Source organism: Syngnathus leptorhynchus, chromosome 2 (genome assembly GCF_054491065.1).
Source record: "Syngnathus leptorhynchus isolate UIUO chromosome 2, UIUO_Slep, whole genome shotgun sequence".
Lineage (NCBI taxonomy): Eukaryota > Metazoa > Chordata > Actinopteri > Syngnathiformes > Syngnathidae > Syngnathus > Syngnathus leptorhynchus.
This window is the reverse complement of record NC_141196.1, coordinates 11269759-11330706: the sequence shown is the minus strand read 5'-3', so window position 1 is coordinate 11330706 and position 60948 is coordinate 11269759. Positions and strand designations below refer to the sequence as shown.

At 40.4% G+C, this 60948-nt stretch overlaps 5 protein-coding genes and 1 long non-coding RNA gene across 11 annotated transcripts in view; 2 read left to right on the top strand and 4 right to left on the bottom strand.

Annotated features, from left to right (window-relative positions):
- Positions 1-13414: 13414 nt before the first annotated feature.
- Positions 13415-15559, bottom strand: LOC147060737 (uncharacterized). Its single transcript, XR_015064205.1, has 2 exons — positions 15411-15559; positions 13415-14502 (listed from the first exon to the last, which is right to left on the bottom strand). It is a non-coding gene; the product is annotated as an uncharacterized LOC147060737 (long non-coding RNA).
- A 1472-nt stretch (positions 15560-17031) lies between these two features.
- dctn4 (dynactin 4) lies at positions 17032-25592 on the bottom strand. 3 transcript variants are annotated; one of them, XM_085905878.1, is made up of 14 exons: positions 25339-25592; positions 24570-24640; positions 24293-24471; positions 24159-24202; positions 23571-23678; positions 23223-23243; positions 22215-22288; positions 21859-21971; positions 21382-21491; positions 21225-21298; positions 20733-20787; positions 20393-20500; positions 18271-18368; positions 17032-18189 (listed from the first exon to the last, which is right to left on the bottom strand). In XM_085905878.1, the coding sequence occupies exons 1-14, from the start codon at positions 25471-25473 to the stop codon at positions 17967-17969; spliced, it is 1413 nt and encodes a 470-aa protein (XP_085762004.1). In that variant the 5' UTR covers positions 25474-25592; the 3' UTR covers positions 17032-17966. The 3 variants fall into 3 exon arrangements, with proteins under 3 accessions (XP_085762004.1, XP_085762006.1, XP_085762005.1); XM_085905880.1 differs by lacking the exon at positions 25339-25592 and adding an exon at positions 24735-25264; XM_085905879.1 differs by lacking the exon at positions 23223-23243 and having other exon boundaries at positions 25339-25587.
- A 1633-nt stretch (positions 25593-27225) lies between these two features.
- On the top strand, positions 27226-29368 carry gpx3 (glutathione peroxidase 3). The gene is made up of 5 exons (XM_085905443.1): positions 27226-27357; positions 27972-28122; positions 28214-28331; positions 28584-28683; positions 28797-29368. Exons 1-5 carry the CDS (start codon positions 27271-27273, stop codon positions 29016-29018), a joined length of 678 nt encoding a protein of 225 aa, XP_085761569.1. The 5' UTR covers positions 27226-27270; the 3' UTR covers positions 29019-29368.
- A 1036-nt stretch (positions 29369-30404) lies between these two features.
- On the bottom strand, positions 30405-41325 carry tnip1 (TNFAIP3 interacting protein 1). 3 transcript variants are annotated; one of them, XM_085905440.1, is made up of 18 exons: positions 41219-41325; positions 40278-40458; positions 38471-38614; positions 38303-38388; positions 38163-38222; positions 37373-37582; positions 36360-36454; positions 35967-36168; positions 35500-35592; positions 35326-35391; positions 34177-34308; positions 33972-34100; positions 33321-33443; positions 33113-33238; positions 32934-33017; positions 32364-32564; positions 32020-32107; positions 30405-31532 (listed from the first exon to the last, which is right to left on the bottom strand). In XM_085905440.1, the coding sequence occupies exons 2-18, from the start codon at positions 40423-40425 to the stop codon at positions 31399-31401; spliced, it is 2121 nt and encodes a 706-aa protein (XP_085761566.1). In that variant the 5' UTR covers positions 40426-40458; positions 41219-41325; the 3' UTR covers positions 30405-31398. The 3 variants fall into 3 exon arrangements, with proteins under 3 accessions (XP_085761566.1, XP_085761567.1, XP_085761568.1); XM_085905441.1 differs by having other exon boundaries at positions 32364-32474; XM_085905442.1 differs by lacking the exon at positions 32364-32564.
- A 3921-nt stretch (positions 41326-45246) lies between these two features.
- anxa6 (annexin A6) lies at positions 45247-53916 on the bottom strand. Of its 2 annotated transcripts, none has more exons than XM_085903968.1 (24): positions 53785-53916; positions 53194-53278; positions 53026-53120; positions 52646-52759; positions 52489-52579; positions 52289-52368; positions 52116-52172; positions 51789-51882; positions 51343-51438; positions 50651-50709; positions 50412-50534; positions 50283-50341; positions 50058-50136; positions 49611-49692; positions 49425-49519; positions 49213-49326; positions 48616-48706; positions 48457-48536; positions 47714-47767; positions 47535-47628; positions 47342-47437; positions 47201-47259; positions 46647-46784; positions 45247-45492 (listed from the first exon to the last, which is right to left on the bottom strand). In XM_085903968.1, exons 1-24 carry the CDS (start codon positions 53824-53826, stop codon positions 45430-45432), a joined length of 2040 nt encoding a protein of 679 aa, XP_085760094.1. In that variant the 5' UTR covers positions 53827-53916; the 3' UTR covers positions 45247-45429. The 2 variants fall into 2 exon arrangements, with proteins under 2 accessions (XP_085760094.1, XP_085760104.1); XM_085903978.1 differs by having other exon boundaries at positions 46662-46784.
- Positions 53917-58575: 4659 nt separating this feature from the next.
- LOC147060732 (cationic amino acid transporter 2) overlaps positions 58576-60948 on the top strand; it is a 5253-nt gene continuing 2880 nt past the window's right edge. Inside the window, exons 1-4 of the mRNA XM_085902651.1 lie at positions 58576-58945; positions 59472-59627; positions 60319-60484; positions 60626-60762. Coding sequence (XP_085758777.1) covers positions 58576-58945; positions 59472-59627; positions 60319-60484; positions 60626-60762 — 829 coding nt within the window. The remainder of the gene's footprint in view (positions 58946-59471; positions 59628-60318; positions 60485-60625; positions 60763-60948) is intronic.

The window sequence follows — 60948 nt, the reverse complement described above, 5'->3', positions numbered from 1 at the left end:
GACACAAGTGAGTGTTTTGTAAACACATGCAACACGCATCAACAGGCTTTGAAAATGCTCATTTATTTTTGTGAATGTTTTATTCCCAATAGTCTTTGGATAAAAACATTGCACCTACGGGAAGTGAAAATGGAAGTATATATGGTTGTTTTATTGGAGCCACTCTTCTGGGAAGATTCAAAAAGATGTCGGTAGTCCATTTGTGACTTTTTTTTTGAGGGGGGGGGGGCTAATCTCATTTCCTCGTTCATCCCAAAGGTACGTAATGGAAAATGTTACCTTCACAGTAGTACGCAGTCATTACTTCACTAGTGTCAACCTTTTCTGTGTAACAAACCCGTCGTGTGGGCGAAAATTTCGGCCTGTTGCATCTTCCACTTTCTGCTTTGGATCCTTTCCCCCCACCAACCCTCAAAAGCTTTACTGTACGGCACCAGAAGAAGTTATTTCAGAAAATGTACTGGAATTAAAATGTCAGAAACTAATCCATGCAGAAGATTAGAATATTCTTGAGTCCTTTCCCAGAGCTTTTTTCAGCATGAACCATGAGGTGAGGACTTCTTTTTAGGGGAAGTAAAATCACAGCTGGCGGAGATGTGTGGTTTGTATGTCTGTGACTGTCACCACATGCAATCCACAGAGGATTAACTCAGTGTAAAAAGCATTTACTATTTATGCCTGCATATGTTCTCTGTGTATATACGCGACTGTATATATACAGTAAAAATGGTTCAAGTCGTTGTGTGTAGTGGTTTTGCGATAGGCGCTTGCTGGTCCGGTGTGTTTAGTCTACAAGGTGAAGAAAGCTGGCTCGGCAAAGATAAATAGATGACTTTGTGACCACCTATCAGAAGATGACATCACTACTTCCACCTTGACTGTCTCGGCTAGCTAGCGGTCAGCTCGGTGTTAGCATTCGTGTCCGATAGGCAACAGTGGCATGGGAATATATTGCATATGTTTTCGTTAGTTTATCTGAAAATAACACTTGGTGATTAGTTGCTTGGCTAACAACAAGCTGCACTAGTCATACAAATAAAGTAATTCTAGAAATGCTAATAGTTTTGTCACTGTTTATGTGCGCAACATGTTCCCAGATGAGGCTCAAGACTGTGAAGTCCATCTCCTTTATTTGTTTGTTTGCCTGTCTAATTTATTTTTCTTTAACAATGGCAGACAGAGGCAAAAGAGTAGACGATTGAATGCCGGCATACGGCTTCATTTCTGCATGAAAGGCAATTGGGTGAATAATGTCTGATATTACAAATCCTTTGGGTAGTTTGATAAAAAAAAAAAAAAAAAAGCAGGTGGCAGATGGTATTGAGACTCAACTGCTTAAAATAGTGGAAAAATGACAGAACGTATCCTTTAAACATAAAACTGACCTGGCATCTATTCCTTTCCTAATGATGTAAAGGGTTCCAATTAGGAGTGTTTCATTTTAAAAAGCTCCCATATGGGACTGTTAGTGGCATCCTGTCTTTTTTTTTTCCAACACCAAAGAGATGCATTAGTCCTCTACAAACAGGTTTCTTTATTTTATTTCAGTATTATGCCTGTTCTTCCTTAATGAATAGCCTTTTAAGGGACTTTGTCACAACATAAAACTCAGAAAACTGGGTTTAATGGGGGAGTTGTGGAAATTGATGTATTTTGAGGGTCCTGGATATGACCCTGCAAAATAGATTTGCTTGCACCCCCCTGGAAAGTTTATTCAAAATAAAAAAATCCGAGCGCCATTTTTAAAAAGGCTTTCATTTGATTTGTATCACTGACAAATATTTTAACAAAAGTTGGCTTACAAAGACTGCATTTGTTACAACCTCATAAATTTAACAGCAGTCCGTGACTAAGTTCTCAGCAGGGGTAGAATCAACGTGAAGTCAACAGTGTATTTGTTAGTTGACTGACTTTCTGAAGAACTATAATTTGTTACTGTTATCACATTTCCTGCATTTCTTCTTTTTGCTCAGCCTCCTTAATGTTTCCCACCATTTTCCTTTGATTAGATGCACATCTGACTCCCATTAAAACTTCCACAAGTATGTCCAGGGGCTGCCTCTGAGCTGGTTGGAAGGCTTTTTTTTCGGCTATTTTTTTTATGTGGCCAAGGCCGAGTTAAGCCCTCCAAAATATCTGACCCATGGAAAACTTATTGTCGTCCGAGAAGCCATGGATTGTTTTCTCATCATCGCAATCCAGTTAAAGACACTCTTTTCAATCTATTCACTCTCGGCTGAAGTTTACAGTATGAGAAAGTGTTTCATTCCAAGTAGAAATACTCTTTTTCCTTATAGTCTGTCTCTGGCTACTCAAGACAATCCTAACCCACCCCCGAAAAACACTGCTCACTGTCTAGGAATGACGTTATAATGACAGTTCCATTGCTCTTGGCTTTTATGTCTCAAATTCCCAAGCAGAGTTGTAGCCAGGGATACATTATTAACCCAAGTCCAGAGGCAAAAGGTTGTTTTTTTTTATCCCTTGTTCCCATATTAAGGATGCAAATTTGGTAACCAAAGTCACGATGTGAGAAGAACCATGAAGGTCATAATAACAAAGTCACCATTGATTATATTGGGATTAATGTATGAGTATTGGAGCCACTTTCATTGGCTGGGATCAAATAAGGCTGTGCTCACTTCCACAACGGCGCAAACGCCCCCTTTTAACTGTGTCACATCATGTATGATGCATGTCTGTCTTTTCACATATGCTCATCATGTCAACCTCACATAATGACACCATTTCAGTCAGAGGGGAAAAAAAGGCACATCATTGCGAGTTATCGAGTGTCCAAGTGTTTCGAGTTTAAACACAAAGGGAAAAGAAAAGCAAACATTTTCACACTGCAGTGGGCAGGGCTCACCATAAGGCCACAGAAATAGTCATGGACAAAGAAAGGCCGAGTGGGCGGCTGCTTGGCAAGGACAATAGGAAGTGATTTGCCTGATCTATGGATTCCAGAGAGGAAATGACACAGTGTGGAAAGCCTCAGAAGCCTTGAATCCCACAGACCGTCGGGGTGTGTGGGTTCAGTCCTGGAGGAAAGAATAATCTGCCCAGTTTGCTATGCTGTTTTTTTTTTGTAGGCCGATGATACAAAAATCAATAATGCACATGTTGTCCGCCTTTCCCACAGCGTCACATGGGGTGTTATTACCGTAAAGTGCGGGGCGAGCAGGAATGTCCGGGTGAGGTCAGCAGGGAAAATATGCATGTGCCACGCACTGAGCAAGCAAACCTTCTATCTCAAATATTTCCTGAGCTGAAACGCTCAAGAGGGCAGGTCTCACTTACAGAACCATTTACGGAAATCAGTACATCTTCTTTTCTTTTTGGTTGTTCTACAATTGACAACAGTTCCTCGGTCTGTTATGAGCAGGTTTCTCACATTTTTGGGGTCAAAATGTGACCATCTTGTAACGCTCAAACCACAGACAGACGTTTTAGCGTTTATTCGATATCCATCTTAAGGTTTATGCACTAGCACACTTTGTCCTTTAACACTGCTTTCCATTACTGTATGTCATCACTGCATACTAGTAGGACCATTAGTGGATTTTATAGTCACAGTCTACGAGATGTTATCTTAGAATTGCAAACCTTGCATGTTGCTATTGTCTTTTTCATCCCAGATTGAATCCTTCAATACACGAGCCTAGCTTGACATCCACTGAACAAGCATCTACTGAAAGTCTTGAAACTTCCTTTGATGGTGGATTAAAGCAAAGAAGACCACATGGAATAAATTACTTTTCACACTCAGTTCCAAATTGGCAAACTACCACATTTTATCCTTGCAGATTCATGGCACTGACACATCAGCTATTTCAGATCATGCACCCCTGCCACAGCAGAACACGCATGTTGTAATTTGAGCCTGTCACTGAATCGTAATTGTCTGCTTTTTTGCCAGTAAGCATAAATCACATGTCTGCATCGCTTACGTGCCTTTTCTTAAACTCAATGAAACAAGCTGTCAGGCCATATGATAATTATCCAACTGTAATCAACCATAAAAATAATGCTAGTATACATCATTAAGTATTTAGTATCGTGGTGCCTTGCTATGCAAGTGACGCATCTCCCAAGTTTTTCGAAATACTGTCTATTGTTTGGCTGCTGTTTTTGCTGATTTGGCCCGCGGGCCGGACTTTGCACATGCCTGCCATAGACCGTCAAACTAACTGGTCGCTGTGTCACTCTTCATGATTGATATTTCAATACATATACAATGCAATACAAAGTTATTCATATAGCACATTTTACAACAGCTGTAACTGTAACAAAGCACTTCAAATACATACAAACGGTGACGCAACACATGCAGACAGATATAGCAATCCTCACCGCAATAGATTCTTTATCCTCTATTTCTGCAATTTACTGAGAAATTGCTACCGTCTCCTTTCGCTGTATGTCTGTTTTAATATATTTCCATTCAGTTAAATGAGCGAGATCATTTATTTTTAGGGTATAAGCATAGCTAGGAAACAATATGAATTTATATCAGAATGTACCACTGAACCTGTTCAATTGTTTTTTAACAAACATTCCTTCATTTTGACCAATGTATTGACACTGACCGAGAGGTATTGATTTGACAGTATGTGGTAGTATTTTCTTTATACTGAGTTTCTAATGCATTGTAATTATGTTAAATAAGTGATATTGCATAAGTGTACTTATAATGAATCGTTAATGGTAATGTCATCATCATCATGATGAATGGTACTGTGCACAGGGTGGACAAATTATATTCTCTAGACACTACTACACTGTCTAGTTAGTGTTCATGTGACAATGTAATAAGTTCAAATCACAATACAAATATATTTTGAACGCTATGAATAAACTCAAACGATATGAAGATTTCATTCAAATCAGTGGTGCAAGATACTGAGAAATCCTTCTAACTAACAACAAAACAATACGGCCCGCTTCTGGGCTCGGAGGTAGTGAGCATGAAAAATGAAAAATCACCACTGTGAAATGAGGAAACAGTCAAAACACGTCAAATGATTAGATGGCTTATTGTTATATAAGTGCTTATATTTCACGTCAGTACACTCCAAATGAAATGATAACATACACATACACAATCAATAGTACCATTTATAATGAATGGGGCCAACTTGCCTCGTGCTTGTTTTCCTAAGTTCCTATTTCCTGAATGTCTGGCACCTTTCTGAGGTTTGCTAAGTGTTTGCAAGGTCCAAGTAAAACAAAGAGGACCACGGACCACTGCTTCAGCCCACCATCCCAGCTATCTGCTGATCTCAGCCCAGATCCTGTCCAGACAATACACCGCTTTCCTCTGCTACACCAATCCAAACATGCACCCATTATATGGCGGCTGGGTGCAAGGCTGAGGCACCAAAAACAAAACAAGATTAAAAAAAAGACGAAAGAGTCATCAAAATAAAGAGGGTTGTGTCACAATAAATATTGCAACGTTGTTTATTGAGTTTGTGTCATTTGCGTGGCATTTGAAACATAATTAAGGGATGCATTATAATTCAACTCAAATTTAATCTTGTAATGAGAACCTGCACATATCACATCAAGTATTATGTGCTGAGGATCCGAGGTGACAAAGCAAGTGTGGTATTATATCTAGTAGGGCTGGGAATCACAAAGAAATTTACGTTTTTATGCTGAAAATACAGTTGTTGCTTTGAGTTTATGCCAAAGATCAAAATATAAAGGTTCATTCTACATGCCATGTTCAAGTTTACAGAGAGTCCTGCCAGATTTTGTGAGATAGAAGTGTGTGTGTGTGTGTGTGTGTGTGTGTGTGTGTGTGTGTGTGTGTGTGTGTGTGTGTGTGTGTGTGTGTGTGCGTGCGTCAGATGAATGTCAGAAAAGTGTGTGGATTAATAGAGAATAGGAATGACGTGCAGAATGCCTCAAAATTCACACCATTATGAAAAACAACGTATATCCAGAATCTCTTTAGTACTTGTAATCTTTCATCGTCACCTAACAGCCATCACACTGATGACATCATCATCTCCTCTCCACTGAGCTCAAATAAGAAAAAAAAAAAAATACTCTCAGAGGGACGAAGAACAGCTTCCAGTCTATGTGGACCAGTGCTCTGCTGATGGCAACCAGTCGGGGGCAGTGAACTCCATCCTGCTCTGCCGCTCCCTGACGGACTCTGAAAAACCATTGAGGTCAAATCCCAGCTGAGAATCGGAGCTCTGACAAAGCCAAGCTCTTGATACACACCACTGCATTTTATCAGGCTTTTACAGATGTGAAGTGAAAGTGGGCATGGAGCAGGATTCTAGTAACTTAATGCGCCTTTTAACAACAGCCTGATGGATCCTTTGTGTCTGCTTCCCGTCTCTGTGCGGCACAAACCAGTAACTGCCTGGTGGGTATTTCTCCAAACTGCTATGGTGCTATTTGGACGTGGGCACAGTTGAGCCTAATACTTCCTTGTTGTTTACAGGGCAGGCGGCCAAGCATCTTATCAGTCCTGATGTTGTCTCTTTTGGTTTCTGTCCACATGCTTCCCCTGAGTATAGATGGATCAGTTAAACAATTCGAAGTTTTTTTTTGTTTATTTATTTTGCCAGAAATATTCCCAAGAGTGATTAGCATAATTTTGAAGTTAACCACCGGAAAACATAAAAGAATGTGGAATAGGCAGTGTGACCAAAAAAGGGACAAAACTGAAAGCCAAAGGTGACTTTGATGATGGGTAGTATACACGGTGGCAAAGAATTTCTTGAATAGGACATCAATAAGTGTCGTCAGAAGTACTTTCCACACATCCTTGCTTAAATGAATCATTTCAGAACGCCAGCAGTCACAGTAAATACAAGTGAGCCAGTTCCATATATGCCAACTGGGCACTACCATCAACAAAAGCTTCACTGATAAGGTGGTTCGGGCAGGTCTCACTGCAAATAGCAGCCATTTTAACACGGGTGTGTAGACTTTTTATATCCTCTGTTTCTATTTCTGTGTCGCTTTTGTTTCCTTCTGGTTGCCATTGAATTGACTCATCTTTTTTTGGGCCTGATCAAGGTGTGATGTGGGAGAGTCTCATCTCATCATAAATTCATAAGAAGGTAAAATGTGCGTCCTCCACTGAATTAATATGAAATGTCTTCAATGAGCCAAAATACACATTTAATACAATGGAGCGATTCGTTATGGGAGGTGGCGGATGCATGTCACGAGTTGATTTGGAGTGGACAGACGCTGGGCGTGTGGGTTCAAACACGGATTATGAAGCAAGGTGATGAATGACGGGGTCGTGTTTGGCACAGGAGAATAGGACACTTTCCCCGTGTCACATCCTGCCCACTTGAGGGCCGACATCAGCAAGAGGATGCTTCTCTGTTAACCTCAACAACACCCTTTCCTACTCCTCCTCCTCTTCCTCCCAATCGCCGAGTGGCATCAACTGCAGACTCTTATGGTGACTTCACTCAGGGGGGAAAAAAAAAAAAAAAGAAAGATGTAGCCATGTGTCGTTCCTCTCATATAATTCCAGAGAAATGAAGTAAGATTACATAACATGTGGGCTGCAGTTCTACTCTCAGAGCACAAATATTCCAAGCAGACATTGTTCCGAAAAGTCTTCCCAACGTCTGAAAGATGTTAAAGGTTCACTCGATGATAAAAGGCCATATATGATGTGAAGATTCAAAGGCGCATGTTTTAAAATGTGAGGCGTGCCTCCCGTCGGGGGCATCAGAAGAATTTCAAAGGAGCTGTTGCATCTTGAGGGAAATTAAAGGATTTTTATGTTTAAATTAAAACAAAAATACTAAATTAAGAAAGTCCAGAGACACACAGTTTAAAGTAACAAAGTAACACAGGGAATTAACTCACCACAGAAGAAAACATAACGTGGCTGGATTAACAATCCATATTATAGCAACGTTAAACAAGAACAGGTAAAAACAAAATCCTAATGAGCAAGACAACATGAAAAAAGGGTCAAAGGGCAAATATCACAATCAATGAAAACATATATCATGATGTTCTTTTACTGTCTCTTACCATCTCACACTTTGAAACGACCCAGTTTAAAGAAATGAACCCTTTCATTTCCCTCAAATGTGAAATACTTTGGATTTCAACTCGGCTGTCATCAAGAGCCATTTCGATTCTTCCCACTTATGTCCCCCCCCCATGTTTTAATGGCATCTTGGTCTTTATTGATGTAGCAGAAACACAATGTATCTCAATTAAAGACATTGTGCTACATATTACATCCATATTTTGATAGGAGGAAAACCCGGTTTTCTTTTGGGGTTCCTCCATCGCATACCATTTTGGAAATATCTTTTTTTAAAAAGACATTGCAATGAGAAGACGCTCATTCAATGGTGTTAACCACATTTAAAGCACTATTCAATGATGAAGGTCTTTTTTTAGTGAGTAATAGGTTACCATGGGACTAAATTTAGACTTCTGGTGTTGGAATGCATATAGCTGCAATAAAAAATAAAGTATTGTTTGGCCTTTCATATTAGATTTGGTCTTTTCGTCTACATTGTTTGCCTTCTCTGGCGTAGACAAAAGGTCAAGATGTGTACAATAGGCTTTGTTACAACTGAAAATAATGGGCTTTTGGTTTTCCGGTTTCGCAATTCCGTTTTATTGTTGGCGTACAGAAAATCAATAATAGTACATGCTGGGTTGTGATCCTACACTATTTCAAAAGATTATTTCTGAAGACATTTCGTGTTTAGATTACACAAAGAATAGTTTGAGTTTCAACAAAGTTTAACCACAGTAAGGAGAGTTTTCAAATTCCCTCGATAACATATATTTTCCATTAATAAAGGTTTTATGGTCAGCAGGTATCACAGTTAATAAATTGGGATCCAAAGGTTGAAAAATGTATTCGACAACAAAATAAAAAATGTTGTTGTTTTTTTGTTAGTGGAAAAAAGTTTGACAAATAGCATGCTGAGAGTTTCTGCTGTTCTGTATTTGCCAACTGCTGTCAGTGGGGGGGACAGATTATTTGCATGTGGGAATAAATCGAGACAATTTCAAAATCATTGAAAAAAAAAAAAACATGCCTTTCAGGTTTTGATTTTTTAGCAATGCAGAACCTTGAAGGGAAATGTCATGAGGTGTTGGGAGTAAGTGTTTTGAGACATAACATCCTAATCCTAATCAATCGTCCTAATCCATTCGAATGTAAAAGGTACCAAAATTGATAACAAGTATTGGAATATTATTTTACAGATCAGAATACAGTAAAACAAACATCCATCCGTCTATTCTCGCCACTGCTTATCCTTTCCTGGGTCATTATATAAGCAGGAACAAGCATAAGTAAAAAAAGCAACATTTAGAATTGTGAAGAATTCCGATTTGTGCCGCGGTGCTTTTTAGATTTGATTTGAATGAAGGAAGCCATTTGAGCCTGCGAGATGATCTGGCAAACATGAACATGGGCTAATCCATTCTCGAAAGTATCTGGGATGTGGACGGGCCACCTGACGAAGGGGACGTTTGACCTTCTACATCCCCTTGCCTCCAGAGTAGTGCTTAAAGCGATAAAGATGTCATGTCCCGGGTTTCAGTTGCCTGACCCATTTAAATGTGCTGTGTGGCAAACATGCCCGCAGCAGTCAGCAACTCATCTGGCAGGAGAAGGTGAATTTTGATGCGGCACGTCCGATCGCCAAAGTTTAGCGAGCTATATGTCGGCGAAAGCTACGAAGGAGAGTACGTTAAGCGCAAATGTGAGACGCAGAAGGAGGAGGTGGTGTGAGGAGCACCCTCAGCATGAAAATATTGATGAATTCAGTAGAAGGGGGAGGAAAACAGAGCCCTGATAACAGATCACGTTGTTCCTTTTGGCAGCCAAATCCCTCCGAAAATGTTGAGCAAGCTCGACATCAGAGACAGGAGTTAGTGCTATGAGGGTTTCACCCACGTCCCACGTGTTGACGCCTCATACGCTGACCTTCATAGCGACGAGAAGAACGCAGTGGAACCTCAGAGAAACAACACATCTCATTTTCAGGATACTAGTTGATCTCTCATTTGTTTGGATTTTCCATTAGGGTTTTCCCTAGCAAATGTAGGAATAGAAAACAGGATTTACATTTCACGTTTAAATTGACGGCAGACCGTTAGCTGCGGTGTTGTCTTTAAGAGGCGGGGCCTAGTGGGATGGCATGTGACCAACGTAGGCAAAACTTTGTATTACCATAAATTGGGCATTTAGACCAGCATTGTTAATATCATTAGCAATATAGCACGAGGGAGATTCCAGTTTGTGTTCCAAACTGAGTGTTAGAATATAAATACAGGTTGATATCTCAAAAAGTGTATAAAGGACACAAGATAAACCCATACCAAGCAAAGCATAACCTTCTTGACAAGGGCTAATAAAACAGAGTGGATCAGAAAATGATGAATACGACACCACAAAGGTAGCCGTGGCCCCTCTTTCATCATTAACATAACACTTTGTGTTAGGAATGCGTGTCTCTTGCTGCAGGTCAAAAAATGTCAAGTACTCAGAGGTCAAAGTCATCCATTCTTGGAGGAGTGCACTCCGATGACAGCGCCAGTGGTGCTGCATGCGCTTCGGGTGCTCGTGCACGCCGACAAGCCCTTGAGTCTAATTAGGCCTGCTATATTGGATACAAATGCTTGTTCACAGGCATGGCCAGAGGACTTTTGTTTCATGGTGGACTTTTGATATTTGTCCATTTTCAGAAGAGCAAGTTGCACAGGAAAGTACTAATAATAATAATAATAAATATATATATATCGCATTATTTTTAAATTAAGCTAATGGACCTACGACAAAGCATTTAAAAAACAAAAACTAACAAATCTGCTTTAAAAATGAGTTAAAAGTAAATGAATGTATCAGACAAAAGTCAAAAATGAAATCAAACTTAACGATCATGAAAAAAAAAAATATATATTATAACCTACCACCATGTTGAAAGTAGTAAGCTACGAGAAAGCGCCGATCAAATGGAATGAAGGGAGTGGCTTTAATCGATCATGTTCGAAGTCAGCTGTGACCACTCCCACAGTGGCGCAGCCCTACCTCTCTCAGTTCTGCCAGTCGTGCCAACTTACCAACATTGAACGTAACCCGCCTCTGCTGCACAGGATTTATGCCAGTCACAAAAATAGAGCCCTTGTCGTTTCAAAGTGTTGGTTACAATATGTAAAACATTTTGATCAAATCGATTGCACTTTTTTTCTCCTTGATGCCCTCGTTCTATCAAATATTATAAAACCCAATATAAAAAACAAGACCGTGAAAGCAAAACTCTTCAAATGTAGCTGGTATGGGGAAATTCTCACTTAGTGGATTGGCACCAAGATTATGTTTCAAACATAAGCAGGAAACCAAATCTATGAGCCACATCAACAGGAAATTAAAAGGGATGTCAGTGTATACAAACTTGAAGGAAACTGCAGGCAATCCAAGTCCTTTGGGCAGCAAACATCAACAGTGACACAACATGTGTGATATTTGAGGACATCCTGACAGACAAACAGCATGTCCAGTGTGTGGCTAAATAAGCACTCACATAACAGTGGCGGTCGCTCGCTGGGTAAATAAGCGCTTTTGGGATAGCTTTTTTTTTTTTTTTATACACTTTATGTATCATACGCTCTTGTTGAATTGTTTCTATAAAACTTGCCGATGACCTTTAGTCATCAATATTGCTGTGATGGTGCAGCCTCTTTTTTTTTACCCCTTTTTTTTACATTCTTTGAAGGTAACTGAACTTTGTAACCTATGTCAGTGCCAATTCCTGCCAGATACTTCTAGTCAGGGAGCTATAATATACTTTTACACACAACGTGCTCATTAATTCCGCTGATACATTTTAAAATCATTGCATCACTCCATCTGCGGCTGCTGTGGGTGCAAGATGAATCATTATGCAAATAAAAGCAATGAAACCTCAGATTCCGGGATGAGACGGCCGACGCATATTGAATCTCTTAGTCTGGCTGACATGTGTACTACAAAGAGAATAGAACAGAAAGGGATGACATAAGATGACCATTTCTGATTCTGGGGCTGAGAAAATCACTTCAAATGGCAGAAAAAAATGTTGAAGTTAAATCAAAATTGGCCCCTGTAATAAGCGGTTCTTCGTCTAGTCGAGGATTCTGATTAATATTGTGTTGGTGGAAAAAAAAAAAAATCACTGTGCAGATGAATCCACCCTTTTTCATCAATCAAAGGGGGCAGCCATTTCGACATTATACCGCCCTCTGCTGTTACTGAAAAATGACGTCAAAGTTCCCATTGCGAATGACAGCTTCCCCTGCTGATGTCATTTTCAGTCGAATTGAAATATGATCATATTGATTCATAAAATAGTCCTATTTGAGTCAAGAAACGTATTGTAAGCAATACCCTGTATTGTACCCCGACAAAAAATATTTTCCCGTAGCAATGCTGCTCCAACTGCCATCTAATCTTGTCATTGAGAGGTGTAGCACGTATCAAATGAATGCATACTGTTGTATTGTAAACAAACCAACATTGATGCATTGATTTAACTTTGCTCTCTTGGATGGGCGCACAGCGCTGCTTGTTCATGCAACCGGGGGTGACTCGCCGCTTTTTTTTTACGAGGGGTTGGTGGGTCATGTGGGGCCTCTCAGTCTCTGTTGTTGCTTTGGCTGCTCGCCCTTGCTTGGCTCGCTCCTGTGTCTTCACTTTCACGAGGGTGGGGGGGGGGCAGCTTGGCCACCTCCAATGAAATAATTGGACCGAGAACAATTTGAGCCCTAATTGAAATCCTCTCCTATTGAACTTGTTTTATTGTTGGCTTGTGGTCGAATATTGTGTGCGGCATGTAATTCAGTTATTTCTGGTAATCACACAGGACTGTCCATTGCTCGGTTTGGATAGATTAACCTCTTCCTGTGCTAGCTGCATGCATGACTCTTTGCTGGAAATGTCAACGCAACTCTCATTTCACTCTGCATGTTGATACAAATAAATACGTGTCAAATTATATGTCAGCGCACAGACGGCCAAAGCCTTCTGGGAACTTCAAGCTGAGGTGTGAGTGACTCAATACATACAGCACATAGTGAAAATGAGAAGCTGAAATCGCTGACAAAGCAGGAATACAACTGTCGTTGAACTGACATGTTGTTTTGGTTGGGACAACCGTACATAATGTCCTTTAACTGACATGTTGTTTTGCTTGGGACAATCGTACATAATGAATAAATAAACAACTCGTTCGATAGTACAGGCTGCACTCAGAGGTCTCCCCCCCAGTAACAGACAGTACAATAATAAATTTAGTTGGACCAATATTGGTAATGAAACTGCGTATTTAATCTCTTGTCGAGCTCAACCTCCATAGAAAAAAAAAAAAGGATGGATGGACATTATTTTCTCTCTGGGACACTGAAAAGAACCAAAGGGAACATCTTGTGATCCAAATCATACCACATCACTTCAAACATGGTGAAGGCGGTGTTACGTATATGGCGTGGGCGTGTAAGCTCGGTTTTGACATACTGGGCAGTGACTTCTGTAAACATCAAGCATTTAAAAGCTTTTGGGCGCCCGTAAATTTAGGTGACGGAAATGGGAGAAAATATGATTCATTTTCACCAAAAGGCTCAAGTAACTACTGCAGCGCTGGGGTATGAAACTACCCAAATCTAAAATTTGACTAACTCCCTCATCTGTGATTTCATTCTGAGTTTACATTTCTTCAGAGTGAAGAGAAAGGCTCTGGTGACTCCAATTGGCTCCAATTTGAGGCAGTACCTTCGTCTCGGGGGCATTGACATATAATTCGCCCGGTGATCAATTGAGCAAAAAAACAAAACAAATGAAAGCCCTCAGCAAGTGTGCAGTCGGTGTTTCTTTAGTCAGTGGTGGCGGGCCAGCACTCGGCGGGTTGTGATCTTTTTACGACAGGGAGTCCAAAGTCAACATTCCAAACAACCTCCAGCCTCGGGAATGCTTTGCCAGGGTGAAAGTTAGAGGAAATGGAGAAAATGAGCACACGAGAGTCAGGCTTTGAAGGCCTTGCCCACATGCAATCGTTCCTCTAGGTGCGTATCGTTGTTAATAATGAACTCTAATGACGCAAATGATGGTCTGCTGAGCAGAAATGGAAGTGGTGATTCATCACAGCTCCGAGCTCTCGTTTATTTTCTTCTTCTAGTCCTCGTGTGGAAAATGTCTCGAACAATGTAGTGCACACACTTTTTTCGTTCCACTTGACACGTTGAGTGTATGAGGAATGGGATTGAAATTCAGGCTTAAAGATCAAGTCTTTTAATTACGTAGATGGAGAGGATTTTAAGGCCTCACTTGAGCTGTGGATTTTTTTTTTCCCCCCTTCTTTTTCCAACCGGTGTCACTCTTCTCCTGTGGTTGACTTCCTGGCAGTGTGGACCATGATGTAATTGTGGAAACGTCCCACTTGTGATTCAGTGAGGAATTTTACATCTGGCCGAGGTTGGCTTGTTCCCCGTTACTAAATAAAGCTGAAGGAGTGGAGAAGGAAAATGAGAAGACAAATAAAATAAACATATTGCCCATTAATATCGCAGCTGCGATGTTTATTACTAATCCCTATCAAATGTACGCAGACCATTTTAAAGTGCTCTTTACCATACAGTAAGTGCCAATATGAAGAAAACAGGTTGATGTGAAGTGCATTCCTGCGTTAATGCAAGGAGTATTATGCAGATTTGAGGATTACAGAATTCTTCTCTCCAGAGTGGTTTTTAGAGATCACATTAGGCAGCAGTTTTCAAAGTGTGCCAGAGAGCGATACATGAACAGAGACAGAGAGGTAGAATGACTGACATCTTGTCGTGCAATGCTCTACATTTTCAGTCAAACCTCAAAAACAACTTTGCCCCCCCCCCCCCAACCACAAACTAATGTTATTATCTCACAATATACAGTACATCATCAATGCTGCACAGTGATACACTGGTTAGCACATTTGCTTCACCATTCGGAGGTTTGATTCTATTCTGGCCCTGTGGAGTTTGCATGTTCTCCCCCTGTCTGCGTGGCTTTTATCCGGCTTGCCCCCCCACACACATCCCAAAAACTGCATGGTAGGCTGATTGAGCACTCCAAATTGCCCATATATGTGCGAGTGTCGCACGCATGGATGCAAATCACTCCCACATATGTCAAAATAATAAATTTGGTGAAAAACACAGCACAACTGCGGCAGTTCCAATCAAGACCCGGCAAAACTCCTGCTACCTGTCTACTACTTCCGGGTACAGAGGACCCGTTGTAAACATCACATTGTCCACGTTACACGCAAAATTATACATTGTACAACAATAACCGTATTCTCAGACAATAATCCGTTCCGACTACCTGCAGTATTGCGAGTTCTGATCATCAGCACTTCATTAGCGGGACTCACCTGAAACACAGCACCTCTCGCTCACCGTCCACTACTTCCGGGTACAGAGAACCACCGTAGCTGTCCAAGGTGCTTAATTGAAATCCCCAAATACTAGCTGCTGATTCAATATAGTATTATTTGCATATTACGTGCTCAAAACATATTGACAAAAGTAATTCAAAAGAATAATTGACATGGCGGGTGAGTATGAATGTCCATTCAAATGTCCTAAAAAAAAACACACAATGGGCCCCACACGAGTCTGAATAATAATAATAATAATCCATTTTATTTGTAAAGCGCTTTTCATAAAAGAATCTCAAAGTGCTACAGAAATAAGACTAGTAATAAAAACACAACAACAACAAAACAGAATAAAGGCATAAAAGCATGGATGTTCGTCTCTTGACTGTAATGTAATTAATTTTGTTGAATACTGTCTCGAGCAATTTATGTGCCACCGTCATGAGTGGATTTACAACCCCAAATAAACACGCATTGGACCAAAATCGAATAATCTATTTTAAGAGTACATCAGTGTACATTCCCAACAATAATGATTATAATGCAACACTGAAGTGTGTACTTAACTGTGGGACCTCACTCTCCCACTTTTGCAGAGCTTCATTTATTTATGAGTCTGTAATGTAATCTTGTGATTATAGTCATGAGTGGGTCATTTCAACAAAAAAAGAATTGATTTCAAACTTAGCATTCCTAAGTGTGTCCATCTGTTCTCAATGTAATATAGGATTTGCATCCCGATCAAGACGACTCAACCAGTGCAGGCTGATTTAGAAGAGCACTGGAATTCAGTTAGTGACTTTTAATGGTTTCTGTGGCACGGATTCACTCTGTGACGATTTTATTACCTCATTTTCAAGGGCGCTGTATAGTCGCTCCTCTAAGCTGTTTATGTCTGCTGAAGATAAAAGAAAATCATTGCTTTATTACCCAGATGGAGAGGATCTGTTTACAAAGCAGACCTGCGTCGAATAACTGAACCTGCCTTATTCCTTCTAAGCTGTCCTTAGTGTAAAATAGCATTTTAGATTAAAACCCAATGGCGACGATAGTTCATCTCCAGATAACGTTTCGTCTTGCTTGGCTTCTTGTTAACATTGCAGCGCAGATGTGTGCTGTCATCTAACTGCATCGGACGGACATCATGAACTCGATAGTATATGATGTCCTCTGATGACTACCTAACCCACCTTGCATTGAAATAAAAGACGGCCTGCAGTGACATCTAGTGTTAAGACAAGGTATAAACACCCATAAGAATCACATCAGTACACCGAGCTCGGATACTTAACGAGAAAAAAAAGAAATGGGAACAATTCTAATTCAAGATTTAGTCATCTGTGGAATATGTTATAAAAATTATTATATGTCTTGCTCATGCAGTTTGGCTACTCAACACTAAGTTGTTGTGGATAACAATACACATGATTTATACAGACTAGTGAGTTAACCCTGAAAACTACCTTGAAATATAGATTTTTTAAAAAGTATTGTGCGGCAGAACTTCGGATATTTTGCTTTTCAAGCAACAGGATTTGTAGCCCCAAAAAGTTCAATTTGTACTTGTTAGTACTTTGTATCACAAATCATGACTCAATACACAAAAACACTGGTCTGTTGCAGGATAACCTTTATTAGGTAATACATGAGATTACTTGCTTGTTTTTTTTTTTTTCCTCTTCATTTTACCAAGGCTACAAATTGGAACCGAAAGTGACAGCAGCTTACAACACTACGACGGCTAATCAAACGGTACAGTTCAAAAAGAGGAGTCGTTACAGTCAAGTACAGAGCTTCTTGTAGTGTCAACAGTTAATTCTTGATTTGCCAAAACACAAAGTGGAGTGCAGCAGCATGTAAGCAATGACAATTGCTTGTATGACAGATGATCCATGCGGGTTAGTGCAACGCTATTATGTGAGGAAGCTACAGGCGTGTGTGTGTGTGTGTGTGTGTGTGTGTGTGTGTGTGTGTGTGTGTGTGTGTGTGTGTGTGTGTGTGTGTGTGTGTGTGTGTGTGTGTGTGTGTGTGTGTGTGTGTGTGTGTGTGTGTGTGTGTGTGTGTGTGTGTGTGTGTGTGTGTGTGTGTGTGTGTGTGTGTGTGCGAGAGAGCAGTGATATGGATTGTTCTGATTGGTTCTCTTCTTCTGCTCATCTTTTATGTGGCCAACTTTCAAGTAAATTCCTTACTGCTGCTGTTTTATGCATTTCATCATAACTGCAAAGAGCTTCAGGACAAACGGTTGCTTTGAACTAGAATACAAAATAAGCTTGAAGGGAGAGGATGAGAGGGAAAATATTGCAGCAGCCAAAGACGGTGCAGTCAACTACGAGACCCCATGATACTGACATTTTATAGTACGGGACTACTGAATTCTAATTGGACATGATGCTCTTATCTGTTTGTACTCGTCTAGTAATATAGGCTGAACTGCATCTTGGAATTCATCAAAGGTCAAAACTGCAGAATAAAGAAATGGGTCAAAAGAGGGGTTACAAACGCCTGAAATAAGAAACGTTAGGTTTAGAAGCCACCACTGTTTGCGGGTGTTCAGGGGACGAGGGGGCCGAGACTCAGCTCGACGTGGTGCGTTAGCCAAATCGCCTTGGCGGCGGCGTCGGTGCCCCCCTCCTCGCTCGGCCTGACGGGAGCGGCGAGGTCCCGAAAGTCGTGCCGGATCTTAAATGAAACGGTCACATCTGCGTCATCCTCTTTGCGTGGGATCACTTTGATGAAGAAACCAATCTTGTTGGATTTTCGGAAGGCAACAATGCTGGAAGAGGAGAGCAGATGCAGAGTTGGCCGGGAGTTGGAATTCTCAAAGCGTCCGTTTGCGTAAGTGTGAGATACTTACTCCGGGTCATCCTGGAAGTCCTGCGGTTCGGCCAATTCATCATACTCAGCGGCGGCATCCTTTCCTGCCAACACCAGCTCCTTGCGAGGCACGATGACCTTCAAGACAAACAGCAGCCGAATGCTCTTACCTCGCCTCTTCAAGTTCTAACCGTCATCCTAGGTGACGTCAGCATATCACAAAAGTATTAGCTGTGTGGATTCTACTCATGTCTGCCGCACCTATTGTTGTCTTCCACCAAGGAGCAAAAAAAAAAAAAAAAAAAAAACCACTTCCATCGACCTATCTTCAGCCAGCAGCGCTACGTGATTAAGTCTGCACGCGTCTCGCCCTTTCCTTTGACTTTTTGCTACACTTGGTTTTTGAAAGGACACAGGTAAGGAAAAACAAGAAGAAAAATATCTTTGGGAAGTTACTGTGAAGTGAAGTTGACTTCCAAACATAGAAAAGTACCAATGTGCGGCATTAGGGAATATTTGGACTGAAGTTGCTGCGGCATAAATGTGCCAAATGAACATTTCGCCCAGTGAGTCACTAGCAAACGAGTAAAGCGCACAGGTCAACATCATGTCACACCGAGAGGTGAGCCAATTTCCCTTCCCTCCACCTTTATTTTTTGGAAGGCCCGGTCAATGGAAGTCGAGCATGAGTCCCTCCAGGTGTTTGAATAGCAAATGAAGCAGAAAGATGAGCGCACATTCACTTTGGCCGCAATGTGCCTGGAAATGGGTCAAGCTCTTGTTTTGGCCAGGAGCTCAGACTTATCTAGTCAGCGCCCGTGACTTCATCATTAAAAGAGGCCAAGACAAACAGGCTGTCGTGTGGGCTGGGCCGGGTACGGCCGCTGGCAACATGCGGCTCAGCCGACCGTCGCCGGATGGAATCACAACTCTGGTCATTGTGCCTGTGACAGCTGACAAATGGAGCTCAAACTGGATCAGACTTCCCTGTGAGACCAATACTGCCAGGTCCAGATAGCCAACGTGACATGGCAGCACTGGCTCATATTCAAAGCAGTTTTTAAACAATGTTTTATTGGTTTTAATATGTAGTGACTATACTACCAACTTCTCAATGCCACCTAACTGTAGACGTTTAGCAATGTTTCCGCTTTTATTTATTTATTTATTTATTTTTACACGACTTCACCTTAAAGTGATCACTGCGACTACTTCACAAAATCGTAACACGTTTGTATAAACATAAATTAGCAAATTAAAATCAGAATACAACCAACAAATCTGCGGCTTTAACACTTCAACTTTTCATGTTTCATGCATGCAAAACAGTGGGCTGCATTTTGGAGTTGCAGCAATCAAAACACGATATTAAAGGAAAAATAAAACATCCATATTTTAAAAAAAAAAAAAAAAGAAAAGCCTAGAGCCTGACAGAAACTCTGAAATTGCTGCTATTGCAATTTGAAAATTACCTTCTGCTACACTGCGATTTAAATTGGAATGTGATGAATTGTTCATCCCCGATTTGTAACCACACTGTCTGTTTTTGTTTCTCGACAGTTAAAACATCATGACTACTTTCCACCATGCTAAATTTCCTTAAGGGACAAATATCTGCCATTTTCCTGGCCTCCACAAACAGCCATTGCACCACTATTACAGAATGTGTCAATTTTGTGCCAGAGAGACCCGGAACTGCAGTTATACTTAATTTCAATGGCACCCCTGCTCCGTTAGCAGGAGACAACGCGCACACGCGCAAGCTGCTGAGATGAGAAAGCCCTGAATACAAACGACCAGCCAATGTTGGGATTAGCCCGGCAAATGTGATCCCAAAGCGGCAATGAAAGACAAATAGCAATTTTTCTTCCCCACAGTTGCTCACTTGGCCAGGTAGCCCTCGACTGCGGCATTTTCCAAAAGCGCTGCTGACTGCTAATGTTCTTACACTTGAGGCCAATTAACCAAAACATGCCTGCGAAGAAATATCGGTTTATCACTGCTGGCTGCTGTATTTTTTTTTTTTTTTTCCGTGTCTTCATTTGGATCTTACCCTAAATAATGTATACTTAAAAGGTGGTACACAATAAAAGGGATTCTTTTTTTTAGCGGGAACTCAAATACACTGCAGCCATTTCATGTCACTTAAGTACAGGTCATACCTCTGCAGTACTGTTGATGTCATCGGGATCGTCCTCGTCACAAGAAACCAGTGTGACGTGGGTGACGTTCTCCACTGGGTTGGTCAGAGTCAGCAGCACTTGACTCTCCTACAGAAATAAGAAAGCAAAATGTTCGGCTCACATCAATAAAACCAGCTGTACTTTTCCTGGAGATCTGATGAACATCTGCTCCTTTGAGACATTTTGTAAACCTTCAAGTATACGACCAAATCACACCTCCGCAGTGCTATGACGAAAATACGAACAGAATAAACGATGAATGCAAGTGCAACATATTTGATGATTATCCCTTTTCTAGCATCAAACTCGACAGACTCACCTTCAAGTGGCGCAGATTTGGAATGGACATAATTCTCACTTCAGGGATGTAGCTCCTACAGAAGAGAAAGGAAGGACTAAATTCACAGTTTAATACAAACAATAATAAAAAAAAAGCATCCAGAGATGTTTCATTTTAAGTGCAAAATGAAAAACAAGAAACACTATAAACGCTAATTGAAAGCAATCTATCAAAATAAGTAATAATAATATTACATCCCCCGGGGTAAAACTGCAAATGAGAGCATTTCTTGAATACATAAAAATCTGCATAACAAAGACAAAAAAGCAACAAAGAAAAACACTGGTCATTTCTCACTACATGTACATCTGATTACTAAAAATGTTTCGATATTTGTAACATTTTCCCCAAATCATTCCAGAACTAATGTGCTGCATGTACCAGGCACATTAGGCACACCTGCACACTAACAAAAACAAAATCCTGCAGCCTTCGAATGTTGAAAGTGAATGTGCGATGATCGACACTCACACAGCAACCAGTTGAATCTTAAACTTGATTGAAGTTGGATTGAATTCGGGTTTGCTCAGGTTGTGCTCGCATTTCTGAAAGGAAAAAAAAAATGAACAAGTCAAATCCATCTAAATATGGGATATAAATGATTGAACGAGTGTGTCGCTGGACTGACCCTGCAGCGCAGCGAGCGCTTCATTAGCAAATGTTTGTGCCGCGGGTGAAGCTGCGAGGCTCCTGCGGGCTGGAAGTCCGGCTGGAGGAGGCGCTGGCGCAACCGGGTCACTGCAAAGAAATCACTTGAATGATGAATACATTTTTGTGTAGCGTACTAGCAGTGGGTGAGTACATGTACCAGATTGTGTCGATATCAGTTTTAATTCAAGGAACTTTAACTCATGAAGGATGATTTGCACAGTACATAATTAATAAAACGAAATGACAGATTAAACAGTCAAAATTGTTGGACAAGAATATCCTTGGCCATTTTTTACTATTTTGCAGCTGACTATTTAGCAAGGCGGACTGCCTCCAAACGTTCGTGATAGCAAACCTTAAGCTTCTTGCAGTAGATCCAAATAACATTAATTGACAATACCTTTGATTAAAGCAATCAGAAAAGTGTCCAAACATTATTGAGTAGATGGTTTACCCTCTGGCAAGCAGATGGGCCTTGTGTAGCAATCTTCAGGCAGAGGCTCCACCTCATCAACAGCCTGGGCAGGCTCGATGGTGATCTCTCGCTGGTCCTCCCCCTCTTTAAGGCTGCAAAGAAACATGGCCAGCCATCAATATTGCAAAACCTCCATCCATCCCTGTGCTAATGAATTTCCCTTTTACCACTAAGACAATTATTCATTATCATACAAAATATGGGAAAGAAGTGTCACTCTGTAAGTATGATATCATGAAACGGAGGGTGCCAAACTGCTGTCAATATGCAAATCAGAAAGTGGCCCTTTCAAGTCACAACATTTCATCAAGTCGATAGTGAAAAATGTAACTCACGAAAGACCGGCCAGTGTGGAAATGGGCGCTCCTGACCTCTGCCGCTGCAGTCGTGTTCCAAGGCCATACTTTTCCTACATGACGGAGAAAGAACGGGGTCATACAGCCGATCTATTCAACACGAGTGGTGCTTAATCGACAGTGATGTTTTTTTTCCCCCCCTTCTACAGATTGGTTTTAACGGAAGGTGACGTGTACAGTAACCAAAAAGATGGAGAACAACTGTCAAGCCAGACAAACAAAAATGTCAGAGGCAATTCGTTTATATCGTGAAAGACCGACACCTTTCTACTGAGGATAGCAGGAGAGAATTCAAGCTGAAATTGTTGTATGATGTCCGTATTGTATGTTTTCATATTAAGTTGTACAGGGTTGTAACAGAGAAATCATTTCATCTCACTCAAACTATCTACAATTTTAAATAGATTTGTAAAAAAGCTGATGTTTAACATTTACATTTTTCTTCAGGGTTAAGAATGACATGACAAGCATTGAAACTATACTTGGAAAAAGTCAAACTACAATGTACGCTTGAGCGTCGTCCATTTTCAAGGAAATTCAATGAAAACACATTAATATTACAGATTTCAAAAACGAAGAGGGAAGATAATACACAATGCACCTGTCGAATAACTGATGCTTTAAGGAAGAGATTAGAAAATCTCTTGTCTGGATTTTTTTTTTTTTTTTTTTTTATAAATATTTAGTTTTTCACCATTACATGTCACTTTATTTGTCTACGAGCTATAATTGCACAGTTATTCAATATTTCATCATATGTTGTCAATTGTTTTGGGAAGCAGCAACCTATACTCTTCTTTTTAATAAAATGTGCAAGACTAATATACTAATGCGTTTCTTCTCCCCTGCTAACCTCACACAAAAAAAGGCTCCGCTGTGCGTTTCACTGCAGGGGCATTCATGTGATCTGTGAGGTCCGACACTAACAATTAAAAGAGATCAAGACTACAGTACATACTAAACTACAAATATCCAAATAGAACTCACCACCACATGAATAGTGTGTTGCTGGTAGGGGATCAAAAATAAAATACCGGGGTGCGTTAGCAAAGGAAAGGGGAGAGAATAAAGATGCATGAGCAAACAACAGTTGGCGTGCGACAGCAATACACAGCGCAGATTCTCAATTGGATAAACAAAAAAAGACATGTAGGACATCTCAATTTAAGCATCAAGGCAAACTGATGTTTGTGCAATTTAGTGCCACTTTGTGTCTAGTCGATACAACAGTCAATTTGGTCCTGTGACATACTGATATACTGTGTGCCGAACAAATTTCCAAAACTTGAAATTCATTCAAGTGAGTCTCCGTTTGTCACAGAGGGAAGAGCGTACCGAGAAAGCGAGAGGCATGCACTGTCTTCTCCTGGCCAGCTTCTTCCTGTCTCGCTCCTGCTTCTCTCTTTGAGCCAATTGCTGGTAATACTCAATCAGCTTGTTGATCTGCGATAAAGACAAATTCACATCAGGGTCTTTTTGTTTTTAGGTGTTTTTCACACACTTTATTCAAGTATGTGTTACCCCCACCTACACTAGATGGTGGTCACACTTCATCAACATGGATAGTGATTTTTTTTTTTTTTTTATAATTCTTCAATATGTGTATGGCAGCTAAGAATGGTTATGTTGAAATCAATCATTGCCTTTGCAGTAAATAAAGGCATTACACTGCAACAATTACATTCTAGATTCGATGAATTCCATTTCTATTATGTCCCATGGACAAAACGGCATCTATATCTGAAGCAATCCATCGATCAGCGCCCGCAGCAGATTGTGCTCAACCACAGAGGTTTGCACTGTACAAAGATACACTCTGAGCTATTCCGAGAATTCTGTCAGAGACAGTTATTCAGCACATCAAAACATGTGATCATCTCAAGGCAATGTAAATGACTGCAAAGAAGGAATGGGACAACATACTCGCTGATTATGGCAGTTCTCAGGCTCTTGCCAGCCACCGCTGGCTGCAAATAACAAACACAGAATTACAGGACATAGTCATTAAACATGGCCAACAGTCTCACATATCATATACATCCTATAGCAGCACCCACCCACTGACTTGTCAGCCATCCCTACATCCCTGGAGGTCCAGCGGCAGAAGCCACAGGCCAGGTAGTACGCTTTTTTCATTGTCGTCTTGGTGGGGTCATCAGGCAGAGGAGCCGGGATGTTGGTAGCCCGAGTCGACAGGGTGTGCATGCAACATGGGCAGTCGAAGCAGTTGGCACACCTGAGTCAACAATAGTAGAGGTATGAAGTATTGTAAAAACACCACCTGTAATATCAACTTTGGAGATTATGTAGAAGTCAAGTTCAAGTTAACCTCACCTGTTCTTTTTCAGCTTGGCTTCTGCAGATGGCATGTTTTCCAAGCAGCTTGGACAATAATGGGAGTCCACCTGATCAGTGAGCGGTTATGGGGTAGAAATGAAAATATAGTTATTTGTGCGGTATGTCGAAAAGTTAAGAGTAAAAAACAATCGGGTTATTTACTCTGGAATAGTAGTCACGGAATTCCACAATGTTGTTGCACAAGCTTGCTTAGGGCAGCAACATCAGTGCACATTGTGGAATGGAACATACACTATAGTTTGAATTTTATCATAAATTTGATATGAAGCCGGTGAAAGGAAACGTCGGTGATGAAATTTAAAATAATGTTTGGTTTCGGAAGCAGAATTTGGCCTTTCTGGGTGTGGTGTTTGTATTGGTGTCTAAATTAAAGTGCATTGACAAATCATATAGCAGCTGGCTATGGGATGAAATACTATAAATGATTGCAGCAAGTTTTTGTTCACATTTTTGAAGTCGTCAATGATTAACAGTTAGCGAACGCTAGGCTAGGTAGCTTCTACGCCCATCGACGCTAGCGCTAGGACTATATACGGAAGTTAAACACACACAAAGCCAATCAAATGACAGGATTGTTTTACAACCAGTGACTGGCAGGTCGCACAGCCAATCTAAACATTTGACCCCGCCTATCTGTCAGATCGACGGGTAGCAAACCGGCTAATATCACAGAACCACTGACTTTAAAGAAAAGAAGCTAAAACGCTAGCGTGTCCAAATTAAAGGGGAAAACCACATAACGTACCTCGTGCGACACACATTCTAGGGATCGCAGCTCACTGCAATAACGACAGTAATACAGCTGGGATAGAGGAGCCCGGATCTTTTTCTCTCCGCGAACCAGATAGACGACTCTATCCGGCTGGAGAAGAGACGCCATCTCTGCCCGACTTCCACGACGACTGTGCTTGTCTCGTCACCTCTGATCGGCTGTTCTGGAAGCGAATCTCGAGCTAAATGTTGACCTCTTGTGGTGATCGTCGGAACTGAATCCACGTTCACAAATAGCTGCAAGGCAAAAGGGATGGCCTGGAAAAATATTTCTCCACCCATCCATCTTCCATACTCCTTTTCCCCACGGAGGTCACGGGCGTGCTGGAGCCTATCCCAGCAGACATGGACAGTAAAAGGGGGACACCCTGAACCGGTTGCCAGCCAATCGCAGGGCACACAGAGGCGAACAACCAACCGCACATGCGCTCACACCTATCCGGACTATTTAGAGTCCTCAATCAGTCGACTATGCTTGTTTTTGGGATGTGGGAGGAAACTGGAGTACCCGGAGAAAACCCACGCAGGCACAGGGAGAACATGCAAACTCCACACAGGCAGATAGACATTCTGCATAACATTACTAAACACTGATGTCACGTGTCATTAATGCAATATGGAGATAGTGGTTCTCGCACACCTGAAACCACAACCAAAGGCGAGGGTTACGCAGTTGTAAACTTTAGGTAGACCAGTCCTATCTCTCTATTTACTTCTATAACAACTCTCCATTGAATGTGTGAGAAAAAATACCATCAACAGTGTATGTAAACTCAAACTCAAATGTTACATGTTGTATGTACGAACACTACGATGCATATTCCCACATTTACAGATTTGTTGCAAATCATTTGTACTTATTGTATATGACTTTCAATGTGCAACATTACAGATACAAATCATGTACAATAAATCAACAGTTTTGTAGACAGAATTTGAGATATTATATTTCACTGTATATTTCTTGTGATGTATATAGCAGCACTCTGAAAAATATTTTTCTTCCCACTTTACTACAAGCATAAACTTTACTTAGTATATACCAAAATGCAGCATCCAAGATATTCAAAGGGGTATTTATGTTTAAAAAGTTACTTATTTGCAGTTCGGAGACTGTTCTTTTAAGAGTTGAAACAGAACTTCTTTTTTTTGTTTTTTAACACTATCTGATATTAGATCTCAAGTCTAGTTCCTTGACTGTTTTCAGTGTGGTTAAGCCTGTCCAAGTACAAATACCATTACGTCTTGTTCACATGACTGACAGAAAAACAAGAGAAAGATACAGTTTGTTAATCCAGTGAGGGAAATGACACTATCACAGCATCACACATATTCTACAAATATTCTTAAATCAATAACACAATGTACACATAGTCTGGAAAATTTTGCTTTTTACTTGATCTTCTCGAACAAGCAGCGGAACTGTGACATTCACAGAGGTTTATGCACGAATGGATAAAATAAACAATAAATGATACTATGAATAGCAGTAATTATAATAATAAACCCCTCGAGTGACGTTTCAGCTTCTTATTAGAGGTTCAAAGGTTCAGCAGGTTGTTCAAAAAGTACTCAAACACTGCAAAGTTTGACAGGTGGATTCAAAAGTTCTGAAAACACCTACGTTATGTTTCAGTTTAATAGCTAACATCATTATTTACTTTTACAGTACTTAGTTTGTTGGTGCACCATTGCGAAGGAGATTTAAATATAATCTTAAAAATGTGTATGTCTAATCAAATAACTGATAGATTCAGTGTCCTTGTTGTCGATGACGTCATGACTGGGTGTCCCCATGCCAACCAGCTCATACGCTCATACTCTCCTCCTCTCTCTCTCGCCTTCATAACTGACACTGCAGAGGGAAAGCAGACATTTCCCCGAGCTCAGAGTGCAGGTGGACGTCATGTGGAATCTGTTGTCTCCGTCATTGCTTTTCCTGCTGCTTGGCCTGCTGCGGCCTTGCAACGCCGAAGGAACCCCCCTCACTCAGGTAGTAGCTGCCAAAATGTGAAAACATGAACTTGTAATGTGTGTGTTGAATATTCTCTACTAATTAAAATGTGTGTGTTGTGATAATAAGCAGTGCCAAGAAAACTATACCACTCTACTGGTAATATAGAATAAAGTATTACTGTAATAGGATTGTGAACTTTTAACCCCAAGTACCTGAGTTTTTTTGTTGCACTGTACTAGCTAAAGATTAGTATTATTAAGATTATCACCAATACCAACAATAAAATAAGGTACAAAGGCTTAAAGGTACAGTGTATGAGTTTTAGCAAAACCTTTTACAAATGCATATTTCAATCCACAAATATGTAAAAAGAATCCGTAGGCAGAGTCATAAATATGTGATTGAAGTCACAAATGTGTCATGTTAAAATAAAGGCTGAAGGAAACATGGATTCATATGAATTTATGTACATCAGTTGGAGTTGATAAATTACGAAAGACTTTGACTTGTACTCTTTTAAGTACGATATGCAATAGCCTTTTTTCAGTCGATACCAGTAGGAGTATCGATATAGTTTCTGATACCGATACCAAGTCCCGAATACCACTAGTACTTTGAAGATAAAGAATGAATGTGTGCTCCCCCTCCAGTGGTGCAGCCCACTCGCAGATGGTACCATCTACAAATACCAGGCCAAGCCCTTGAATGGCAGTCGTGCCGTTAACTTCAGTAGCTTTGCGGGAAGGACTGTCCTCTTCGTTAACGTGGCCACATACTGAGGTTATACCTCTCAGTATTGGGGTAAGGTGACCACACACACACACACAAATGAAATAGAAGATTGTAAGGAAGATATTTGAAGTGTGCCAAATGTACTTCTTGCCTTAAGCAGAGCTGAATGCACTTCAGGAGGAGATGAATGTTCACAGATTTACTATTCTCGGATTCCCATGCAATCAGTTTGGGAAACAGGAACCAGGGAATAACGCTGAAATCCTGGCAACCTTGAAGTAAGACATTTTTCATTTAAACAGTTGGGGCAAGGTAAGCTGTTAGAATTTCAGCTGTAACTCGCGCTAGCAATCCTGTCAGTCATCAAGGCTTCATTTAATCTGCTTTCTTACAATCAGTGAGTCTTTCAGTGGACGATTCCTGTTTCACATTCCATCGGTTATCTCATAATTAGCACACTGGACTGTAACTAGGAGCTTTCAAGTGTTGAAAGACTAACCACTGATAAAACTTCTGTGCCTGAATTCCAGGCATGTCCGACCCGGTAACAACTTTGTTCCAAACTTCCTGTTGTTTGAGAAAGGTGATGTGAATGGGAAAGGCGAGCAAGGGGTTTATACCTTCCTCAAGGTAGGTTTTTGCGGCTTGCTCCAAATGTGTCTCAAGCTTTTCGATGACATACTCTATGCTCACTTATCGCTTTCCTTTCTCACCTACTTGTGTATATTTTGGTTTCTCATCAGAGTTCCTGTCCTCCAGTGTCAGACAACTTCGGTAACCCCACCAACAGACTATTCTGGGATCCGTTGAAAGTCAACGACATCAAGTGGAACTTTGAAAAGTTCCTGGTGGGCCCGGACGGAAAACCCGTCATGAGATGGTATCCGTCCGTCAGTGTTTCCGAAGTACGAGCTGATATACGCAAATACCTGTTCCAGCGTTACACAGAGGAGGTTTTCAATTAAGATTGTCCTGCCAAAACATTTTCACAAGTTGTAAAGTTGATTGTAAATCTAGCAGTTTCCTCTCATTTCTGAAGGTAGCATGTTGAATGAAGAAGAGGTTTGAAAACAGAAAGTCTGCGGAGCCTCTTTGGAGTCTGAGATTCAAGGCTAGCTTTTTGGTGCATTCAAGCTGTCTTGCTATCCCACAGTATCATGATATTTTCGCAAATGGGAACCTGCTGGGATTTACAGCCTCCATGTCAAGAACTTGTAATAAACTAATGACAACTGCACACTTGTTTGCTATCTTTTACTGGAATGCAGATCATGTGGGGATAAAGTCCTGTTCCCATCTTAATATTAAAAGTGTACGTAAGTAAAAAGGCTGCGAGAACTCAGAGTTAGTTGTGTTTTTTGGAATAGGTCTTAGTTTTTGAAAAAGCTTTCCTTTTTTTGATTAGTTTTTCAAAATGGAAGATTTGAGTGCTAGATTTTTAAACAAGTCAATAATTATGGTGTTATACTGTAAGCTACATTTCTAATACGACTTTCACATTCCTTATCGATGATGTACAGGAATACAGAACAAAAAATGTATTATTAACCTCGAAAGCTCACATTATACTGACAAAAACAAAATATTTTTTGTTCTAATTCATTCATTCATTTAACATTGGTACATACCAAACGATTGAACAAATGTTTATTATAAGCATTCATGGACTTTTTTGAGACTCTTTATAGCAGTTTTTCATTTCCCATGGGATGCATGTTGCAAATTTCTGGGGGAATTCAAGAAGCTAAAAAAAAAAAAAAGAAAACTTATTAAAAAAAAAAAAAAAACTTGATGCTTACCTTACTCCCAAAAGTAAACCTGAATCCGGGATTTGGACAAAATTATTTTAGGATCATACCAAACCTCAAGCCACCCATGTAAATTTGTACTACATTATTTTCAGGATCGTGCCACACCCATAACTACCCATGTATTGATTTGTAAATCAATTGCATCAACCTGTCAAAATGCCACTGCCAATATGCATCGATTCAAAGACTTTGTGGCAGCCAAAGAAAGAAAATAAATTGCAGTCGGCATCATACATTATAAACATTTAGAATATATTTATTAAGCCAGTTAAATACAAAAAGGTCTCACATGTGCTTTTGCCTACAGCAAAACAGAAAAAGGGCTACAAACCAAGACATACGACCGCCAGTAAGTAAAGAATACCATTTCAAAAGTGCACATCTCCCTTCACTTCTCACCAGTCTGATTTGGTTCTTGGCAACCTAATAACTTGGTTAAAAATGAAGCCAAATTACAGATTCTGCACGATTTTTGAAGCCCTTCATCTCACTACCTCCTAACACCCAATGCGCAATCCTATTGAATGTTCGGTTCGGATGTTGGTGAATTTAAGACTGAATTAAATATTAAAAAAAAAAAAAAAAAAACGTTCTCAACTGTTTCACAGCAAGGCAAGAGCTAAAGATTAAACCAGAATTCTTCTGCTGTTTCAGCTGCCTTCACTTATTAATAGCTATTCGACGACCGCATAACTATTAAGTACTTATGTGCACGAGATAGTGATGATAGTGACATAGGTGGCCAAATAAAAGAATACAAGTGTCGTTTAATGAGATTAGGTCCATTTTCATGGTGAAAAGAAAGGCTTGTGTATATGTTGTCTGACACAAATGTCAATAGCTACAATATATCAGGAATACACTAACAACATTGAGCAGCATTACTAAAAGACAATGGTTCACACTTAGTCAATGCAACTATCAAAACAGCAGGTTATAAATAAATTATCAATCACAAATATGTTTTTGGTATGATACGTCAAAATCCCCCCCGCCCAAAAAAAAACAAAACATTTTGTATGCAATAACCACATTTTCACCAGTTACACATGGGACGTTCCTATCACATCAATGTACTGCGAAAGTCTTCACGTCAATAGAGATTTGCTTTGCTTTGCTTTGCATTGGTTGAATTCACTTACGTTGTCACCCATTGTTGGAATGAGAATAGTTTTGCTCTTACGGGGAACGGCTTGCTCTATCCCTACAAGTTGCAAAATCAAGTTGTTGCAGATTATGGCATAAAAAGTGATATTTTCTGGAAAAACAGTAGAGTGTTAAGTATCCAACATATTTAACAAAAGACTTTTCAGTTCATGATTTAAAAAAAAAAACCCAACAACAACGAAATAGTTCATGTTTATATTCAGAATAGCCAAGTATTCCACAAATAGCCTTATAAAACGCAAGTATAAACAACATTACAATAGAATATCTACAGTTCAGTAGGAAAATTATAGATCAAATCACACCTTTTCAAATCAAAACAAACTGATTTCATGCTACGACCCAATTTCCATTAGGTGGTGACACTTTAGTGCTTTCCGGGATCTATATTCTGTCGCTCCCTTTTTCCAAATCCACCTCCTCCTGCCGCTCCGCCTCCTGCCGTCGCTGCTGCCGCCGCTGCTGCCGCCGCTGCTGCTGCTGCTGCTGCCGTGGATTGGTCTGCAGGCAGACACGGGGACACTCAGACAATCTGTGCGTTTCTCCACTTTGCTACCTTTGTATAGTGCGACTTTAGGATTGGGTGGTAACATAGGAAGAAAACGACAATGGGCGACTGCTAATGGGCAAATGACTCATGCTAAACGACAAAGTATTATAAAGTGGTTTAACGGTGGTGAAGGAAGGCCCATAATGCACAAGGAGTAGACCCACCTCGAGACAGATGCCAGCAACAAAGGAACATCAATGTGATCACTCAGCGTCATCAGACTTTGATATGACCACAGAAGCGAATGCATTTTCATTTGTTTAACTATTGTTTTTTTTCAGCTACTGACGTAAAAATAAAAAATAAAAATTCCCGCACTCCAGATTTGATGCTTTCATTAACCATTCCACTTTAAAGCGAGGTCAAACTTGCGTTGATTTTAGATACTGATGCATCTTCATGGGCGAAGGACATCAAAAACATTTTTTTGGTGTCTACCTGCATTATCTGGTGCTGGTCTTGAACTTTCTCCCACCGCTCTCCCTCCTCTGGGCTGTAGAAATGATGACGACTGCCACGGAAAACCCTGAAAAGAGACAACGGTGTCGTCATTCAAACTACTAGATGTTTCAAACACTGTTTTCCACTACCAGAAAGCTCAAAGTCTCTGCCATAATCCAAGTATAAAGATGTCTCCGGAGCCTTGTCACTCAGTATTAATTAGGCGGAAGACCTAAATCCCGTCATTCAGGGGTGCCTCCCAACATTAAAAAGGGCACGGAGGCTAAAGAGAGCCTGGGTCTGTCAGTGGGACAGACATAGGGACCTTTGAGGACCCTTACCGGGGTAACAGGCTGGAAGTCTCGCACGGGGGGCGGAGCTGCGGCGCCTGCTGCATTGGGCATCCGGGGATGGAAGTGTACGGGCCAGCCCTCTAGGCCCTGCGGTCCCACCTGCACAAAGGGACCACAGTAGGGGGGGCTCAGCAGGCCGTTCACTGAGCCTGACGTGGGGTCTGAGGTACGTCTTTCCTGCCGCTGCCCCTACGAGGGATCACAAGTACATATGTGATCCCCAATCGCTGCGTGAATGCTAAACTGAGCGAGCACAGACGTGGCCCAGTTATGGCGTGGCCCGCCACTGAGCCCCGGATGCACTGACAAAACATGACAAGTGGAGGGAGTCAGGTTCTTGTCTCAACCCGCTATCCTTTAGATCAGTGACTTCTGCTAGGCACAAGGGGGCGCTAGTTTGTAAGCAGAAATTCATGCAGTGACCGCTTGGGGCTTTGGAATTGTCCTAACATACAGTGTCAGCTATAAAATGCTAACTTTTTCACACACTGACACCTTCTCACTCTGTATTTCTCGTACACACACACACACACACACACACACACTTTCACACACTACCTGCTTGTGATGCTGCATCTGCAGTCTTTCGAGCTTGCATCGCTCTGTGTGTTCTCTCTGACACTCGTTCTGTGCCTGATGAAGCTGTAGGACAACACGGGGAGCACAAATTCAGGCGTTCGGCGCACCGGGATACGTGTGATCGTAATCCTCAATTTCCTCATCAGGCGGTCGCTCACCTGATTGGTCAAATTCGTAATCTGAATCTGCAGACGCTCCACCTGCCGCCTCAGGTCTTCTTTTTCCTCATTCATTCGTTCCCTGTCGCTGCGTTCTTTTCTGAAGTCTTCTTCAAAGATTTTCACCTGGTTTGCATAGAGATTATGAATAGCAGATGAAGAGATGAACATATGAATGGAGCAAAATATTTTTTTCTTTCTGTCTGACCTGTTCTTTTAGAACAGCTATTTGGGTGAGGAGTTCCTGCCTCTTCAAGTTATTGGCAGCGTCCTGGCCAGGTTGTTGTTGGGACGATGAAGGGGCATGCAAATTTAAGGCGTCTTCTAAAGCCTGGAAAAAGAGAAAACATTGACTTTTCCTTTTGGGAAGGTGGCAATACTCTTTGGAGTTAATATTATAGTGTTTATGATTGTTTCGAGAAACATAAACAGTTGAAGCAAAGCCGCAGCTTGGTTTGCATTATTTTTGTACTTTTTATTATGTTTACGCCGCACTTTGATTTTATGCTTGTTTTTGTCGTGCACACTGAAAAGATGAGTGCAACTCTTTAAGTATTTAATCTTAAGTAGACAAAAAGTATTTCATATTAATTCATGATATATTTGATTTTATTCTAACTGTGACCAAAATGTATTTGTATAATAAATAATGATATTGCTCATTATGATGAAAAGTGAATGTACTGCTTGCGTTTGTTAAAAAATACCTAGATGGGAAAAGGGCCGGGAGAAAAAAAAATGCATAGTAAATTACAATCATAATATTGAAGGATTTAATAGATTTTTCAAAATCGTTCAGCCTGAAATTGACAAACCGACAAAGACCCTAGGGCACCTCTTGGATGTCCGTTTCACTGACCCTGTTGAGGCGTTGGATTTCCTTCTCCTGGTACTCTCGCTGTTTGCTGAGAGGCAACAGTTGGTCTTGCAGGTAGCGAACTTTCTGCTTCAACTCAGTCGTCTCAGTGTTCAGACACTCCTTCTCACCCTGAAACACGGACCCCAGCGCATTCAAAATGCGTGTGTTTGGACTTGTTTATCCGTTTCCAATTCATTTTGTTCACCTGCACATTTTCAATCTTATTCTTTGCCAACAGCAGCTTCTTGTCGTAGTCGCGCTGCCTCTGCTCTCGCTCCGCCTCCAGTTCGACCACAGTCTTCTGAGAATCAGCAAGCCTCTGCCTGAGGTCAGTGATCTGCATTGTGAGGGGAAAAGTATTTACTGTGAGGGGATCAAGTATTAAGAAAATATCCATCAGACACTATTCTCAAAAGTAAATGGGGAAATGGTTTTGTAATGGAATAATTAATGGAATCATCAATTCTGAAATGATTCACTCGACTTTGAAGTCATGCAAATTTGTTATTATTCAAATGAAACCACAGTAACAAACATCTGCAATGTCATTTCTATTTGTGTGAAATAGGAGCAAGCCTAATGACGCAAATGGATATAGATGGGCTTTTGTGGTTTAACCGAGGCAACACGGTGCATTCCTCATCAAGAAGTGGCGTGTTTTTTGTGATGGAGGGCCTGATTACAGTAGAGTACAGTGTGTGCGTCTAGCGGTCTCTGCACGTGTGTGTGTGTGTGTGTGTGTGTCTGCTCCCCCTGTCTGCTGATTGCACCACAGAAGCGGGTCAGCAGATACAACGGCGGTTAAGGGGAATTCTCACTGACAGCGCGTGTGGCAAGTATGGTAAGATAGCTCAGCTATTGCAAGAGTGCATCTTTTCCACTCTACAAGGACACAGCTGCTCCGCTGCAATGCATCACTTAAAAGCTAGGTGCCATTTACACTTCAAATTAAAAGTCATGAACAATGTCAATTGATACCACAGCAAGGGTCTAAAATGTAATTGCGCACAAGCTGATGTTATTTTATAACTCAGCTTGCACTTCTGAGACATTTGATAAGACAACTGTCAAGGCAATCAACAAAATTATTATCATTCGCGTCATAACACACATTTTATCAAAAATAATTTTGACATGTGTTTGAGACCTGCTGTGTAAGGTTGCAAAAGCCTTTGGACTGAATGACCTTAAGGAAGGAAAAATGGGAGGGGGGGGGGGAAAAAGCGGGAAAAAATATCGAGAATAGATCATAAATACATCGTAAATGTGAATTTTGCTTTAAAACTGAAATATGTTGTAACAGACACAGCAATGTTTCCTTTCACCCTCATGGCAGCCTTAGTCATTACTGTACCTTCTGTTCAAACTGTGACTTCATTGAATTCCACTGAATGTCCCACTGCTTATTCACCTCCAGTACCTGTAGCAGGCAGCACATGTCACAAAGCAAACAGAAATATCATCAATTCTATCCAAAATGCTAAGAACTAGAAGGAACTATTGTATCGCAAAAGAGATAGAGACTCACGTCTTTCCGTTGCTTCTCGAGGAGCTTGATTTTCTTTTCATAAGCATCCACGTCACAAGGTTTGTTTGGGCTTTTCTCAGCAGCTTTTCCACTCTGGGGGCATACAGAACATTCCTACATGACATAAACCCCACGGTGGGATGCTTCATACAAGGGGAACAACTGAATCACTGAGAATTGTGATAGCGTGGAAAGGTCTCCGCGCTGACTTGCCACCACAAGCTTCCTGGTTTTAACTTTGTCATTTGGGTTTAGTTGGTTACCACAACGCTGCGTTGCTTTTAGCTTTTTGGTTGAATTGATATTTTCTAATATGTATTTAGGAACTGTTTTAAGGATTCTCTTTAGGCATATATTATCATTTTCAAAGTGTATCGACGACTTAAGACATTTAGTAACATTTTGTCTCAATATGTGTGACACTTTTAATAGCAAGAACTACAGCTCGAGCATTTCATTTTAACTACCTTCTGAGGGGTGGAGGCTTCTCTCTTGGGTTTGACCGTGGCACATTCATCTTTAACTGTCTCATCTTTGGTGTCGGGACCTTCCGTGTCAGACGCTGCCGCAGATGATGATGACGATGATGATGCTGCTGCAGCTGCTACTGCTGCTGCTGCTGATGCCACTCCTCCTGTCACAAGCTCCTTCAGTTTCTGATTCTCCTGCCTGAAAACAACAGTAGAATCTAGTGAAACTGGGTTTGGTCAAGAATCAGGAAGCATTTTGGTAACACCCAACACAATGCCCCAAAGGGTAACAACATTTGCAAACGGTGCTGCAACATTCCCCGACAAAAGTGAAAGCATGCACGATAGGCACGTAACACTAAGTAAGCAACTGATCAAACAAAACATTACCTTAGCTGTTCCAAATCTCGATTCCTGATATGATGATCCTCTTCCATTTTTTTCCGCAGCTCATTGTTCTCCTCTCGGAGCTGTTCACACAGAGTCTGCACAAAACAAGATGTACAACTCATTGCAAATGTTTTACATCTAGCTGCACACACTGAGAGATTGTTCGTTATGACCAGAATTAAAAAATGCCACGCAGCCTTATGAGGCAAGTAGGCGCACACACAGACACAAGGTTTTCTGTATGACTGTTTTTTTTTTTCTTTTTCTAATTTGCATTCACAAATGGCAAAATGCATTGTGCAATATAAACAAAAACAACTCCATGTGGTATGAGCCTCCAAATTGTACATACACTACTTATTATTTCTCACGTCACTATTATTAACCACTTGGCTACTCGGTTTAGTAATGAAATGTGAACTACAAGGGGAGGAAAAAAATGACAGTATGAATATGACACAATGGATACAAATATGAAATCAGCCAACCAAAAAGTTTTAATATCTGTCGGACAAAGTGATCCACACAAAATGACAGCCCGCATACAACTAATGCCAAAAAATAACCCCCAAAGACTGCAAGGCTGGCTAAAACATCACAGAATATCAGACTACCACTCCAATAAATGCGAAAATGCTCTCTTGGACTATGCATGAAGGGAGCGATTTGTTTGAATGTCGGGTGTTTAACTCTACAATAGAGCCTTTACAAACAGGGGACATCCTCTCTTTTGTTCCTGCTCCGAAACTACTTCGGAATGCAGAAAACTGTCCCATCAACTCCGTCACCCTTTGTTGGTACGATTCAAATCAGAACAATATTTCCGAAACAATTGCATTCGCACTGAGAATCGTAAAAAGCCGGGAGCCGCATATTGCGTTAAGCTTAAATGTGTTGTTCAGTGAAAGTGCAAACTCTCATCTCACACACAAAACACGTGTTGTTAATATGTATTACTAAGATCGGCAATGCTGGCATTTATTTATTTCTCCCAATCCAAGCCTGTCACATACCTGTAGTAGAGACGTCCTTAGTTCATTCTTTTGAACCTTCGAGGAAAGATGGTGAAACTCCACAGCCATTCGACCCAGGTGAGCTAAGAGCTGGTTTGGATTGGACTCCTCTGCAAATATGCTGAAGGAACTCTCTAATTTCTTCAGCTGGCTTGCCAGCTCAACGTTCTCCTGAGGCAGGAGGGGAATGACGCCTACGGCAGACCGGGCCTGAAATTACAACACACCCACAAGTCAATCAATTTTTCCTTTCAAGTTGAAGTTAAACGCATTTCAAAAGGAATCAGGATGGAGGACTTATAGTGCTACTACTTTTGACAAACGACATGAGCTCGTTGGGAAAAAACTATATCAAATGATGACAGCCGACCACAGAGAGTGACTAACAATGTAACCACAAAAACACAGGGTCACATGTAGTCGTTATTTTCGAATATTAGCACGTTGAAATTTTACACCATACATGTTAGTAGTATTCCGGCGGAGTATCGAATGACCACATTCCTAAAGATGCAGCATGTGACTGAATCATGTGTGATTCCAGTCAGTGAAGATGCTGGACTTTCCCCTGCTTGACTCAGGCTAGAACTGCCAGTATTGTTACAGGATTACTTCATCGGGATGGGTTTCGATTGTTGGGAAAAGACTTATTTAGAAAAGTGTCGGTACACAGACACACGAGTAAATGACTCATTTATCGGAGAGATAAAAACCGACACGAGTTTACATTGCACTTCTAAAACGGAACCAAAGGTTATAAATGTCGGTGTCAAAATAAGGTCGTACATACAGTCAAGGCATCTGACGTCCTCCTGTCCATATTGACCACTTCGAACTCTGATAAGGCGTCCTGTAAAAGCCACGGCGTCAGGTAACACCCTTGTCAAGAAAAGTTAGACCAGTGGAAATGTTGTAAAAGTTCACACTCACGCTCATTCTGTTGGCCTGCATGGCCCTGGCTAAACAGCTTGCATCCGCTTCTCTGGGCTCGGTGGTGGGTTGCAAACAAGGTTTACCTTAACATAGGGTGGGGCGAGAAGGTCAACACCATCCTTGAGCAATAAAAGCCGTTGTAATGTGAAAATGAACGAGACCTACTTTGCGTTTCCGTCTGAGCGTGTGCCCCGGCGCACAGACTGGCGGCAAAGCTGGATGATTTGAGGGCCTCGTTGTCTCTCACGAGCTCTTCCACACGCTGGCGAAGCCTCGACGCTTCTAACTGAGATTCTTCGAGCAAGTCGCCTGCATAAAGATGGCTGCTTAGCTTCACAAACTTCAGTTTCAGCAATTAAACTCGGACGCATGTCTGCTGCCCTCTGGGAAGAGGTACAGAAACCTTCGCTCTCGCACCAACAGACTCACCAACAGCTTCCTACTCCAGGCTGTCAGGATCCTGAACTCTCTCCCCCCTCGTCTGCATAACGTCCTGGCCTGCCTTTTGGGCCACGTTGGCTGCCTTGCACTACTCTCCCGCTATATTCTGACTGTCTGCTCTATGCACGCTTGCGCCATTTTTGCTCCTCTTATTTATTTATTTATTTATTTATTTATTTATTTATTTATTTATTTATTTATTTAGCGCTCTTACTTATTCATTGTATGTGCCTTCTTGTTTTTATTTTGTAATGTGTCTTGTCACCGTAGGATAGTGGGAAACGAAATTTCGATCTCTTTGTGTGTCTTGGCATGTGAAGAAATTGACAATAAAGCACACTTTGACTTTGATGTCACGACAATAATTAAATAGGATGTTTTGAAGAACACTCCTTACATGAGTCACAGGTAGTGAGACAGCCAAAAAAGTACCCATGTTCAGGTTTTACTACATTTCTGTTTTTACTTGATGAATGGGAATTGCATCATTTGACTGAGAGAATCTGTTCTGAGAGTAATCGTCGAGCGTGTGGATGTCCAATTTCATGCATTTTGACATTTGATTCCATACCAGGGTAAAAATTGTTTTGGATTTTTCAATATACCATTTTTATTTTATTTTGATGGTACATGTCAGTTCTAGTTCATCCCTGCTGATAACCAGGAGGCGGTGCTTAAACCACTGAATCATTCAGTGCTTTAAGCACCGCCTCTTGGCAGTCATTCAGGATTTAGAGAATCATGGTTACAGTTGCAACTTTTGTTTAAATTTATTTTTAGAGTGGGTTTGCTAGTTAGATATTTTTCCGAAAATTATTTGATTTTATTCAGCTCTTATTAGCTTTAGTAATAGTCTTAGTTATATTTGAAGTATTCATTGAGTGTAAGCTAACTCTAACCGCCTTTGTTCTGTATGGCCATACATTTAAAATAACCCGTATAACTCAGGTATGATATTAATTGACAAAGACAAAATTGGAGGACATTCTAAATACAAGTACTGACTTTTAGTCAGTTTCATGGACACTATTTGTTTCACTTCATCATTTTATGTAAAGGGACTTTCATTATTTTTTTTTTATCAATTTCGGTTTTAGTTGTTGACTATAACAATGTTCCACATGGAATTTTATAAATTAAATAGTCATTTAATTCCAATATTGCTCTTATAGTTGCTTCAATAAGGTTCTATTTTGCTACCACGTGAAACAAAAATAGCACTATAGATGTACAATAGATGTACTACTCTGCAGTCAACTTCAGAGAGCATAAATAATTCAGGCCTGACTCCAGTTTGTTGTCAAAACAGACTGCAAAGTAAAGCAAAACCAGTAACGCTAAATTACAAGTCCACAGTCTTGTTTTAAACTAGAAAAGCCATACCTTTCATCTTTTATTAGGAATGCACTAAGTGTATGCCTAACGCCACTCACTGATGACTGATAAGTCAAATTAATTTGAACGCCCCTTCCTTGTACAACAGACATCAATGAGCAGCAGGCATTCATCGTGGACACTCGTACGAGCTTACCAAGGCTCTTAAGGCCTTTCATCCTCTCTCTCAGCATGCTGTTCTCCTCCAGGAGCTGTCGATAGCTGCTTCCTCCAGCAGCCTCATCCCTGGATTTGGCATCACTCCCACCCGGATCGTAAATGCGGTACGGGCCTTTACCTTCCATCGTCCTCTTATGTTCTAAGCATGGTCCTTGGAACTGAGGAGAGCAGATTGAAATATATACTTTTTATATCATGAATCGTCTTTTGGCTCATCGTGATATCGGACCAAACGGTGCAGAATAAAATCATTAAAAACAAAAACAAAAAGTTTCCCCATACCTATGGGTTAAAAAACCACCAGTGGATTAATTCACTTATCTGTGACAGTCATGTTTGATAACTACGACAAAGAATGAACTTACTGTGCGCACACATTTTTCTCACTAAAACAAGGGGGTGGCGGCTTTAAAAACAGTACTCTGTTCTCTTACTTTTGACAAGAAATCTACTGCAGGCACAGCGTGTATGATGATAAACACATTTGAGAGTGGCTGCACTATTTACAATATGCAATGGAACGTATGCGAATCGTTTCTTTTCTTTCTTAACACAAAGCATTGTTAGCACAGCATTCATGTCAAAAAGGAGCTCAACCACCAAAAGACCCACATAGATCCTACGCGTGCCCCAAAAGGACATGCACCCAAGAGTCCCGACACAAACTAGCTAACTAATAGCTACCTTTATGACTGAAACAGGCTAATATTAGTTTTTGCTGTTGACATATAAATGATTAGCACCATTTAGCTATCGGCTAGCTAACACAGGATAACAATGGGAGACAGGAAGCGCGGCTCGCTTTTCCTTTTGTTTTTAAACCCCTCCACAGACACTTTTGCTCAAGCGCTCCGTTCGTCAGAAATCATATAGATACCTGACATAGCAACAAACAAAGCGTTCTCCTTAGAGAAATACCTTTCCGCTCGCAGCGGCCTCTCGTCTCTGTGCCAAGACATCTACTGCGGAAGTGGTCTACTGCTCGATGCCGTAACATGGGAAATTCCACCTTGCAACGTTTGATGTAAACAGCGGTGACTGACAGTGGAAGCGGCCAATCGACATCCAGCAAGGAGGAGCCACCGAGCCAAACCTTTTCTTTTGATTCTCATATGCGTGTGCCATTAGTTTATGGTAAATATCTATCTATCCATCCATCCATCCATCCATCCATCCATCCATCCATCCATCCATCCATCCATCCATCCATCCATCACGGGTGTGCTGGAGCCTATCCCAGCCGTCATCGGGCAATAGGCGGGGGACACCCTGAACCGGTTGCCAGCCAATCGCAGGACACACAGAGATAAACAACCATTTGCACTCACACTCACACTTAGGGGCAATTTGGGGTGCTCAATCGGCGAAAACCGGAGTGCCCGGAGAAAACCCACGCAGGCCCGGGGAGAACATGCAAACTCCACACAGGTGGAATCGAACCCGCACCCTCCTCACTGTGAGGCGGACGTGCTACCTAGTGCACCACCGAGCCGCCCTTATGGTAGATATATTTCACAAAAAAAATTTATGTATAAAAACAAAATGGGTATATTTTGCTACGAGTGTGTGGCTGTACACAAGAATGGAGGTCAACCCCCCCCCTCAAAATATTACTACAATTAATAAAAATCAAACCAAATGAAAGCATTTTTGAAAAGTAAGAAACCGACTCCAACCACAAATTCAAAATGACAGAATAATAATCTTGAAAAACTATGAGAAAAAATGTGTTATAGCCCTGATGCCAAGTTTGATCAATTTCTTACAATAATTAAAACAAATAATATTTTCACTGATGAGCACATTCCATCAACCACAGTTTCTTCCCTCACTCAAAATACATTTGACTTCCACTGGACTAGAAAAAAATCTCAGTCTCAATCAAGGCCAGGTCAGCAGTACAATATTTGTCATCGGGAAGTAAAGATATCAATACGCTAACGAAATCATGATTCAATACTCTGGGGCGAACTCCCTCACTGTCCATTTTCAAAAGTCGATTGGGCCTTTTTTTCTTTTCTTTGTGTGATGGCCACATAGGACCATGCACTTCCTAACCAGATGAATAAGATTTTAAACCTGGACAAAATACATACATACTGTGTGTGCAAAATACATGTTTTTAATTCAATTTATGAGGCAAAATAAAACAAAATATCTGCATATTGTTTTTTTCCTAGCACAAAGCTCTCTTGCAAAATAATTCTATTGAAGGATGACACAAAACTGCTAAACCAACATTAGTAGCAAGAACTCATTATGTGCATTTCCCCCTCAAAAATCAACACGCTTGAAACTAATATATTTATGTCTGTCCTGCATGTCACTCCAAATCCACCCCAAAAAATATTTGGCCTACTCAGGTTTTAGTGTAAAACCTAATGCAAGTCCAATTAAAACATGTCTGCTATTTAGTGGTGAATGGTGATATGACAACCTAAAACGTTTCGACCTTTAACAACCTTAAGACATTTCATTCATTTAACGTCTTTGCTATTTTTGGTTCAGCTCAGTCCCTGTCCATTGCGATTAGCGGGTGTCGACTGTATCCAATGGAACCTTGTTGTTCGAAGGGCATGCCTCCTTCCCCCCCACAACGCTCCCGAACAAAAAAAACTTTTTTTAATTATGAGAAAAACAATGTGGGAATAGTGGTGAGTCACAAATATTCAGGGGTCAATTGTAGTATAAGAAACATGGTTTAAATGTCAACCATTTCCTCTTTATGCTTGTCATACATTATGAAAATAATTTTCTGGTGTGAAAAGTCTATCAATGTCATTCCCAAATATGGTATTTTTGTGTACTACGATCACACCAGAGCCAATTCATTTGATTTCATTTTTTTTGTGACTTCATATTTTTAACGCATCAACATTTTTTTTTGTAACATTACAACAGTATATTGTAAAAGAATACATATTAGCATAATAAATAGTGTATTGATTATGTTTGCTTTTATTCCTGTATTTAACCTTAATAAATTATTTGTCTTTTAACATAGATATTTTGACGAACCCTATTACAGTAAGTAAGTTAGTGTGTGATTTTTATTTTTTTAAATTGACCTCTACAGAACTTCAGAGTCTGTAGTTGCCAACGTTGCAGGGCAAAATACAATAACGTCCCTGAAATATTGTGAAGCAGTCAATCAAATGAAGATCTACCTGATGTGCCAAACTGGTAAATAGTGGTTAAGCAAGGCAGTAAATTATATACATTTTAAAAGAGACCAAGGGTCATAAACTCATATGGACCAGTTTTTTTTTTGCATTTCCTAACAGCAGAAAGGAGCAGCATCAAACATCATTTGCTTGTCTTTTGTTGACTGCATCTTCTTGAGCAGAATGTCCAATTTCAACCCTTCTGTGTTCTAATTTCTTTTTAACTGTCAACCTGGACATGTTAGAGTATGTAAAAATTATTGGATAAATGATCAGTTTCAATTTATGAATAAAAAAATAATCTGGAGCTTTCCAGCGCAGCACAAAAGTAAAAGTAGCATTTCTTGAAAAGACCATGTATGTTGTGTCAAAGAACAGAGCGATTTCTTGCCGTTTCTGAACGACAGATAAAACAAACCAACCTAAAATGGATAAATCATTTCGCAAAAACATGCAAGATTATGTAAAAGTATTAAAGTGGTATAAACAACAACTCACCCACTCATTTGGCTTGTGTCTGAGCGGCATTCACTTTTTAAGGAAACTGCTGGGGTAGGGTGGGGGTGGGGGGCAATTTCACTGTGAGACTTGGGGAATTCCCATAACCGAGCAAAATGGCCTTAACACTGTTGGCTCAGTATGAACAGAACCTGATGTGTGTTCAACTTTGTGTTCTTCCTACAGGGTGTGACTCGTCATATATTGATATTTATATTTGGGGTTAATCAGCGTGCAGTAGGCCTGAGGCCTCCAGTTTGGGGCCTTAAATGCATCAACAGAAATGACCACAATGAAATCTGGGCTTAAAGATGTGCAGATTACCAAACATTTTTATAAACGTTTTTGCACTCGTGTCACGATAAAAAAAAAAAAAAAAAAAAAGAGCAAGCAGGGAGTTAAAAAATCCAACAAGGCAATTCAAGAAATTCTGCACATTTAGGGATAAGAATGCATTTTGTGATCGCTGAATGGCGTTTATGGACTGGGACTACAACTAGCTGCGGCAGTTTTGTTTCCTTGGATTTTGGCTTTCTTCTGGGGATTTCCTCACTACCCGTCTTTTTTTTTTCCTCCTCTTTTTATCACAAAGAAAGGCTGGAGCAGCTGCACCCACACATGCAGTGTTTATGTAATGAACTCCAACATAGAATGTATTTATACTAATTATGTTTTTAATGGCCTTTTCTTAACCTTCTTGAAGTACCGCATACCCACCATATTCATACTTTCACAAACATTTGGCCGCACGTATGAGAACTTTAAAGAGGTATTAACTTGAAGGGAGTTTCCTCATAATTAATTAGTTCCTGTTCTGCTTATTACATTGTCATTGTGCCAGTACCATCATAATAAATGATTGAACTGTCTTCCAAAATGCAAATAGGAACACTTCTTCTTTGTTCAAACAGGATGTGGTGAAAACGGAATACACCATAGAGCACAGGTGTCAAACGCAAGGCCCGGGGGCCCGATACGGCCCGCCACATCATTTTATGTGGCCCGCGAAGACAAATTGTGCATCAAATTATCATTACTAGAATCGCAAATTGTCTTCACTTTTAATAATATATATATTTTTAAATATTTGACCTGTTTGTTTTGTAGTTTTTACTGTACATGAGGTGCTGATACATTTATTTGGGTTGACAGTCATAATGGCCCTCCGAAAGAAGCTATGACTACAATGCGGCCCGCGGGAAAAAAAAAAAAGAGTTGGACACCCCTGCCGTAGGGTGATTTGAAATTATTCAATTTTATATGGTACAAGAATAATGTTAGATACCAGGTGATAGTCATTTTATTTCATTCGATTCATTGGCCGTGTCCTGGGAAGCTCTGTTGTGCCTTCAGATATCTTCAAATTAAAAAAAAAATGTATGGCATTTATCACATACACATTGGCAGACCACTACATTTTCACTGTGATGTGATGCGGCCAGTATAGTTTGACACGAAGATGTGCCATCATTCATCCTCCCCTCCGCACAGCACCAGCAGGGTTTTGCGATAATCTCCTGAAGTGTCGCCCTGAATACACAAAGAAAAACGTTAAAATATACATCAGATATATTCAGGTTTTTATGACTAATCTCACAGACACAAAACTCACTGCATGCAAAACGAAGGACATACAGTATACATGCCAAGGCAACAGGCAAGAAATTGAATTTTAAAATTAAAAAGGGACTGTGTGTTGTTTACGCTACAAACGTAATTGATGATAAACATATGAAAACAATATGAATGCTAATAAAAACTGCCAACTCTCTTAAGCCAAATATGTTTGTAATATACCGCGCTGCAAATAGACAACATTTCTTTTATCTTTTAAAGAATTTATTATGGCCTTCTAAGGACTTTAAAATGCTCCCCACCCGTAATATGTATGTCTACACACCCCTGTTCAAATGCCAGGTAATATAAAAAAGAGAGCGAGACTAGAACAAATCATTTCAATGTGCGCATAACCGATAAAAACAAAACAAAACCATCTTTTAGAGGGAGCAAAGGTAAAGATAAACAATCGCGATAATGCGGTTGCACACGTATTCACACCCCTCTCACCTGGGAAAATGGTCATTTCAAACCATTGTGAAATACTAGTAGTACCTCTGACTAACCCATATTGCTGTTCTATGAGGTGGACTTTCTAGATCCACTTTACGAATGAGAAGCCTGCTCCCAACTTAATTTGCCAAAAAGTAACCCAGTTACTCCTCTATTAAACCAAACTACTCATTTTAATGGGCTTGTGTTTGCAAGACGTCAATAAGGCAAAAAAAGAGTTGCCCCAACGTCTCTTCACGCATAGCAGAATCTCAAAGTGGTTTCATTATTGGAAAATATTTCTGCAAAGCCAACATGGGGTAATGTGCTGCGTATTTCTTGAGGAAGTTATTATAGATGTATGTTCCTGGCTACTTCCTGTCTGCAGAGCCGTCAGCCAATCATGCAACAGATACCGAAAGGAAGTTGAGCATACAAGGGAAATTCCTGAACAGCTGAGCAAAAGCCACAGAGCCACAGTCCACCACAAGGAAGCTATAGGTTACCGCAGCTCCATTGCCTTAGCAAGAAGACGACCGTGCCACATATGCTCTCAGGATGCAACAGAACAAACGGACACAGAAAAAAAAAAAAAACAAGCAAGCAGGTGTTAGTGGACATCGACGCCGACTTACGATCATCGTCTCTACCTTGATGAATTCATGCAAAGAGGTGTCTTGTGTTTCTTTGAATTCTTTGCGAATGTTGAAAAGGTCAATCTCACTACGGGACACCATGATGCGGATCAACGCTCTGTCATCTGTGCCCAGACCCTGCGCACAAACAGTTTCAAAAAAACAGATATCACCTTTGTTTGATAGTAATGTAGGCAAGCCAAGGCAAAGTTGCTTTATTTCTTTTCTCTCTATTGCTGTGGATCAAACCCTGAATTCCTTTCGATTGCAAGAACGACTGACTCATTTTATACCCAACAAAGACACCTACCTCTTTCTATTTAACCTGTAAAGTGTTCCCAATAGCTGTTTCTTTTTTTGGGGAGTCTACTTCAAATGTCCCAGTCTTTTGTTGTACAATGAAAAGCCAATAAAGGCATGCAAAACAATTTTGCACGCTGTCCAGGTGTTCTAATATTTACGACTTTAAAGAATAACGAAGATGATGCAATAATATTTTTTCATAGAATCTTTTGCCTTGAGACGTCTTGTCCTAGTGAATGCATTGTGCATACCTTCATGGCTTTGTACAATCGGTCTGCAAAATAAGAAGGCTGGTTCTTCACACTGCGGACTGCAACGGAAAGAGAGAGCAAATTGAGGGGTGTCGCTGGAAAGTCCTGATCAGTTTGTGGCTATTTCTTTGAAAGTCTTACCTATGGCATAAAAGGCATTTTTAACATCTCCCGACATATGCTTCTTGATGATCAGTTCAATGTCCTTATTGGAGAACCGGACAAACTCTTGGAAAACTGAAAAGATGACAAACTGTGAGCCATCTTGCACCGGTTGAGCACTGATCACAGCGACCGCAAAGCAAATGTGAACATCTTCACAAGTGTAGTTTACCTTTCCTTAGATGAGGGAAGCTCCTGGTGCACAAAATACTCATGAACTTTATTACCCTGTCATCAGATTCGGCGTTACTTGCATCAGCAAGTTCCTGTTGATTAGAAGCAGAGCAAGAGGTCGAAATAATCAGCAGTGCAAATTTTTGCCTTTCTAGTTCCTTTTTGTATGAGACCCACCTGAGCATCAGTATTTGCTCTTTCAAAATCTGCAGGGCCATCTTCTCTTGCACCCTGATCGAGGCAGAAAGAAATGATGTCATCACGCAATATTGTTTTACAACACAAAAGACAATTGTCACATTGAGACTTCTCCAGAAAGAGCTAAATGTTCCTGTCAATCAGGATGGGCGACCTATTGTTCCAATTGGTTCTCTTCACATTGGATGGTTAAAAATATATTGGAATGTTAAATGAGAGGATGTCCTAACATGGAAACGTGGAAAGGACGTCATGATACAAATTGGATCGCATTTTGGCTCTGCCGAGGCTTCTCACAGTCCTAATTTGCATATTACCTTGGTGGTGATGGTGGTTTCCTTGGGCTTTTTGACATTGGGAAATATTAACCATAACCAGCACGTTGCAAAAAAGCATGTATCTCTCAATCTCGGCTCTGGCCTTCCTGTGTAGAGTTTGCATGTTCTCCTCAGCTTCCTCCCACGATAAAAAAAAACCCCATGTATTTTAGGTTCTATTGAATCTCTAAATTGTGTGCTAGTGACCATTCCAGGTCATAACTCTCAATAAAAAAATTCAGCTGGGAAAGACTCCAGCTCATACGTAACCCTGATAAGGAAATAGACTCTTACTAATTACTTATGATCAGATTTACTGGAACTAGGGAATGTTGTTGTTTCCATCACACCGTGCTGTGTCTGCGTAATTACGAGCTGAATGAGATGATACAAATGAAAAATTACCTGCACGAGAGAAACCAGGATGCGGCAGAAGTGACCTGATGTGTCCGATTGAATCGCCGCCTCTAAAGATTGCTTGTAGGCTGTGAAGTTTGAGTGAGAATTTAAATGTACACATTTGAAATGATTACAAAATGTCGCCTTTGACGCCAATAAGCTCACCTTCCTGAAAGGCAGCATTCATGGCTTGTATTTCCTCATTGTTCCTGGTGACCAGGATCTCAATCAGCGCGTGTTCATCTGTGCCAGCACCCTGTGAAAAAGGCCAGAAATACTCACAATGGATAATGTGTCTTTGTCAGGTACGACTGGTTGCAACGAGGTGGTTTGAGTGTAACGTCAACACTAATTGCACTTCTATTACTTGCTCTCGAGCAATGTGCTTCTACCTTCTCAATAATTGCCAATTTTGTCAGAACTGAGGATGAGCAGGAATCAAACAAGAATTTCTGACTTTTGGCGCCCTCTAGTGTGTTTGTATGGTACTCTCAATGACCTGAAATTCATTTCTACAGACCTTCTCAGATGTTCTAAACAAAATCAGATGCATCTTTATAATCTAAATTCTAATATTTGTTTCATGAAAGTACAAGAATTTATTTCCAATAACATATTCTGTTGAGTTTGTAGCCAACTTTGACTTTCAAAACCCATCAGTCCTTGGCTTTTCCTAATAAAATGATTTTCAAAATGTTCCTGCATACCCTACAATGGTAAGTGAATGATTATTGATCCATGACATTGAAATGTCAACATCACCTCAATGGCTTTCATCATCATTTTGGCATCAAACTCAGCTGGGGTCAACATGAGACCAATGATCAGTCTCTCCAAGTTCTTTGACAATTCAGACTTGAGGTCCTTCATCAGATCCTGCAACCAGTTCACGCAAAAGTTTTATAGCTTATTATATGATGAAAACAAACCAAAAAAAACATTGTTCAATATTTTTACGGACGATCATCTCTTACCCTTCCCAGTAGTGATTTGAAAGTCTGTCTGATCTCTTGTCTCTGTGCATTGCTTCTACATGCGACAATGTCTATAATTGCATCTTCATCTGTTCCTGGAGCACACAATGGTATTACGGAAATGTTAGTTAGTTATTCAAATGAAATATTTTTAAATGTTTAAACTGTTAAGACAAGATTACGCACCGAATCCTTTCATGGCTTTTCTTAAAGCCTGCGCATCAGCAGCTGGGTCAAAGTTGGAATAGGGTAAAACTGTTGGCCTCAGCTAGTAGTGAAATTGTTGAAATGTGCAAATTAGATTCTGGTTGAACAAAATGCATCATGAGGTTGCAGGACAGGGGTTAATTCTTTATCTCGACAAAGACGCGAGTGGTAAAATAACAACCGTGCATACAAATCTCACGTTGGTCACATGCTATTTGGTTAGTTGACAAGCGTGACATCTTAGTTTCACTGTTAGCAACCATGACACACAGCCACAACAATGAAAAGCCATTTTATGAACGTCAACCCAAATCGTTTTGAAATGTGACTTTCCTAGTAAAGCAAAGAGGATGGCTGCAAACTTGGAACAGCCAGGGCAAAGCATGCAATGACAACTGGAGCTGTGTCACAAAGCGGGGGTCAAACCTTGACTTTGGTCATGGAACTTATTTCCCACATCTTGTAGGCTATCTGAGCTGCTTCAGGGAAGAACTCTCCAGCTAAACTGCAATGATTAGTTTGACACAACACAGCTCACTGAGCACAGCCAGAACTTTGCTTGAACCTTGGTCATCCATCAGTGCTCAATTTTCTAGTTCTGGTCCTCCTCTGCCATTGTGTTTGATAACGGTAGTTTAAAACGATACTCACTCATCATCACCTCCGCATAGATTCAACAGAGTCCTCTTGTAATCGCCTGATGTGTCGTCCTGTGTGCGGCAAGCACATGTCAGTGATGTCCTCTGAACTCAGCGACAGTCTCTTCTGCCGTTTTACTACCTTGATCATGTTGTAAAGCGATTTTTCATATCCGAGCCTGAAACACTCTCGGATGTCCAACATGTCTATTTCAGAACGGCAAATCATGATCCTTATCAGTGTGTTGTCATCTGTACCCAGACCCTGGAAATGCAGTACACATTTATTGTAAAGTTGCAATAGTTGGGACTTTTCAGGTGCTTTACTAATGCAACGTTGACTTTGGGATTCATTGAAAATCACCAGACATTTCTATTTACCTTCATTGACTTGTAAAGGCGTTTGGCAAAGAACATGGGAACACTGCGTATGCATTGGACTGCAAGACAATAGGAGAGGATGTTATTTCCAAAATTAAATATACTGTATGTTACACTTTAGTAGTTACTTTGTTTGGAAAATAATTCCTAGTTAAAGCTGTCAAAATTAATCAATGAATCGATAAGTAATCGAATTAATCAACAACTATTTTAATGATTAATTAATCGCTTAGAGACAATTTTACCTTAGATTTGTTCATGGCCTCTAATGTCAGCTACCTAACAGTAACTAGGTATTCTTTTTTTTTTTAATAATGTAAACAAACAATTGTCTTTTGTGTTTAATCAAATCAAACATCTGCTTTTACTTCAGAAAATAACAATCGCACCAGTAATTGCAACAGTCTGAAAAAGTTGGAAGAGTACAACATAAATTCCTCTTGCCTAATAATGTTCAGATGTTACTTTTTTGTTTTTATCACTTAACAATACAAAATAAAAACAGTCATTGGGGAAAAGTGGTTTTGTAATACCCATTCAAAATTGTGTCAGATTATTCGATGAATTGATGCAAAAATCAATGGAATAATCAATTTTAAAAATAGTTTAAGTTTACCATTTGCATTGTATGATGCTACGTCTGCACAAGTTACATCAAAACAATAACAGAATTTTAAAGATCAGCATCTTACCAACAGCAAGCATCAGTCTCTCAAAGTCCCCGGACAGCTCACTCTTGATGCTTTGCTCGATGGATTTCTCTGCAATCTTCTCATACGCATCGAAAACTGACAAGACAAGAAAGTACAAGATGCTACAGTACATTATGAACATTTGTTAAATTTGGATAAATGCAACAAAAAGGACACAAGTGTTTTTTCATTGATTTGTCATTCGTTCCAGTTACCATTTCACAATTTATGAGGTACGTATATACCATAATGAAATTAATAATACTTTCTTCATCCCATACATTCTTTATTTTACTGTACAAGACTCTTCTTGATATATCTTACAAAGAGTCGTCAGAACAAAGAGTCAGAAATTCACATTTAAGTTGCAGTCACACTACGAGGGGTCGCACGAGAAAAGACTAAACGCAATATGCGCATGTTAATTCCCCTTGGCGTGCACTCACCCATGCGGAGGTGGGTCATGCTGCGGTTTCCCAGTATCATGATGAATTTAGACTCGTCCGTCCCCCACTGCTCTTCGCCAGCGGCATAAAGGTCCTTTTGTTGAGACAAGTGGGCCAAGACATGGCAGAATTACAACGACACGTCACGTAAATAGAAGTACATGTTGCCAAGCTGTAAAGGTCAAATGTAAAAGAATTTCCATTGTCAACAGGACTGAAAAGACATAATTTGCTTGGTTGTGGATATGAGGACTGCAGCACTGTTGGGACATTTGGATTTGAATGTAGAGGTGGCAACTCATTCAGTGCAGTTTCACATTCTCTTACTTGTGCATCTTGCTCCACCAGATCTGCATTCACAACTCCCGACTCATCTCTGGTCCCCTGAAAGCAGGACAAAATGCTCACAAAGTCATTGAAGTGCTCATCGGGTGTTTTTTTGATAACTTGCTGTTGCTGACCACCACAAAGCAGTATTGGTATTGTATCAGATAACCAACCTGAAGTAAAACAACCAGCATCTTCTTAAAGTGACCTGAAGTGTCGCCTATGATGTCTTCCTCCATGTTTGTGCCATAGGCTAAAAAAAAAAACCCATGTAGACAAGACATCAGAGTGAAATTATGAAAATAATACACACACATTTTGCACAGCTAATGCTGTGTATTAATGATGGACAAAAAAAAAAAAAAGGCCTCACCATCCTTGTATGCTTGAATCATGTCATGAATTTGTTTGTTGTTTCTTGATGCCAAAATTTCAATTAAGCTTTTCTCGTTGGTTCCAGCTCCCTACATGACAGGGTCAACAAATTGAATATAATGACTCCACTTCCCTGACATTAAGAGTTGTCTTACTTTGAGTGCATCTTTTATTTCTTTGGCATCGTGGTAGGGTGGTGTTCTCATCAGACTCACAATGAGACGCTCAAATTTACCTGTCAGCTCATATTTCAGATCCTCAATAAGATCCTGCAAAATATTTGTTTTCACTTAGACATGTTTGAATACATTTTGGACATTAGGCTATTCTTTAACAGCCAATGGCAACATTTCTAACAGGTGTTGATGACAATCATTTCCTTAAACCTGGACTTTTAGTCCATAGACCTGAAACAACTAAAATGGATGTCAACACGTTGTTATTGTGAGAGTCATCTCAAGATGTGAGCAGCATGATGAAGAGAACGGTTGAACTAGGAAATCTAATTTCGTATAAATGATGCAATGTGTCGTACCTTTCCATAGGTACACTTGTACGCCGCAATGATTTCCTGTCTCTGAGCGTTGCTGCGAGAGGTGATCAGATCCAAGATGGCTTCTTTATCACTGCCTGGAGTGCGTGTCATACACATGGGAGTCACAAACATTGGAAAGTGCTGAATGTGCAGTTTTCAGACACTTACCCATGCCTTTCATTGCATTGTAGAGCGCCTCGGCATCGGCGCCGGGATTCGAATTGGGAGCATCTGTTATTGTGCCTCTGAACACCTGAAAACAAATAGGCAGTTCTTTTACAGGACTATTATTAGATGACACTATCATGTTGCACATTTAATTATTTATCTATTGTCAATTGAATAGAAAAACTGATACACGGTTGATAAATATTTCAAGTCAGCAAATTCAAATCATCAAATCAATTAATATGATTAAATATTTTAAGGCAAAAAATTCAAATCAAATAAATATAATTTAAAAATTGTATTCTCTAGAATGCGAGAACAGAGTATAATAGGAAGGTTAAAGCGGCAAATATTTCAACTGGCCTCTCCTTATACACTTCATATACTTCACTTGGCCAAAAGTGGATCCATTCCTAAGTCTATGCATGACAAAGGTTATTCATCTATTTATTTTTTCTTCTTGGCACACTCACAAAGTTGTTGCTCATTTCTATCATTTAATGAAGATTCACAAACATGTCTGTTTTCTCTGTACAGTATATTCAGTGTATTATTGACAAAACAGCTATTATCCCGTAAATGCTTACCCACATGCATTATTGGTGAATTTCGACCATGATATTCCAAATGCATTGTCAGCAGCTCTTTTTCACTAAGTTCACATAGATTTAATCACAACAAAGCAAACTTTCTGCTGTTACTGGTTGTTGCTTGATGCAGTTGTTGGTCCTTTATGCTTTGTCCTTTTATTGTATTTATTTTGTCATAGGCCTGATTTCTTGGTCAAACAAGCGCTATGCACTTGCTGTGGTTCTTTTATGCTTTGAACTTTTATTTTATAACACTTTTATTCTGTTTCTTCTTCTGCATCCAGCCCTGCTCTCTGTTGTTACTTTATACTTTTGTTTATTCTTAAACCTTTTACTTTTCAACTTTTGTCTGCTTCTCAATCCAAATCCTGCTCATCACATTAAGTGTTTCACACTGGCAAGTTACTATGTATTTGTAATATTCGTGAGTTGCTTGTTACTGGACACGAGCTGAAGCGTTTTGCCATGAAAGCAGTTGCAGCTAGCTGTCTTGAACGTGTGCATATGTGTGAGCGAGCACACAGTTGTGTGTGTGTGGGGGGGGGCTGGTGCAAGGACGAAGGGGTGGGACAGTGGGTGTGCAGCAAGGAGTCAGATTACACACAAAGCAGTTTCCACTGAGGGTCTTTTTCAAAAGCAATGAATAAACGTCAAGCCAACGTTTAGACTAAACTAAGTTGTCCCTCATGACCATGATTTTAACCCAATGAGGTTGAGAAGATACATGCAAAGTCACCGTGGGCTGCAGGAAAACAGAGTGTTCAATGCAGCAGCCGCTAGATAGATCAATGCTGCTTCAGGGCAGTCGGTCAAAAGGCGCTTTCCACTGCACATTCACACTCTCCTCGACAGCTGGACAGCTTCACTGTCATGGCAACTCGGCCGCCAAACAAGTCCTTGGTAACTTTTCACAAAATCCTCAAAGTGGGCCGGCCTTACAAGGAAAAGTCTCAAGGAGAGTCTGAATGTTCATTGAGTGCATTTGTGTACTCTCATTTTGATTGTCTCATATTCCTTTATGGTCAGTCAATACATAAAATCATACATTTGGTCATATCCAATCCACGATACAGAAGAATGTCCACTCACCATCTCGGAATTTGGTCGTCTGCGTCTGCACGGTGCAGGGGTCAATAGTTTGGGGCCTGAAAAAAAAAAAAAAGCCCAATATGACAGCAATGCCATTAATGGTGTCACTTGACTGCAAGTGTGATGTGAAAAGAGTCACCGTGTGCATTGAGACGACCCCTCCCCTCAGGTGGAATCTAATCTTATTGTCTATTCACTGTTAAAGGGGGTCTCTAAATCTAAAGCAACACAGGACACAGAATATTTCAAATACAATAACAACCGTTCTTTCTCTTTTTTTGTAGCTATCTTACAACTGGAACTTTAAGACAAAAAAGTTAATTCAACACATTAAAATGAATATTTTATCATTTTCATCTGTGAATGCTGAATGTACATGATCAACTCTGGTTGAGGCTGACAAATCATCACTTTTGGGAAAAAAAAAGAAAGATTCTTATAAATAAATGTCCATTTGCTGCACTGTTTCAAACATGAGTGTCTCTTTCCAAAAATAGCAATAGAATGCAGTCTGAGGGTCTGCGTTGGCGTACAAAGCAACGCCCTTACTTATACCCCAAACTCTATGCACAAAAATACTCATTCTAAAACTTCGAAATAACTTTCTTAAGTCCGACAAATGACTTATTTGAAATCTTTTCTTTTTTTTTACACAAACGTCACTCTTATGGTGCAGTATTTGCCTATGTAGATAAAGAATCGGCAGAGACAAATTCGTTACGTGTATTCGCTCGGAAGAAATAGATTTAAAAAAAAAGAGATTACCTTCGCAAATGAACTGAGTTTGGGGTGGAAAGAAAGGGTGCAGACTAGCTCTATCTTTGCGGACCGTTACGTGTCCTCCCTTCTGGTGTGACGCAAAGACTGCGGCGCTCGCGCGCACGGTCTCCCCGGTACGTGCGCGCGGCCGGTGGGAAGCCACAAAGGAAGGAGACATGAATTTGACGCCCGGGTCGCGCGCATTACGCACAACTTTACGCATCTATTTACGCACAGTTGCTGCGCAAAGTTCTCCGCAGAATTCAGAGACATCTGTAGAAAAAAATGGCATTTCGGAAGAACAAGTTTACATTTCATTTAGATGTTGACATTTGAGTCAAAAGAAGTTGAACTGTGAAATCAATGGGGGAAATATGCCTCACCCGGCTTTCTCGTGTGTTATGCTTTTTTTTTTATCCAACCAATTTTACCCCGCATATATATACAATACAATGCCACTAGATGACAGTATTGCTGTACAAACGACTTTCTTTCTAGTTCTCAATGGCGCCCATGGTGCTAAATAGTGAATTATGTAGGTTAAAATGTTTTTATGATGCAGACAATTTGAGCTCGGTAATCAGTGCAAAGTTAAGGGACATCTACATAAAAAAAATCTATTGGATATTTTCTTCCATTGATTTCGAATGTCCTGGTTCAACTGGCAGTATACACAGTTGATTACCTTATTGTAAAGATGTTATGTGTTTTTATAGCCTCCCGAGTGATAGTTTGAATTCCTGTGGCAGTTATACCATAAGGTTAAAAGCCGGTGTTGAAGCCCTATAAATCAATGACCTACTTTTCTTTGCCCTTTCATTTCAAGTTTGAATGTTTGTTGACTTTGTCCATGTTTCATATTTAAAGTAAAATTTCGAAATGGTATTTTTCATCGACCAATTAAAGGAGAGCCAGTGCATAGTACCGATTGTGAATCACAGCAAAACACTGGTTGTAGCTTTCCAATCAATGTAGGAGGTGCTTTATACTGACCCCTTGTGCTTCAATTGCGCATTGCACTTACAGTGATTGTGAAAAATGGTATTTTTGAACGACCAATTAAAAGTGAGCCAGTGTAAAGTGCCAATTGGAAATCACAGTCTCTTGTGATTAAACATGAAAATGACGTTAACCTGGTTGTAGCTTTTCAATCAATGTAGGATATGCTTTATACTGACCTCTTGTGCTTCGATTGCGTATTGCACTTACGGTGATCATCCCTGAATAAAATGCCAAAATAAACTTGGTATATGGCTCATTTTGAACTATTTGTTCAAGCAGAGTTTGAAATCCTTCAGTCTGTAGAACTTGAGAGCATGACCTCGCACCAAATCCCATTTCGAATATACAACATTTCTTAAACAATTCAATTGAACACAAAAGCATTTTTGAGATTCTCACTGGGATATTTGGTTGACATTCACAGCTGTGTCTTTGCAATAATGAACACATTATGAACGATCCAAACAAGGGAGCAAGAAAGACGACTTTGTGAGTAATTCCACCGAGTGGGAGGGTCTCGCAGGCCACTCTTGTATATATCGCAGTAAAAATCGTGTTCCCTTCCAAGTCAGCAGCACTGATACTGGGACTCCAGCAAACAAGGTACAGTACAAGAACATGCATGTCTATAGAATGTGAAGCTCATGTCATCGGATAATCAATTAAGTCTGATTTGATTTGTGAATGTGCTCATGACTTTACAGGCAATCGTATTCTTAATGTGATATAATCGTGGTGACATGTGCAGTTGTTGTTGTTAATAAACTTGTTATCTGTGGTGTGGAAAAGATAGCTCAGCAGATAGCAAGGCCGAGAGTGTTACTTTTGGTCAAAGGTAGATTGAGAGCGACACACCGGCTACCCCTGACTGCTACTAAAGCGGATGCCAGGAGGGATTAGGGGGGGGGGGGGGCTGAAATCCCACCCTGGTAATGAAGGCTACCTCAAGGCAAAAAGTGTGCACTCTGCATCATGACTGCTTTGTCCTCCTGTGTTTTATTAACTCTCATGGCCATTACCTGGCGTGCGTGACACCTTTGAGCAGCAAGGATCGTGCAAATTCCAGTAGTCAGCGTTAATTCTGTTGTTTTTAGTGAAGGTTTTAGAAAGCATGATTGACAATTGCGTTTACAAGATAAAAGGGAATAATGGCAAAATTAAACAACTTTGCATATTCATCATCAATGTCCAAACACATTTTAGCACTAGTCTCTTCATATCATTTATTAATTTATAGTTGTGATTAAACACGTGATTGTGACTTCGGCTGCGATTATCTTCTGACGTGATCATGCTGTGATGAGGTGAGAATATTTTGTATTGTTAGTCGGTATCAAAGTAATTGTTGACTCAATACTGTCATAAAAAGCTCCCGGAAGTTGAAAATCGTTGAGTAAAGTCTATGGCTGGTTTTATATGAGGGGCAATTACATATCCAAACATTGGCATTAGAAAGTCATAACTGGATTAAGATGAATTAAAAATAGCAATATAACACAGGTTTGAGAGTTGTGGGTTTGTGACCGAACTAATTCTTAGAACCGGGAATTAAAACGGATGTAGAGTGCAGTACGGTACAGTACAGTAGTTTTAAATTGCAAATTCAATCTGTATATAATTGTAAATAAATGTCCCATTATTACACTACAATAACGATGCAAAAGCTTATTTCTAAATTTTGATTTTAAGAATCAGTCAAGGAATGAAGTTGCTGTCGTGCAAAGCGTCCATTTCAAATAGCAAATGTTATTTGTAGGGGTCCATAAATGACATTGCGTTGATGTCAAGGAGTCCTACTTGAGGGCTGCCCTGAAAATTATTCATTGACATGTTGAATGCCCGCCCATCCTACTCATCTTCACCGTCTTCTACTTCTTCCCCTCATTCCCTCCTGCGACTTCCTTACCAATTGCACCATCTTCTTTACATCCCAAGCCTAAGCATGACGTACATGGGGCTAAAGTCATTCTTCGGGAGTCTGTCCCGGACGAAGCCTCTGGAGTCCGATGGAGAGAAGTCCACGTTTAACCGATGCCTGACCACCTTGGACCTGGTGGCGCTCGGTGTGGGCAGCACCCTCGGAGCCGGCGTCTACGTCCTCTCCGGAGAGGTGGCCAGAGAGTCGGCCGGGCCCAGCATCATCATCGCTTTCTTCATCGCCGCCCTGGCATCCATATTCGCCGGATTGTGCTACGCAGAGTTTGGCTCCAGAGTTCCTCAAACGGGCTCGGCGTACCTTTACAGCTATGTGACGGTCGGGGAGCTGCTGGCTTTTATCACCGGGTGGAATCTACTTCTCTCTTATGTCATAGGTAACTTCAAAGCAGATTTTATCAACAACAATTTGCTTTTAATTGGAAATGCAATGTGAATGGGGAAATGATTGATTTTTTTTTGGTGGCGGGGTGTCTTATATAACATATTGTGAGAAAGAACATGTATGATCAATAATCCACATGATACATCATGTGACCTTCCACCTGCTGTAGAAGCAGATTCTTCAAAGTGTGATTCACGTATGCATAATCTTGTCTTATTGCCATGTAAATAAGGTCATAAACCACCAAAGTCTAAAGTTTAGCGGATGTCAGGAAATATCAACATGTGTATTTTCTGACTTTATGACTGCAGTTACATGGTGACTCGGTTTATTGCATTTGGTCCTTTCTCAAGGTTGTATTTTTTTCCCCCTGTTTTTTTTTTTTTTTTAGTTGTTCCTTGCCCTCCTGGCGGGGGTCAACTTCGGGAGATGTCCGTTAATATTTGTCAGCTGTGGGACGTGTTTGTGATTAAGCGCCTTATAAATAAATTTGATTTTTCCACTTACTTTTTGCTCAGGGACATCCAGTGTTGCGCTTGCGTGGAGTGGGACGTTTGATGACCTCATCGGGGGCATCATGTCCGAATACTTGGAAAAGAATGCAGCAATGGGCCTTCCAGGGTTGGCACCCTATCCAGATGTCTTTGCTGCTTTTCTCATTATGATTCTATCTGGTAACTTTGCTTTACCTCAAGTGTCAATTTTATAGAAAAAAATAACAAAAAGCTGGCATCTGATTTGTCATAATATGTTTATATTATATATTTAGCCTAAATATGGTCAAATCTAGTCATCTTTGCAGAACACCCTGTTTTACAGTATAAAAAAAAAACGTCAACACAAAAAAGCCCGAAGTAAAATGCACACATATCACCATCATTGCACAACACACTCATGATACTTTTTGTCATTTTATTTCCTGACTCATGCAGTGGTTGGCTAGCTAATCACAGCAATTTTCATTTTAAATCTGGCTCCTTTGGTCAGAAATGCTAAACAATATTTGGGGAAATTAGAATAATTGATTTAAAAAAATCCTGAGTATGGATGAAATGTTACTTTCATAGTGTCATTGAGATATTTACACTAGTTTGTTTTGTTTATTTCATCTAGTACATTGTCACCATTCATCACAATTTCATTCCATGCACCACTATCACATGACTTGCCCAAATGGGCAACGATATGAAGTAATTGTGCATATCTTGGCTCGCCCCGATCTCAACCAGGAATTTACATCACCTGGCTCCATAATTTTACACTTCATTGTGTAGCGGCTAATTGTACTAAGAAATGTTTCTTCAACTTGAAAATCTTCATCTGTGATTGGTTTCATAATTTGTCAAATCTAACTTTCCTCTGAAGGTTTGCTTTCCTTTGGTGTGAAAGAGTCAACCTCCATCAACAAGGTCTTCACAGGGGTCAACATCCTGGTCCTGGTCTTTGTCGCCATCTCAGGCTTCATCACAGGAGACATCGCGAACTGGCAAATCAGCGAAGACCAATTGCTCAACGCCACAGCGCAAGCCAAGTAAATTCAAAGAGTTGCAGTTACAATGCTGTTTGTGTTTGGGTGCCTGCCGTGCAAAATCCTCTCATTGACAGATAAGGCGTTATGGCTCTCCAGATTACAGGACAACGCTGATGACACAATTTGCTCTCTTTTGTGCAGTAACCTGAGCACGGCCGCAAATGTCACAAGCGATTTTGGGGTCGGTGGCTTTTTCCCCTACGGTATAAGCGGAACACTGGCTGGGGCAGCCACCTGCTTCTACGCCTTTGTGGGCTTTGACTGTATTGCAACAACAGGTGAGAAGAAAACACTCGAGGGATATAAAACATGCTGCAGGTATCCAATCACTTTCATACTGATTGCATCAACACAGCATGTATATACATCAGAACTGAACATTATTTTTGTTTGTTCATTGCTTTTAAGCATTATCTCATTTTAGGGGGCAGTTTCCACTTTGATGGACAATAATTTTAGTCTCT

Bases quoted from the DNA above. Each gene is read 5' to 3' on its own strand.
- dctn4 (XM_085905878.1), bottom strand. From the start codon at position 25,473: ATGGCGTCTCTTCTCCAGCCGGATAGAGTCGTCTATCTGGTTCGCGGA. The intron at 21,299-21,381 runs GTCAGTCCAGCG...TTTTCCTTTCAG, and splicing joins AGCGCTCGCTGCGCTGCAGG to AAATGCGAGCACAACCTGAG. The intron at 20,788-21,224 runs GTGAGTGTCGAT...TCTCTTCTGTAG, and splicing joins AAGATTCAACTGGTTGCTGT to GAGCTACATCCCTGAAGTGA.
- tnip1 (XM_085905440.1), bottom strand. From the start codon at position 40,425: ATGGAAGGTAAAGGCCCGTACCGCATTTACGATCCGGGTGGGAGTGAT. The intron at 37,583-38,162 runs GTATGTACGACC...TTGTAATTTCAG, and splicing joins GGACGTCAGATGCCTTGACT to GCCCGGTCTGCCGTAGGCGT. The intron at 34,101-34,176 runs GTGAACAAAATG...TCCGTGTTTCAG, and splicing joins ATAAGATTGAAAATGTGCAG to GGTGAGAAGGAGTGTCTGAA.
- anxa6 (XM_085903968.1), bottom strand. From the start codon at position 53,826: ATGCATTTGGAATATCATGGTCGAAATTCACCAATAATGCAT. The intron at 53,121-53,193 runs GTAAGTGTCTGA...CACGCACTCCAG, and splicing joins CAATGCAATGAAAGGCATGG to GCAGTGATAAAGAAGCCATC. The intron at 47,260-47,341 runs GTAAGACTTTCA...TTTCCGTTGCAG, and splicing joins AAATGCCTTTTATGCCATAG to TCCGCAGTGTGAAGAACCAG.